This window comes from Cannabis sativa, chromosome 5, assembly GCF_029168945.1.
Source record: "Cannabis sativa cultivar Pink pepper isolate KNU-18-1 chromosome 5, ASM2916894v1, whole genome shotgun sequence".
In the NCBI taxonomy this organism is placed as follows: Eukaryota; Viridiplantae; Streptophyta; class Magnoliopsida; order Rosales; family Cannabaceae; genus Cannabis; species Cannabis sativa.
Window position 1 is genome coordinate 3,613,132 of NC_083605.1, and position 68,913 is coordinate 3,682,044.

General features: G+C 31.1%; 5 protein-coding genes and 2 long non-coding RNA genes across 7 annotated transcripts; 3 read left to right on the forward strand and 4 right to left on the reverse strand.

Moving 5' to 3' along the window:
* Positions 1-8,297: 8,297 nt before the first annotated feature.
* On the forward strand, positions 8,298-9,441 carry LOC133037773 (uncharacterized). Its single transcript, XR_009687770.1, has 4 exons — positions 8,298-8,730; positions 8,912-8,991; positions 9,177-9,221; positions 9,313-9,441. It is a non-coding gene; the product is annotated as an uncharacterized LOC133037773 (long non-coding RNA).
* A 1,790-nt stretch (positions 9,442-11,231) lies between these two features.
* On the forward strand, positions 11,232-12,037 carry LOC133037774 (uncharacterized). Its single transcript, XR_009687771.1, has 2 exons — positions 11,232-11,317; positions 11,413-12,037. It is a non-coding gene; the product is annotated as an uncharacterized LOC133037774 (long non-coding RNA).
* A 376-nt stretch (positions 12,038-12,413) lies between these two features.
* LOC133038088 (uncharacterized) lies at positions 12,414-13,521 on the reverse strand. Its single transcript, XM_061116134.1, has 3 exons — positions 13,351-13,521; positions 12,757-13,206; positions 12,414-12,602 (listed from the first exon to the last, which is right to left on the reverse strand). Exons 1-3 carry the CDS (start codon positions 13,498-13,500, stop codon positions 12,414-12,416), a joined length of 789 nt encoding a protein of 262 aa, XP_060972117.1. The 5' UTR covers positions 13,501-13,521.
* A 152-nt stretch (positions 13,522-13,673) lies between these two features.
* Positions 13,674-16,751, reverse strand: LOC133038089 (uncharacterized). Its single transcript, XM_061116135.1, has 9 exons — positions 16,488-16,751; positions 16,163-16,243; positions 15,728-15,796; positions 15,477-15,664; positions 15,190-15,305; positions 14,931-15,040; positions 14,488-14,808; positions 14,010-14,390; positions 13,674-13,904 (listed from the first exon to the last, which is right to left on the reverse strand). Exons 1-9 carry the CDS (start codon positions 16,749-16,751, stop codon positions 13,674-13,676), a joined length of 1,761 nt encoding a protein of 586 aa, XP_060972118.1.
* Positions 16,752-21,993: 5,242 nt separating this feature from the next.
* LOC133038090 (uncharacterized) lies at positions 21,994-23,316 on the reverse strand. Its single transcript, XM_061116136.1, has 5 exons — positions 23,204-23,316; positions 22,924-23,117; positions 22,548-22,824; positions 22,286-22,440; positions 21,994-22,175 (listed from the first exon to the last, which is right to left on the reverse strand). The coding sequence occupies exons 1-5, from the start codon at positions 23,314-23,316 to the stop codon at positions 21,994-21,996; spliced, it is 921 nt and encodes a 306-aa protein (XP_060972119.1).
* Positions 23,317-25,153: 1,837 nt separating this feature from the next.
* Positions 25,154-28,332, forward strand: LOC115716707 (maltose excess protein 1, chloroplastic). Its single transcript, XM_061116137.1, has 12 exons — positions 25,154-25,167; positions 25,330-25,392; positions 25,497-25,558; positions 25,628-25,779; positions 26,409-26,498; positions 26,592-26,693; positions 26,787-26,905; positions 27,192-27,254; positions 27,359-27,420; positions 27,516-27,619; positions 27,729-27,825; positions 27,936-28,332. Exons 1-10 carry the CDS (start codon positions 25,154-25,156, stop codon positions 27,596-27,598), a joined length of 810 nt encoding a protein of 269 aa, XP_060972120.1. The 3' UTR covers positions 27,599-27,619; positions 27,729-27,825; positions 27,936-28,332.
* A 38,103-nt stretch (positions 28,333-66,435) lies between these two features.
* On the reverse strand, positions 66,436-67,609 carry LOC133038091 (uncharacterized). The gene is made up of 5 exons (XM_061116138.1): positions 67,490-67,609; positions 67,319-67,411; positions 67,125-67,235; positions 66,983-67,020; positions 66,436-66,457 (listed from the first exon to the last, which is right to left on the reverse strand). Exons 1-5 carry the CDS (start codon positions 67,607-67,609, stop codon positions 66,436-66,438), a joined length of 384 nt encoding a protein of 127 aa, XP_060972121.1.
* Between the last annotated feature and the right edge of the window lie 1,304 nt (positions 67,610-68,913).

Consider the following 68,913-nt stretch of genomic DNA (forward strand, 5'->3'; position numbering starts at 1 on the left):
TGAGGATAATTATCTTATATATTTGTGTTGTTAGTGAGTTGAGATTGTTGCTTAGATTATTGTACCAATTTTCTAGAGAGAGTTAAAGTTATATTAACTACGAAAGTAAAATATTATGGTATTTTTACAGAGTAAGTAATCGTTTAATTAAAGCCCAATATGAAGGTCCATTAGGGTTTTATAATATGTTTAGTGAGTTTAATTAATTAATGTTAAAAATTCGTAGGTTTGGATAAATTCGCAGGATTAAAAACTGTTTTACTAAAATGATCATATCTGGAGTTCTAGAGCTCCGATTGAGGTGATTCCAGTGGCGTTGGAAAGATAATTTAAAGATCTATAAATTTTGTAGAAATAACTATATCAGAATTCGTAATTTTTCTAGGTCAAAACTAAGCCCTAAAGTTACGAGATTGAGAGCTTACAATTTAAATTTAAAAGTTAGATATTTGTTTATTTAATAATTTATCATATTATTATTGTTATTATGTTAATATTATTATTATTCATAAAACTAAACCTAATAAGAGTCAGTATAGGTTTCATTAACCCTAAAATTATATCGTTCTATTCTTCCCACCCATCTGAGCAAGACTAACCCTAAAAATTTTCAAGTCATCTTTCCATTACATCCTTAGCCAAATCTATACCACTCTTCACTCTCATCTTTGATCACCATCATCTTATCATCTTATGTCTATCGATCCAAGTAGCTTGATGTATTTGAGGTAAGAAACTCTACATTTACTTATTTATTGATCACAATAGGAGAATTTTCGTAGGTCTCCTTTTCTTATTTTTCAGAATGAAACATGTCTCAGTAAAACTGTCATATCTCTTTAAATACTCATCTGATTCTCGCAATCTTGGTGTCTATAGAAAGCTTATTAAATTTCCTATAATTCTTATGAAGAAAGGTTTTACTGAATCGAAATTTATCTATGTCAAAAATTAGTATTTTTACGCTGTTTGTTGTAAATCGTTTTTCATATTTTCTATATAAGTTGTTTCAGTAAAATCCGAATATCTCTCTGAATAATGATCCGATTCTAGCGATCTTGGTACTGTTGAAGAGATAATTCAATTTTCTAAATGTTTTATGAAGAAACTATTCACTAATTATTGATTATTCTAAGTCAAAATTATTGTTTTATTGCTGTAGTTCGAAATCCATTTGTTTCAGGATTTCTAGAAAACTGTTTCGGTATAATATCTATATCTCTTACGTTATAACTCCGATTTTAAAGATTTTAGTGTCATTAGAAAGGGAATTTGATTTTCTAAAACTTTTATGAAGATAGTATTCTCTGATTTGGAATATTTCAGTATCAAAACTTTGTATTTCCGATGTCTCCTGTAATTCGTTACTCCATATTCCTTCTCAGAAATAGTTTCAGTAAAACTATCATAACTCCCTCAGTTTTAATCCATTTTTAATGATCTATATATCGTTGGAAAGATAATTGAATTTCCTATAATTTTTATGAAGGAAACTTTTACTGAATTCGTGTAGTTATTGGTCAAAAATAGTATTCTTTCTGCTGTACTGTAAGAGTGTGAATTTTAATGTTAGGGCCTTGACCCATGTGTTATTATAGGTAGTAGTGACGAGATAACAAGTTTAAGCAGCGGGATTTGAGGTAAGGAAATTAGATAGTTTTGTATGTGTTTATCTGCATAAATTTAAATTCTTTATGTATTGAAATATGACTTATGATTTGTTTTTATGAATATGTATATGGTACTGAGAATGTGTGGTATGGACACAATATGACTTTGTGAATTGATACATAGATTATGGTTGTATGACTTGTATATGTTGTATGTTGTATTTGTATGTTTCAGGTTGTGTGTTGTATGATGTATTTGTATGTTGCATGTTATATGTTGTATGTTGTATGCTAACGTCTCAGGTAAAGTGGGGGACCATGGTGGGGTATGATACGGGATAAGGCCGTTGAATGTAGAGATACCCTACCCTGCATTTTACTGAGTCGTGTATGAGATTGTTATGGTGGGTATGATACAGTGATGTTACTGTTGAATATAGAGATACCCTATCCTATAACAATGGTAGGGCTGCATAGGCCCATGTTATTATATGGGCAGATTAGGCCCAGGATATTGTAGGGTCAGGCTAGGCCCGGGTTATGTAAGTAATGGCTATGATATGCCAATGTTGTGATAATGACATTATTATTTATAGTATTGATATGATTATGTTATGAGTATGATGCTGGAGTTATGATCTCTGTATATGTGTACGGTGTGAACAAATAGTATAGACTTGTATGATAAAGGTTTCCATATGTACAGTTATTTGGTTATAGTTATAAAAGAGCATGTATGATATTGCTAAAACTTAATAATTACATTAATGGTATGTGTGATATTATATGGTATTGTTTGATAAGCATTTCCTTACTGAGCTTTTAGCTCACCCCCCCTTACTTTCCCCCTACAGGTATTAGACAGGGAAGTATGTATAGTGAGCAGGGTCAGTTCCAGTACGTATACTGTGAGCGGCTACGGGCGGACAAACGATCTAGAACGCCGGTGGTGCCTTAGTTTTATTTTAAGCAGTTGATAAATCTAACACAGTGGAAATGCATTATTTAAAATTATTTACTTACTGTATCTTGTTTTACAAATGAAGGATCCTTCTCTGTTGCATTTTGATTTTTTTTAAAATCCACTGTTGTATTTAAATTATTTTTTTTATCTTTTCAAATTATGCATGAAAATAGTATTTTTGTAAAATAAGGCAAAATATCGGGGCGTTACAGTACTTCTCAATATTTGTCAAGTTTAAAATAATTATAAAAAAAGATCTTTAATTAACTTTTTCATATAAAAAATATAGTAATTATTTTCTATGTGGGTGATTGGTGAACTTAATCTTGCCCATTGTAATTTTTTTAAAGTGAATGCCGAATATATTTTTGCATTTTTCAATCTTTGTTAATTTTAAAATAATTATAAAAAAAATCATTCAATTATTTTTTCGTATAAAAATTATTTTCTTATAATTCTTTATTTTAATTTTATTTAATAATTACAACTATATTAATATATTAATAAATGATATTTATTAGTATAATAAGACACCTTAAATATATCTTTTTTATATATACTTCTTTGATATAAGACTATTATGAATGTTAAACTTTTAAGTTATATATATTTCATCAAATATGTAAATGATAGATATTATTTATTTACACATATTTTTACATTTTTCAATCTTTGCAAAATATTTAAAATTAAAAAAAAAAAATCAGTTTTTAACAAATACATCAATATGTATATAAAAGAAAACACTAAAGAAATTGAGGTGGCATCCTACAATATTTTAATCCATTTTTACTATAAAAAGAATTTTAGTAAATTTAGTTTATTTTATATATTTATAGATATTGAGAAATATGACTTCTTAGTAATTTATTATTATTATTATTATTATTATTATTTGTGAAAATCTCACATGAATTAAGAACTACATAATTAATATACTTCTAAACTATAAACAAAGTATTCTTACACTAACTTTTATTCAAAAAAAATATGGACAGAAAATATATAAATTATTTTAACAAAAGAAAGCACAATAAGAGTTTATGTGTCATTTTATAATTTTTTCTTCCTATTTTTCTTATTTTCTAACATATTTTCCTATTTTTTTTTTTTAAAACCAAACCACACAAACAAACTAAAAGTCCCACATTGTTTCAAAACTATTTAATTTTATCTATGTAGGTTATAAATAATTATAAAAAAATCATTTAATTTTGTTTTTCATATAAAAATTAATCTCTTATAATTATTTATTTTAATTTTATTTAAATAGTTAAAACTATAATGATTTATTTATATATGATATTTATTAGAATAATAAGACACCTTAAATATATATTTTTTATATATACTTATGTGACATGAGACTTTGTGAATGTTAAACTTTTAAGTTATATATATTTCATCAAATATGTGAATAACAGATATTATTTATTTACACATATTTTTTCATTTTTTAATCTTTGTAAAATATTTTAAATTGAAAAAAAATCATTTTTTAATAAATAAATCATCTATATCTATATATAAATATAAAAGAAAACACTAAAGAAAATGAGGTGACATCCTTCTTTATTTTGATCCATTTTTACTATTAAAAGAATTTTAGTTAATTTAGTTTATTTTATATATTTGTAGATGTTGAAAAATATGACTTCTTAGTAAAATTTATTATTATTATTATTTGTAAAAATCCTATATGGATTAAGAACTACATAATTAATATATTTCTAAACTATAAATAAAGTATTCTTACACTAACTTTTGTTCGAAAATATATGGTCAGAAAAATGCGAGGCATCATCCTATTATTTATTATTTTTTTTAAACGCAACATCCTATTATTTTAAAATTCCTTTTTCTTTATTATTTTTTTTTTACATATTTTTTTATAAATTTCTTTTCTAAGTGACGTTTGATATACTAACTAAAAAAATTATGTACAACTATAAAGTATAAATAATGATATAATAGATCTAATTATAATTAAATTAATGAATATATAATCACCTTTTTTTTTATAGTAATTAATAATAATATCTTATAATAATTAAATGAATCAATAAGAAAATTAAGGTGATAGAATAAGAATTTAAAAATTATTTTATTTAAATTTAAAAATAATTAGAAAATAACAAATGATCATAATTTTTAATATTTTTACTCATTTAGTAAAAATATTAACAACTATTTATTAGAATATAAATTTATGAAATAAAAAATACGAAAAAATAATCATAAAATAAATTTTATTTTTTTTTTAATAATTATAACGCTAATATTTGTCACAAAATCTTCACTTTTTTTATATATTTTAAAATAGCAAATTATATTTTTACTTTCAACACTATTATTTGTTTATAATATACACGTGAAAATGTTATATTTTAAATTATATCATTTAATATGATATATATACAAAAAAAATTATAAAAGTTGGACAACACCGCGCGAAGCGCGGCTTAGTTCCCTAGTATATATATAAAATAAATTGAACCTTAAACCGCACATACAATTAGTTTGTTGAGAGAATCAGGAAAAGAACGAATTATAAATGGATTTTTTTTTTACCAAATCGTCCCCCGATTTCAGGTTATGATCCAATTGGGTCTTCTTTTTATTCGTAAATCATCCCCCAATTTTTAAGATTAATTTTTCATTTTCTAACATTTTGGGATTTTTGTCTCCTTATTGAATCTTTTCAAATCTGCATTGTTTCTATCAAAATTAATGAGCTCACATCGTTGTTGTGTTATACGGAGACTAAACTATGTCATTTGTTATGTTTAACCTTCACATCAAAAAATATGTTGTTATATTCTATATTTGGATTATGTTAAAAATTTGATCTTATAAAAAATACGTTTAATTAGCTTAATGTGTTTTACTATGCAGTATATTCATATACAATCCTTTTTTCTTTTCTATCTTCGAAAGGATAGTTAATAAATATAATATATAGCTTTTTTTTTTTGAAATAATATATAGCTTTTTTTTTCACTCTCTCTAATATGAAATAACAAAAAGAAACTGAATTATCCATGCGCGTTGGGTCCACATGAGTAAAAAAAAATCATAAAATTATCCATTACAAAAATATACACTGATATTTTTTAAAACTTTTTTTGATGATCTTAAAAAATAATTATAAAAATAATATCAAAACAAAAAAAATTACTTACCCTAATTTCGTTTTATCTTAAGAAAAAAGAAAATTAATTTTCTAATTTTTTTTTTTTCACTGGAAAAAATATTTCCGTGTACTGGTGTCCAATTAATGGATTATACTGCAGAGGTGTAGTTTTAAAGAAATAAAATAACTTTACTTGTCTTTCATAAGTAATTTTTTTTAATTAAATTAATTATGCACACCATGTCTAATCATCTTAAATGAAAATAAATAACTATTTGTAGGAACATCGCCGCTTTGTTGACACTACCATATTCGATTTATACACAAAAAAAATGGACAATCCAGTTATATGCAGACTCGGTTAGAATGAAAAGTGTAAAATAAAAAATTATACTATTGTCTCTGTCGAAGCAAATGTTATCTTCAATTATCAATAATTTAGAGATTAATTTTTAATTTTCTTTTTATCTTACACACATTGTGTTTCCTTAAGTATTTGAACATCAATTTTTAGTTTATTTTTGGATTAACTTAAGAACATATTTAAATTATCAAGCTTTTTTAAACACTAATATACTGCATTCGGTATTTACTTTTTATTTATATTAAAAATAAAATAGTTTATGAGAAATCCATAAGTCACTTTTCATTTATATATAATAAAATAAATCTCATTAAATCCAAAAAAAAAATACGATTGGGTTTTTGCTGTTGTACATCTACGATTAGGTTTTCTTTAATTATTTATTGTATTCCTTTTCCTATTACAATTTGGACATTCCCATGGGCTCACATATAATATTCCAATCCGCGCTTCTCTTTTTTCTTCTTCACAACTTAATAACAAACTATATAAGTAATAATAATAATAAAAAAGAAGCGTGACTTTTATCAAAGTTCACAAAACCAAGCATCAATGGCGAAAAAAAACCAACAAAGTTTACAGCTAATAAATGATTCTAAGTGCTCGACATATGCATTAGTTTCCAGGAGCAAAGTTTTTTAAAGTTACGTAATAATTTACATATATGTTGCAAACACAATTTACAAAAAATAAAGAAGAATATGGAAGAAACAGGAGACCATTATTCACATCTAGAAAGGCAGTGGAGATAATAATAGAAACTTTTCATTTTTTTAATCATTTTTTTTTCTTTTTGAGTAAAGATAAATATGAAATTTTAATCGCATAAAGTTTTATTTTAATAAAATATAGTATTTTAAAATAATTTAATAGTATTTTGTTATAGAATACTATCACTTTTTGTTAAACATGGTTTTCACTTTTTGTCGACACTACCATATTCAATTTATCAACGAAAAAATAGACAATCCAGATATATGCGGACCCGGCTAGAATGAAAAGTGCAAAATACAAAAATTACACTATTGTCTCTATCGAAGCAAATGAAGATTGAAATCCACCAATGACTATCATTAGTTTTCTTATCTACAATTTTTAGACAAATGCTATCTTCAATTATTAGTAATTTAGAGATTGATTTTTAATTTTCTTTTTATCTTACACCCATTTAAGTAATGTTTCTTTAAGTATTGGAACATCAATTTTTAATTTATTTTTGGATTAACTTAAGAACATATTTAAATCATCAAGCTTTCTTAAACACTAATATATTGCATTCAGTATTCACTTTTAATTGACAATATTATAAAATATAATATTTAGATACACATAATACTAATCTCACTTAATAATTAATAATATTTTTTCTTTAATTTTTAATTGTATTACTTTCAAATAACATAGAAAAAAACTAGCATAAATTTAGTATACGTGCCTCGCACGTAATTTTTTGCTAGTATATCTAAAAGTGCTTATCTAACGGCAATTCTTAGTTTAACAGAATATACTTAAAAATAAAATAATATTTTGTTAAATTTAACGATTAAGTTTGATCTCCCGTTAACAAATAAACCTAAAAAATTAAAAAATCTTTTAAATGTTAATAATCTCTTTTTAAATTAAAAAAAATCATCTTAGCCACATATCTCTCTAACAAACCTATCTTAGGAGAATATTAATAATTTTTTTAAAAAAAAAAAAAGAAAAATATAGATATTTACCTTATATGTTTGTGATTATTTTTAGTTTATTTTAATTTTACCACCAAGAGGAGAAGGTTGAAAAATATTAGAATATGAAAATATTATTGGTGCTTATTAGTAATTTACAAAGAATGTGAAAGTCTATAAATATATAGTTGTGTAGCTATTATTAGATATGAAATGAGATAATTGAACTTTTTTCAATTAGAAGATTAATGTAACATTTTACTATTAATAACATACATTATTATAATACAATTATGTTTTACTTACTAAATATACTGACACATATTTTATTTTTTTAAAACAAATCGATCAAATAATTATACTATTTTAATTATTAATTAAAATAAAAAATTAAAATATTAAATAAAACTAATAGTACGTGGTTTGGCACGTAACGATAACCTAGTATATATATATTTATATAGATAGATATAAAATCGTTTTTTAATATATTTGATGAGGATTAGGAAAGTGGACATTAATTTTGAAATGAATTTATTATTATTAAAATGGGAAAAAAACAGGAATATTCTAAAAATGGTAAAATATTACAACAATACTGTGGGCCGGCCCAATCAACATTTGTACAGCCCAAAATGAAAATATTACAAAAATACCACTTGCCCTTACCTTCAGCCGCACGTCACAAACGGAGAGGATGAATGAAGCTCCATCGATGCAGTCGGCCACGCAACCAGAATGAAACCAGATCGAACGTAAAACAACTGTAAATCCCGTCGAATTTCAATAGGAATCGAACAAATCCAACGATCTAAACAGAAATTTTTTTAAAAAAAAGAGCAGGACAACCGTGGAGAAACTGAATTTCAACATTTGATTTCGGTTTTTATAGTGCAATATCACTCAAACGATCGTCGAAAATTCAGATTGAAGCAATGTAAATCTGTATTGAACAGATCTGGAGCTCCCCCTCAAATCCAAAAAAAAAGGTATGAACTGAATTTTTTTTTCAACAATGATACACAGCATTTTTAGTTGCATTCTGGTTGATTCAATGGTGTGCAACAGGCAATACATATGGTAAAAACCAATAAACAAGAACTGATTATGATTAAGGAAACAAGGGATACTAATAACTTCGTTTCATTTTTTTTTTGCGTTGGCTTACAGTTGCATTATCGTTTGAAAATGGTTTCGAAATCATGAAGAAGTGTTATATGACAAGTACCAAGAGCTAGCATATGCACAAGGTAAGATATATGTTAATGGTAGCAAATTAGTTTTATAATAGTTGTAAATCGATCTGATTCGAATAAACATGATGAAAAATGACAATGCGTTATAACTATGTAATTTTGGGGATAAAATCGTTGTTTTTCAGTTGGTTTACAGTTGCATAATCATTTAATAATAGTTTCATTACGTTTTTTTGCAGGAATTTATTGTGGAAAAGATAGAGTACAGAACAGTTTGAGAAATGGTTAGTTTCCCAAAATTTAAATGAAGTTTCTTAATAGTTTTATTCTCGTTTCTTTGTAGTTTATTAACTACCAAAAAAATGGCAAAATCAGGAATCTGGACAGGAAACACAATGCTTGAACAAAGGAACAGAGATAGTAGTAAGTTTGTACTCTATTTCATAACATAATAAAACCAGTTTTAAAATTCGTTGCCTCGGACTAATAACAATTGCAAAAACACGGGGAAAGGAAAGACATTCCATTCCTAGTCTTCTACAATGGAAAATTCGATGATCGAATGAATTATGAAAATTATGAAGCCAGTGGACACTACATTTCTGCCAATTGTAACTATGAAGATTTGCAACAGAAACTGAAAGATGTCCTGGAATGCAACCAAGAAAACACTGTTTTGCAACTGAAATATCAAGTGAAGGAAGGATACCAACCATTGAGGATAAAGGATGATCAAAGCCTGCATTTCTACATACAACTCAAACTGAAAGACCCCGACTTCACAACATACCCAATGTGTGTGAATGTCATCAACAACCCAACAACAACCATCGATGCAACATTCTTTGGAAATGACAATTCATTAATTACACATAGAAGCGCCTTCCAACCAATCGAATACAATGCAGCAACAACAGAAGACTCAACAAATCAACAACATATAATTGAAGCAAGAGTACCGGAATTTGGGGAAGAAAGTTTTGACTTCATGGACTATGCAAAACTTGTGGCAGAGGAAATGGTTGAGCAACTGGAAAACAACAGAAAAAAGGAACCAGAAATCACAGATTATGACGAACTACTAATCACGGATCCGCATCATCCAGAAATAGAAGAAGCACAAATATACAAAGACAAAGAAACACTGCAGAGCGTGCTTGGTTTCTATGCAATTAGGAACAACTTCCAATTCAGAGTTAAAAAATCATGTGCAAAAACATACAAGATTTGTTGTTTGGATCCAAAATGCAAGTGGGCACTAACGGCATCCGAAACGGCCAACAAAGTCATTCATCATTCGAAAGTACGACGAAAGGTGATACACACTTGTGATCTAAACATCAGATTTGCCGACAAGAGACAAGCTACAACGAAATTGATTGGAAACTACATCAAGCCACGGTTCACCAACATAAAAACAACTCAAACGCCACAAGACATCAGAGGAGAAATGAAACACAAGTATGGGGTCAGAATGAACTACATGAAAGCATGGAGAAGCAAAGAGCACGCGCAAGAAGAATTACGAGGAAAAGCCAACGAATCATACGGAGTTCTTTGCCGGTTTTTTGCACATGTTGCAAAAAACTAATCCCGGAACAATAGTGGACATGGAAACGAGAGGATGACAACGGCTTCAAGTACTTGTTTGTCGCCTTGGATGCATCAATAAAAGGATGGAAGAAATGCAAACCTATAATAGTTGTTGACGGAACTTTCCTTAAATCAACATATGGAGGTACACGCTCTCTGCTTGTACACGGGATGCAAATGGGCACATTTTTCCACTAGCTTTTTTTTGTGGATTCGGAAAACAACAACTCATGGCAATGGTTTTTCACAAAAGTGAGAGAAACATATGGGATTAGAGAGGAACAGTGCTTGATCTCAGATAGACATGAGAGCATAAGTAAGGCAGCTTGTCAAGTCTTTCCGAAATCACACATTGCTATTGTGTATACCACACTGTTAAGCAACCTAAAAGCAACCTTCAAGAAGAATGCAAGCAAGTTTGGATAAACCATTCTTCGCTGCAGCCGAGCATACACGGAGAGGAAATTTGAATACCATATGAGCGAGTTGGACAGCTTGGACATCCGTGTAAGACCATATTTACAACAAGTTGGATACCACAAATGGTCAAGATACCACTGCAAAAACAACAGGTATTCAACTATGACTTCAAACATTCTTGAATCTCTAAATGCGACAAACTTGGCGACTAGAGAGCTACCAATCACAACAACGATGGAGTCATTGAGAGCATTGATTCAACAATGGACATACACAAACAGAAAAAGCACAGAAAACAACAACATTTTTAACACCTACAGCAGAAAAGAAATTAGTCGACAACTTTGTGGAATCATTGACAGAAAATGTAATGACATGTTAATTATTTTAGTTGCATTTCAGTTTCTTTATAGTTTGTTTTTCGTTGTCATACATATTAACAGTTTCACACTTAATCCGCAGGTAAAACCAATAAACGAGACCATGTTCGAAGTCATTGAACTAACCAGATCATGGGTCATCAACCTCAAGGAGAAAACGTGCAGTTGCAACAGATTCCAACTTGATGAGTTACCGTGTGCTCATGCGCTTGCTGTTATAAAAGAGATGAACTTGAATGTTTACAACTACTGTTCGGGTTATTACACCACGCGAACATGGCTTGAAACATACAGCGGCTCAACATATCCGGTACACAATCACACAACTTGGGATGTGCCACAAAACATAAAAGATATCATTGTTCTGCCACCAAACCAAAAAATAAGATCTGGAAGACCAAGGAAACGAAGGTTTTTATCTGAATGGGATACAAAAAAACATAACAGGTGCGGCAAATGTGGACAACACGGACACAATCGAAAGACATGCAACAATCAAGCAATAAAATAGATACATATGAAATATTTGAATTGTTTAATTTTGTGTGCAAATTCAAACAGGTTGATCTGTGATGCTCTAAATACATGGGATTTCATTTTTATGAAATTTGAAACAGTTTTTTAATAGTTTCAAAATCGTTTTGTTACAGTTGCGACCCTTTGTAAAATATTAAGTACCGGAATGACTTATTGTTTACAGTTTTAAAGGCAGTCAGTCAATAATTGATAAAACATAACTTGAATAAGGGAAAATAGTTAACGGAATACGAAGAATAAATATACATTCATAGCACTATTTAGGAAAAATGAAAACATAGTTTGTATTTAGTTGGTTAATAGTTTCTCAATAGTTGTGCGACCCTATATATGAACTTGAACAATTAAAAAACCACAAAACTTTGGGAAATACAAACCTATACAATAAAGATATTATAAGTAGTGAATGTCAAATATCCTAAAAGTTTTAAACCAGCTACATAGTATAAAATCAAATATAATACCTACATTGAAACAACAACACTAAAACTTGTCAAGTAAATAGATTCAACAAATAACATAATAAAGCCACCAAAATAAAAGTTCCTATTTCTTCAATTTAGATGCCTTAGAAGACTTGGATTGCTTCTCATCCTCGCTATCAATACTTTCGTCAATTTTCCTTTGTCCGTACGAGTAGAAAAGTGCAGCAAGTCGGGTTCGATAAACTTCGATGTCAAAGTACGGGGACATCCTTTCCGTGTATAAAGAATTCGGCAAAGGCGACAACATATGCTCCACAATCACCGTTAAAAAACATAGAGAAAAAATAAACAGTTAGAAACTAAAAAACAACATAAAAGAAACTTAAAAGAAACACTCACTTCTTCTCGTCGAGACGCAAGACCACTAAGCTCCACGATTACGAATGGAGTCAGTAGGGTCGAACCGAGGCGAGAACTTGTGCTCTATTCTTCCGTAACCCAAGTAAATCGAAAAACAAAGGCAACAACACGGAATAAGCCTTCATCGCATTCCTAGCTGCGGCATTCATCTTCGCGGTTCTCAAAGAATTGTACAGAAATAACGTCCTTTCGTGCACGTCAAGACGCCCAAAAACCCAATGACTTTCCCTTCTTAAATTGATGATGAAAAGCACGTGATCGGCTTCATACCAAGGCTTGGAACAGGGAATGCGCATACCTCGGATATAATGCGCAATTGGGTGGGCGACGTGAATGTGTGACATCTTAGTCTTCATTGACTTGGCCTTGTTAAATTTGTGGTACAATGCTTGGATGGAATCATCAAAAAGACAATCAGTGGTTGCGAAATTCAACGTCACAGCGGAAGAATACTTACCTTTTTTCCGAAGGTAATAGAATATGGTGTTCATATGCTGAGAAAAAAAAACAACACAGAAACACAAATGAAAAGGTTTAACAACTGTAAAAAAACTGAAATGTAGTATCAAAACTAAAAAACATTTATAAAGAAACTAAAAACAAACTACCATAAGTACAATATAAATTGGAAACTTTACCGAGTCGTTCATAAACATGTCGCATGTGGCCAAATGGTAAAACCAAGTTTTATCCTCAACATAATCAACACCTAGCCTAAAACCCGGGGTAAATTTCTTTGCGCCGTCTTCATAACAATTATAATGCCTACAACAGCAAAAAAACAGCATTAAAACAGGAATAAAACTGGAAAAAAAATAATACAAAAACGATTTAATAAAAAACAGTCACACAGGATGTTTAAGCAATCCTTCACCAATCCAAGAGTCAAATTTTGCCTCAATCTCGGTAGATACGGGATCAGCAAAAGCATCATTAAGAGCATAAAGGCCCTTCACATAAGTCACCATTTTGAAATCCCTATCATCCCCAGCGGACGAGAACACGAGGACATAAGCTCCATTGGAGTGCTCCCGACATCGACGGACCCGAAATCAACAAATGGAGATTTCAAGGCCGGAGCACGCTTCCTCTTATCCAACAGAGGTGTATCAGAGACAGTATCCTCAGTTTCTTCATCAGTATGAATGGCATCTGACTTTTCACCAACAACATCTGGATTGGGTGCGGGGACCTAAAAAATAAAGAATGCATTAAAACAGTTGCAAAACATAGTAGAAACTAAAGAGCAACCAAAAAGAAACCTAGTTTTTTTGAAAACAATTAAAAGTAAACTTACATTGATTTTAGCAACAGCCTCCAAGCCAGCCAACACAACTTGATCATCATCTATTACAAGCTGGCTCAACCCATCAAAGAAATCGTCCCCCTTCAATCGAGACTCATCGCCCTTCGGCTTCTCAACATCCTTAACATTTTTATCACTCCCTCCAACATCCTCAGAAGGATTCACATCAGCAGAAGGGACAGCAGTAACAGCCTTGTCAGCATCATCAGCATCCCCACCAACTTTAACCAACTCACCACCATCGTCGGAGTCGGAATCAATATTTTCTGGATCAGGCAATTGCTTGTCATCATCCTCGGCATCATCATCATCATCATCATCATCAGGATCATCATCAGAATCTTGAGTTACTAATTCATCCGATGACTTTCCCTGTATCAGCCAACATAAATAAAACTTAAATAAAACAGTAAAGAAACTATACAAAAAAAAAATAAAAAAACCTAAACAATAAAGTAAGAATAAATACCTCGTCAGAAGGACGACGATGAATGGCATTAACCTTCTCTTGGATATCCTTAATTACAGTCATTACAGATTTGAAATTAAAATCAACAAAACACCTCAACGAAATGAAGTCCTCGGCCAATGATGATTGATTCGAACTGAGCATCTCCAGCTTAGATTTCATCCAATCAATATCTGCTGAATCAGACTTCTTTGAAGATGAGCCACCATCGAAGGATTGCTTCACTACACCACGTTCATCAATAGATTCATCGAGAAATAGACCGTCAAGTTGAAGCTGCTGCCTCTCTTCATCAGTAGGACGCATGTTTTTTATCTTCAACTGAACAGCATAATTAAACATAGTATGAAAAAAAATTAAAACAATTGGAAAAACCAAAAAACAACTACAAATATTAAACTGAAAAGAAACAGGAAAAAAACAGTAAAGAAACTATAAAGTACCTTCTCCAAAGGTAAATCAAAAATCTTGCCCTTCAAGTCTCGAAGGGTTGGATTTTTGGTGACGATGGTGTTGCTCCGATTCGAATCACGGGAATAGAAGATGAAACTCTCTTACAGAAAGAGTTCACCATTGCAGGACAGCATTCATAAAACCAAACAGTAAAAACCCAAGGACATCCCAATGCCCTATACCAGCCATCATATTGGCCTCCCTTCTCTGCCTTTCTATTTTTCATAATGATACCATGCTCAATCCTACCTTTGAATGAGTCAATTGTCAATTCAAATGATTCCCTACCCCAACAATACTCATCCCACCGACCGCTATCAACTATATCTAGAACAAACCTAGACACTTCTTTGTCAGGAGTATTGCTAAGAAGAAAACACTGAATGAAATACAAAACAGCCATTTTCAAACCAATAGACTCATCCAAACCCCACCGACTACCCAAAAAAGCATCCTCGATGGCTTTGTTGTCAATAGTTTTTACACCACGGAAACAAGTTTCTACCAATTGATTTGTTTCCTGTGAAAACAACAACTTGTTGCAATCACCGAAACAATCTAAACCAGAAATAAGGTAAAATTCTTCGGCACTAAACCGTATGCAACGGCCAGCAACCTTAGCCCAAAACTCCTTAGGATTAGGCTGTAAAACTTCCCTTAGTAGTAAACTATGAACGACTTGTGGGTGAAAAACAAACTCAGGCATATCCAGAAAATGCCCAAACTGAGTTTGACGAAACAAAGAAAGCAAATTAACAGATAAAGTGTTTTTAATATTATTTATCACAGAATACACACTGGTGCACACACACTTAGATCTGTAAAAATCAGAAGGACTAAATTTACAGTCCCAAACCTGCAACATAACAAAAAAGGGCCAATATAAATTAAAAATCCTGAGTTAAACAGTATGAAAACTGTAATACAACTACAAACAAACTAAAAACAAACTATCAATGGCAAACAACTACACAGAAAATAACAGCAAAGACCTTAAATCGTTTGGAAACATAAAAAAAACAGTAAACAACTAACCCTAAAAGAAATCGAAAAATGCAAAGTATAAAAAGAACAACAAAACTATATTAAAACAACAAACAAACTAAAAAACATATACAACTATAGGAAAATATAGAGCAAAGATTTGAAAATAATTTTGAAATCTAAAACATAACAGCAAACAACAAAAACTTATGAAAATCGAAAACACATCAAAACATACCAGTAACAAACTATTTAAAAACTGAAAAGAAACTAACGAAGAATGATTGAAAACACCAAAAACGAAAACAAAACACATAACCTGTAAGCACAAAAAAACACTAAAAATAAAGAAAACAAAACAAAATTAAATAACAACACCCAGACCAGAATCAAATGGAAAAATAAAAAGCAACAATAAATAACTAAAAAATTTAAAAACATGAAACAAAATGCACAAATGAAACCCTAAAATCACACAAAGCAAAATGATCATGAAACGCCAAAAATGCAGGTAAAGCGAAATGGAAGAAAAGGGGGAAACGAAAATAAAACTAAAAACCAACCTCAGTCCGATCTGCAGAATGTGTAACAGGTTTCTGAAATTTTTTCCCAGAAATTTCTGGAAGCGAGGACTCCTCCAAGTTCAGCTTCGATTTCTTCGAAGAAGTGGGTTTCACACGCTTCGGCATGGGAGCTTCAAAATCAGAATCAAAATCATCAATGATTGGGCGTTTACCCTTGGATTTGTTGGCCAAAGATTTCTTGCCCATTTTTGATTTCTTTTTGAGAACTGGAGAAGGGGATGAAGATGACCGAGTGATTGCCATGGTATAAATAAGATTGAAAAAAAATGAAACAGAGAGGGAAAAACAGTTGCTAAATCGTGGGCTAAGAGGAAGTTGAAAATTCGTGGATGAACCAAAAATAAGAGGGAAAAACGTGATAAATTGTGAGTGGTTAATGGAGGTTACTTGATTTCAAAATGAACTTAGAGAACAGAAATGAAGAATAGAAAATGAAATCAAAACAAAATGAAAAAAGAGAGGGAAGAGAGTATGATTTGATTGATGATGCATGGGGATAGAACACGTGTATGCATGGTATGATGAGTAAGTGGTAAATGTGTAATAAAAATAAGTTTGTAAGTATAAATGTAGTAATAGGCGTGTGAGGGTAATAATGTAATAAAGAGAGTAAAAAGGATTTTTCATGTAAAAATTTCTATTAAAATAGAAGGAAATATGTTTAACAAATAATTTAAGATATTTTGGTTTTGGATATCTTTTTTTGAATAATTTAGATATTTTCGTATTTATTTTGGTAGTTATTTGGTTACCCATTTTTGATAGAAGATAATATATATTGACTTTTAGAATAATAATAATAATCTCTAATTGGAAACCATAATACATACGAGCCCATTGTAGATCACTCACTGAGAATCCTATTACAAATTTACTTAATACTAAATTTAGGGTAAATAATGTTAACAACCTATATTACTAATATATACACTATACTGACTAAATTATATATTACAATTAAAATATATATACTATGACAATAAAATTATATACCGTATATAGTATAATAGAAACTAACTAAATATTATTTAAAATAAATATATATCATACAATTAAAATATATATAAAAATAATAATTACATATATGTACTATGATAATAAAATTATATACATACATTAAAATATTTGTATTATGCTAATAAAATTATATGCTACTATTATATATAGCAAAATAAAAAATAAATATCATCTAAGAATAATAATATACTATAAAACAAAACAGAAATATATTGTACAACAAAATCCATATACCAACAACTCACAACAGCTCATCAAAAATTAAAAAAAATTGACATAAGTTTCAAATAAAAAATATTTTAACCAAACTAATATAGATATACTATAATCATTAAGTAATTTGCTTCTAATTCTAAAAAAATATGAAAAAAAAAATTATTGATTTTTTTATATGGAATAAGACAATATAAATAATAAATAATAAATAATTTAGAAGAGTCATTTGCTACAAGTTTTGAAATGAGAACATTTATTAACATAGTCTTATGATTTGGGACTATTTACTATAATTTCCCGAAAAAAAAGAAAAATAGGCTTTTTTTCAAAAAAAGAACAAAAAAAAAAAAGGAAAGTAGGCCTTGGAAAAGAGGGAGCCTTGTGCAATGGTCCACGCTGTCTAATACTTGGGTCGACCCCTGCGTAGTAGTCGTGCCAATAATATCAATATTAATTAAATAATAAAAAAAATATAAATCATAAATTCAAGGTAGGTTGAATCCATATGGGTGGTTGGGCCTCCATTTTTGAAATTATTGTTGAATCTTCATCATCTAATAATAATGTAAATTTTTTATAGCTGTTATCTTCGAGATTGTAGATGCCACAATCACAAGGAAATCCCTGAGGACCGTATGAGATTAAATCAGTGTCATGACTGAAATAGATGCAATTTGATTTACATCCAAGAAAGTTTGATGCACGCACATATATTGAAGAGTTATCTCCTAGAAAGAGAGCAACATCTCCTAGACTTTTAACTATAACCCTTTTTACTCCTCCATCAACAAAATCCAATTTAAAAATATTTACTGTTGTAGTACGTCGTATCGTAAAACTATCGTTCCATTCACAACGTCTTAACACTTGTAAAATATCTCCCTCAAATGACTTCACAATATAAGACTTGATACCAAACCAATTGTCAGAATGATTCCAAGTTACTTTTGTACCACAGTATGGCTCACGACTATCATAAGATGAAAGAGTGTCATGATTATGATTAAGAAAATAAAACTTATTGCTATTGAACAATATATCACTAAATATTTCTTCATTTGGATCAATTTTTCTCCAAATATTATCTCTCCCGGGACTTATAGTGGCTATTTTCCAACAATATAAATAAATGACCACAACCATATAATCATTTGGATTTATTAATGGATCTGCAGTGATTGTCGCTTTGTAAATATGTTGATCACAATATTCTCTCATATCTTCCAATCCTTCAAGATCCCCATCTTCAACTTCTGGAGGAAACAAACACGGAAGATTGATGATTGCACTATCATGATCTGTAGAGTAAGGCTTGTATAGTGTAACCGTGAAATCACGATTCACAGTTAGTAGCCATCCTTGTGATGATCCTCCAAAACGCTTATCATAAGGTATATGTAATTTGGATATTTCTTTGAACTTATTAGTCATTGGATCATACATATCCCAAGTATATTGTTTTCTATTAGGAACCAAAAGCATGGGAACTTGGTGCGAAGTCTTCATCAAGCATTTAGTTTTATTGTGTTTTACTATAGAATTCCATGAAACACACACACCATAGAATTGTAGAATATCTTTGAAAGACTCCAATTTTTCCAAAATTAAATCAAGAAGATGGCATGGTAATCTAGCCCAATCTAAAAAATAGAATAAAATATATATTATACATCAAAATTAACTATACTTTTTTTTTTCTTGTATGAAAAATATTTTAAAATTTAGTATTTATAATTATAGAGAAAATAATAGAAAGTAGAATATTAAAGGTATTATTATTTTGAGCATATATATGTATATAAATAGAATAACGAGGATATACCTGGGTGTGCTGTGATTGTCTTCTGTTTCTTTTTAGTAAGAGACATTGTCATCTTCTTAAAAATTGAGTTTTCTATCAAAAATTAGCATTCAAATATTTAAAATTTAAGAAAGAAAATATAAATTACTTCATTAAATTAAAATGGTAAATAGATAATTTGAAAACATTCAAATTTGAAACTCCATATTTTATACTCATAATTTTAATCAAAACCAAACTCACAAATTAAATTTCAGTGTTAGCTATATTCGAATGTATATAATATATATTAGTTTTAATGATACTAAATTAATTCATTGTAATTCCATGAACCGGACCACTAAAACCTTAAAGATCTTAGTCAAAAAAAAAAAACCTTAAAGATCAACACACACACGTACCTCAATTTCTTGAAAATAATTAATAATTAAACCTTTGTCAGGTAAAACCGCTAGATGGCCCTTAATTGATTAGGGTACATAATTTCAGTCTAATATATATTTATATGTATCTAGGGTTTAAAAATAAAACTTTGAAAATTTGTAGTATTTATATATATATTTATATAAATAAAGTCGGAGAGAATTAATGAGAAATATATATATTATTTTTGTACATATTTAATGTACAATTTTATTAAACTAGTAAATATATATATAATCGTTTAGGGAATAAAATCGGTAGCATTTATTTTTAAATAAAAGTAATTTATTATTTAAATTGAAGCAAATATCTTTAAATAAATAGTTATTCATTATTTGGGATATTTTCCGTTTTCAAATTATACGAATAATACTAAAAAATTAAGTTATATTATAATTAATCTTTATTTAGAATAATAATACTAAAAAATCAAGAATTATTGTCCTTAAATATAAGAAAACCTATAAAAATATTTTAATTTGGGTTAACTTTTACGAAAACAACAGTTGAACACAAAACAAGAACAACTAAAAATAACAGTGGGAGAATTAAAAAACAGTAGAACAACAATGAAAATTTAATGCAATATACAATATATTTTTAAAAAAGATATAGTATTTTTGAAAAAAAAATATAGTATAAAAATTTGAATGTAGTGTAAATAATCCTTAAATAATCATATTTGAGAATCTTAATTTAGTCTAAAAACATGTATTTGATTTGTAGTTAATAGATATTGAAGATTATAATTTCATTTTGAATACTTCAAATTCACAAACAAAGGATCACTAATACGATATGTAATATTATTATAAAAAATATATATTATTAATCAATTAATTTAGATAAATTATAATGATAATAATAATCAAAATATTACCTTGTGATGTTGATGGTGATGAAATAGCATTAGCATTAACCATTGAAGACTCAGAAGCTCTATACATTATTAATCTTCACAAATTCGACTAAATAGTTTAGGGTTGAAATTAATATATATAATATATATATATATTTATATATATATCTCCCTATAATTAGGAGCTTCTAATAAAATCGTTTTTTAATATATAATATGAGGATTAGGAAAGTGGATTTCTAAGGCAATTATTTTTAAAATTTATTTAATATTAAAATAGAAGGAAATATCTTTAACAAATAATTTATCATATTTTCTTTTTTTGTATATATTTTGTATTTCTATGCATTTATAATAAATAAAGATATTTTGAGTATTTTTTATTTTTTGTGAAAGCCATATTTAGAGTGTTTGATACACGAAATTTTCTCTAAATTAACCAACTATCAGTAATTAAAATTACACCTAATATTCAGTTTAAAAAAAAGAGAAAATTTTCTTTTTTCTTTTTCTTTTTTATTACAAAATACACCACAATTTGAGAGTTTATGAGTATGTGTATCATGAAGATTAAAGAGTAGCTTCAGTTAATATTTCTACAAATGCATTATATATATATATATATACAACATGTATATAAATATTTAATTTATTAAAGATGAAAAAGTAAAAACTATCACTTTGGTTATGAATAAGTTTATTGCTTTATTTTAATTTTTAACAATTAAGTTTTCGTTTTAATAGAAAAAGTTTCAAATCTAAATGTATATGATTAAAAGTTCAATTTATAATTATATGTGTAGTGTATATAATAGAAAATTTTAAAATAATGGATGTGGATGATTTTAGTTAAATTTGCTTAATTTTGTGATATAAGCATATTTTTGTAGATAGAGTAAATAAAACGATAAATGGAAAGGTTACAAGCCCGATTAAAGTTCAAAAGCCCAAGTAAGGCCCAATAAGCCCAAACAATAAATAATAACTCACATTTTTCAAAACACAATTTTAATCCCAAATACATCATAATATTAACAATAATAATTAATAATTAACTAAATATTGAAATGATATCATATATATATTTAATACCTAATAATAATAAATAAATAAACAGAAAATTTAAAACCAATTAAGTTACTAATTGAGTGGGTGGCCTTCTCCGATACTCAATTTATCATCTTTGTAGATTTGGAAGATGTCAAAACTTTAGTGTGTGAAATAAGAAAGAATTCAAGTTGGAGAATTAGAGTATCCTTGACAATGTAATAATTCAAAAAATTGTGAAGATCTTCTAGTGATATTAATTTAGTACAATTCCAACTTTTGTCACGACTGAAATATTCATTATCTGCACAATTTGTAATCAAAAGACATGATCATGAGTTTAGATAAATAAATAAAATACAATAATATATCATCATTAATTTTGTTATTAATTGTTAAAAGAAATATACTTACCTGCATATTCTTTGTGTTTAGAATCAAGGTGATTAATTATTCGAACACAAAACTCAGCATAAGTTGTCGAGTTTTTTGGATGTTCCTTCGTTAAAAATATTGCCAATGATTTTCCATCTCTACTTTGAATACCGTTTGGACTGATAGTTAAATGCCTGGATCAAACAAAATAAACAAATTAAAAGAATTAATTAGAATATGAATTTTTTAAAAAAGAAAAGAATATTAATTTAAATCTACCAATACATGTATACATACATACCACTCTATTCCTCCAGAGCAAAAGACTTGAGATTTGTAAATATATTTATCCGAAAATTCTTTAATTTCCCAACGAAAAATAGAATTGTTTATGAAGTGACGATCAACTACAGAAAGTATTGCGGAGGTTGGAGCAGTATGATTTATGATAAAAATTTCAGCTCCAAATACACACGTGTCGTTAACCACATATCCATTATTCACATCTTCGGATGTTTCAAGTAACATTATTCGTTCAAATCCCCATTCTTTTTTCATCTCATGAAAACGCCTTACAGCTACAAATATCAAATTAACAACAACAACAAAAGTATATTATATAATTGATAAAAAATAATTATGTGAATTAATAATAACATATCATCAATATTAATTACCTTGAAAGGTCAGATAATTATCTTTTGTTTGATTATAGACAAACAAAGTGAAGTTAGCATTAACTTCCCAACCACTGCTTGGAATAATACCCACATCATCAGAAGTAGTACTCTCGGCATCATCATCAGAGCATATTATTGTCAAGTATAGAGATAGGTATTTTTCAGATGTATTTGAATAAAATGACAATACCCTATATACATGAAATAAAATATTATTAATTATAATAATAATAATAATAGTTGATTTGATTCATATATACAATATACATAAAAATACCATTTGTATCCCCCAACTTCAAATACAGAACTTTCGTGTTTCTCCATTGATTTTGAGAGCAAACTGAACGACTGAACTTTCATCAAGTAATGAGCTGGTGGAGTAGTTCTCATACATTTATTTAAATTTTCTACAAAGCAACAATTGTAACAAAAGAAAAAAAAAAACAAATTTACATTCGATCATTAAACAACAAATTTGATTATGTATAGTGTCTATTAAAATAAAACAATTGAATAAATATGAATTAAATTTAGATTTAAGAGTGTATTTGATTCTCATAAATAAATTGATAATGATACCTCCATCTCCATCTCCATCTCCATCTCCATTTCCAGGATTGTTGTTGTAGCTTTGATTTTGATTTTCAATTAATGCTAAAAATTACAATATCAGTAAAATTTATTTTGAATAGTTGAGAATTCACAAAGATGATAAATAATAATAATACATACCTACTGAATTCGTATTACCCATTGGGGGAGAACTATCAATTTCCTATTTACATTGTTTTTGATTGATAATAAAATTATTAAAGTAAAACTAAAATGGGGTTGAGACCTAATATATATAAGGACATTTATTTTCCATATTTAGTTATGCTAAAAAAAATATATTTGAAACGAAATTTAAATAAATAATTAATTATAAATGCACAAATATCTAAATTCAGAATTATTTAAAAAAGATATTTTATTGATAAAATATTTGTTAAAGATATTTTCTTCCATTTTAATAATAAATTAATTTTAAAAATAAATGCCTTAGAGATCCACTTTCCTAATCCTCATATTATATATTAAATTAAAAACGATTTTATATATATATAGAAACTCTTAATTATGCTTTATAAATATTTATAGAAACTCTTAATTATAGGGATATTTTTTTACGGTAATTTATTCCTAATCTTCATATTATATATTAAATTAAAAACGATTTTATATATATATATAGAAACTGTTAATTATGGTTTATATATATAGAAATTCTTAATTATAGGGATATTTTTTTAGGGTAATTTATTATTTAAATTGAGGCAAATATGTTTAAACAAATGATATTTTCCGTTTAAAAATTATATATTTTTAGAATAATAGGATATATTATAATTGATTATTATTTAGAATAATAATAAGTAAAAAAAAAAAGATAGTAATAATGATTTTGTGTCAGAGTGAGTCAGAAACAATCTTAAGTCTATCTATCTAATTAAAATAATAATAATAAAATAAAATAAAATTGAGTTGTTCTTCTTCTTCTTCTTCTCTCTTCGTCACCCCTAACCCTAAACGCACCTGAGCAGCCTCTCTTCTCTCTGTTCCTTTCAGTTGAGGTTATAATCTTTCATAAATATTTACAACTCTGTTCTTTTATAATGATTTGTTTTTGTGTTTTCTGATCTGAAAATTTTAATCTCTTCGCCCATCTTCTTATTTTACAGAATTTTGTTGTTTGTTATTGTACGGTTTTCCTTCTGTGCTTTAAGTAGAGTTCAAAATAAGAGTATTTGATGAAGAGAAGATAAGAGACTTGACTAATTGAGTAGTAAAGTTTATATTCTTCTTCTTCTTTTTTTTTTTTTTGTTTGGTTTTGTTTTCCAGATCTAGATCTAGATCTACACTCAATACCCCATCCCCGGAGGGGCCTCTTATAATCTCTCTCTCTGTTCCCTTCATAGATATATGCAACTCTTTTCTTTTATTATGAGTTCAATTTTAGTTTTTTTTTTTTTTTTTTTTTTGTGTTTAGATTTCTGTGAATGATTCTGTTCATCAACTGGATGTGTAAGCTGTTAGTATTAATATCCTTACCTATATATATATATTATACAAGTGTCCTCACTGAAATCATCTGATCTGACCCCTTTCTCTTCTTCTTAGATATATTCAGACTTGACTAGTAAAGTTTGTCTTTTTTTTGTTGTTGTTGTTGTTTTCCAAATAAGAATGAGATTGATAAGGTTAAGGTTGTTGTTGTTGTTGTTGATGTTGATGCTTATGATGTTTATGTTATGTTATGTTACCAGGTTTCAAGAGCTTCTTCGGTGTTATCCTTTTCCTATTGACCTCATCTAATCAATAGACATGCTAATTTATAAGGTTAAGTTTTGATATGATTACAGGTTTCTCGGTTCTTCTTGGGCTTCATTCTTCTACGGATATGGAAATCTAGCCTGCTTGTACTGGTAAGTTGCTGTGTGACGTTTTTTCGGTTCATTTACAACAGTGTTTTCCTAATCCTATGAATTTTCGATAAGCTTAATTGATGAGACCTTGTGCTTTTCTTCAGGTTCAATAGTATCAGCAAGGAATTCTTCTTGGCAGCAACCGCTGGTTTCGTATTGTGGATAGGTTTGTCTCTCTTAACCGATGCAAAACCCGAAAGAACATGTAAGATTATATTTGTTAAAGTGATATTCTGATTGGCTTTTCCTTACTTCGTTGCTACCACAGTGCTCGTTGTAACGGGTTTGGCTGTTAATTTCTTTAATTACTTCTATTTGCTTAATGATTCGGTGTGGAGATTTTGGGAGGATGTTATTACAGTTGGTGGTTTATCAGCTTTGCCACAGGTTAGGGATTTGAAAGTTGGATTCTAATTGTTTGGATTTTTGGAGTATTTGAGTTTGATTATGCAAATCTGAGAAAGAAAAGAGATGAGATTAAAATCCAATCTTTTACTAAGATTTCGAATGGCTGTGTTGAATTCGAGTTGATTGTGTTTCGATTCTATTTAGGAGTTCGAATTGTTTTGATTTTTGAGTATTTGAGTTAGTTTGATTCAGACTTGAATTCAATGAGATTAAAAATTTAGTCTTTTACTAAGATTTCGAGTAGCTCTGTTGAATTCAATGAGACTAAAAAGGCAGTCTTTAAATAGGATTTCGAATAGCTGTGTTGAATTCAAGTTGATTATGTTTCGATTCTATTTAGGAGTTTGAATTTAAATTCGAATTATTTGAATTTTTGAGTATTTGAGTTTGATTCAGACCTGAATTCAATGAGACTAAAAACCCAGAGACTTTCACTAAGGTTTTGAATAGCTTTGTTGAATTTAAGTTGATTAAAATTCCAGTCTTTAACTAAGATTTCGAATAGCTGTGTTGAATTCAATGAGATTAAAAATCCAGTCTTTTGGTAAGATTTTGAATAGCTGTGTTGAATTCAAGTTGATTATGTTTCGATTTTGAAAAAAATGCAGGTTATGTGGTCGACATTTGTTCCTTATTTACCAAACACTATATTGCCCGGTGCTCTATCGTTTGTTGTAGCTGTTGCAGCTGTTGTTATGGTAAAGCTTTAAACTTTGTTCTTAGATATGTTATGGGTTTTGTTTGTTTAGTTGAATTAGAGTACAAAGATAATGCTTTATGATATTTCTCAGGCACGACTAGGTAAACTATCTGAGAAAGGTACTAAATTTGTTGGAGCCATATCTGGATGGACGGCTACACTCCTCTTCATGTGGATGCCGGTATCACAAATGGTAATAATTTATGTTTTTGTCTGTGTTTCTGTTTCTGCTCAACTGAACCAACTTCACTTTCGAATGTAACCTTGATGATTTTAACTTTTTCAGTGGACAAATTTCCTCAATCCTGACAATATTAAAGGCTTATCACCTGTTTCTATGTTGCTTGCAATGATTGGCAATGGACTCATGATTCCTCGTGCGCTATTAACTCGCGATTTCATGTGGTAATGCATTTTTTCAATCTCATTGTCCATTGCTTTGTGGTAGTAAGCAGCATTTGTTGTGTCAGGCTCAGATGTCAATGTGTCATTAATTATCTCATTTAGTCTATTTAGAATGTGTTTTCTCATTCTCATTCTCATCATTTCTATTGTTTTGTTTTCATTCCTCTGAACTAAACAGACCCAATCGAAAGAAAAATTTATGTAAACCATTTTATCTCCACACTTATAATCATAACATGACAAAACTAAATATAGAAGAAAAGCTCAAGTTTCGATATGATTATAGGTTTCTCGGTTCTTCTTGGGCTTCATTCTTTTACGGATATGGAAATCTAGCCTGCTTGTACTGGTAAGTTGCTCTGTGATGTTTTTTCGGTTCATTTACAACAGTGTTTTCCTAATCCTATGAGTTTTCGATAAGCTTAAGTGATGAGACCTTGTGCTTTTCTTCAGGTTCAATAGTATCAGCAAGGAATTCTTCTTGGCAGCAACCGCTGGTTTCGAACTGTGGATAGGTTTGTCTCTTGTAACCGATGCAAAACCCGAAAGAACATGTAAGATGATTTATGTTAAAGTGATATTCTGATTTTGCTTTTTATTTTATTAACAGGAATGGCTCTATGGAGAGACACTGTAGTTCATGGATATAGCTCACCTTTCACTTCATTGAAAGAGTTGATTTCTGGTTCTTAGAGAGAGTTATTCATCAATTGGGTAGCTTTAAATTATGTCATTTCAATAAATATTATATTATGAGTAGTTAGAATAATTATTACTTTGTAACCCCTTCATTTTGTAAGAAATTAATAGTAATACCTTGCAGGTTCAGGAACACAATCATCCACACATTCTTTTGCTGCAAATAGGAAACACATTTTGCAAACTTCCTGTTGGGTGGACGGCGAAGCCATGCGAAAATGGTTAGCCTTAATTTTTGTTATTACAATGTTTGACGTTTTTCATTTTCAAACAAAGATGGAAGCAGCTTTCATTCTCTTACTTATCATCTTTTTGTTTTTGGCTTTGGAAGATTAGTAACTCGGTTCAAAGTGAAGTCTTGTCTTTTCAAGATGAATTTGTTGCCAGGTATGTTTACTTTATTGAAAAACAAAGTCTTGTTTTGTTGCTACCATTTTATTAGGAAGGAGAGAAAAATTAAGTATAGGAAAAAGTTTATATCTTACTCCTATACTTTAATTTGTTCTTTAAGGCCTAGAAGGAATGACTACTACATTATTAGAGATAGAAGATCAGATTTTGAAAACTCTCTCTGAAGATGATACAAGGCATCTTACCAATTTTGTTACCTAAAGAAAAAAGTAGTAAATGCTTCTATTCTAATAAATTCATTCATTCACTTAAAAAAAGAGGGAAAAGAAAAATCTGAAACTTTGATTTTCAAATATGTCAATCTATCATTGTCAAAACTACCTGTTTCATTACAAGTCTAACTATATATATATATATATAATATGTCGATAATTCAAGATGATACAAGGCATCTTGCCAATTTTGTTACCTACGAGAAAAAAGTAGTAAATGCTTCTATTAATCCGAAACTTTGATTTTCAAATATGTCAATCTATCATTGTCAAAACTACCTGTTTCATTACAAGTCTAACTATATATATATAATATGTCGATAATTCTCATGGCCTCCTCATTTCTGATTTCTCTTCATTGCAATCGTTCATAACTTGCTTGGGCTCTTACTGCGTTCAAAACCCAAAAAGTAGCATTCTTCAACATGTGAAAAACCCAAACGGTTGCATTTTTCAGCCCCCCTGCCATCTTAACAAGCCAGTTCCAAAGATGGTAAACAATTATACCTGAAAGTATTCCTAATGCGGGGCCAATTCCTTTCGGCAATGAGTAGCTTCCATCGATTAAAAATTCAATCGCTGTTGCCACTACCACCAAAGACACAACCGATACGTGAATGCAACAAATTGATAGAAATTTTAGGAATTCCTTAGCTCCGTCATGAGTGTTGAATTTTAGAAGAAATAATATGAGCAACGATGCGGTTGATGATGAAAAACAAACAATAGATGCAATGTTATATAATTTGAAAGAAGGCATTTCATTAAAGCGAGCGTTATTGTTAGAGTACCCTCCCGGGATACTTACTAGTGCACTTATGGACAGTGCCATTAGTGCTAACGCTAATGCCCCATAAGTTGCAACATAATTCCCGACCGGTGAGTTGAAGCTATCAACTTCAACAACTTCTTCTCTGTTTCCCATTTCTATATCTACAAAATGATGCACAAAATGATTTTAAGAAAAAAAAAAAGTGTAGCTCCATTGTTTACTTTTAAATTTAACAATAAATATGGAAGAAATTCTTGAGCAATAAATGAAGTTATCAAATCCTCTTTACAATTTTATTATCAATATGGAAGAAATTCTATAGAATAGGGAATGCAATAAAATTAAATGAAGAAACTAAATACTTAAGTACCTGTTCCAGTTCCAGCCATTTTTTTTAGCAGCAATGAGTTTTCAGCAGCAATGAGTTTTCAGCAGCAATGAACACCAGAACAAGGAAGAAGATGAAAAAGGAAGAAGATGGCTAGGGTTTTTCAGTAGGGTTACATTTTTCTATTTTTTACTTTTTCACCGTTTATGTGTAGGCCCATGAGGTCCAGTCCAAAATTAGTTTATTTTAGTTTTTTTTTTATTTTTTTATTTTTTTATTTATGATTGTGGACAAATACCATTTAGAATAAATAAAGCCAAATATATTGTAACATTAATAATAATAATAATAATAATAATTAAGAGTTAAAAATACTGAAATGTTATTATATATATCTAACAACTATTAATAATAAATAAATAAACAAAGTGAAAATTTAAAACAAATTAAGTTAAGGTGGTTATTTGTAACGCCCTTACTTACGTAAAATAAGATACTAATGTTGCCTTTATAAAAAATAAATAACAATTTTCAAAACATGGGTACTCAGTTGAAAATAAAGTATTACCACTCAGGGAAAAGTAATAGAAAATTTAAATGACAACATCCTCGATAAGTTTAATAAATTAAAAAAAAAACTTTCAGGAAGATGGCCAAGACCACACGCAGTTACATGATCACACGAGATACACCCCATGCTGCCCAGACTCAACTTGTCACCGAAAGCTTATAGGCTTACTTATCTGCACATAGGGGATAAATAAGGGGTGAGCTGTAAAGCCCAGTAAGGAAAATCAAAATACTATGTACCAGCATTCACACATCATAGCACAAACATATACATCAAACATACAATAACCTAATCATAAGTATAAATAGAGGCAGCCACACAAATACTGAAATACCACACACTCACACTCCATCTTCCATACAAATCTGGAGTGTCTTACGTTCTTAACCAGAACGCAGTACCAATAACCAGTGCACACTTACGTACACTGCCTCACTTACCACATCACCATACATGTGTGGTTTCCAACCACTTCCAAGTACCTGGAACATGATTAAACAACCATATACAATTCATCGATAAAACACTATTTCACCGAAACTATCACATTCCATAGTTTCAATACAGTTTATTCAAGCAGCCATACTAGATACTCAAACCATATAAAAAGCAAGTATAAAGTATACGATACCTTCTAGGCCCTATAACATTTAACGCCCTATAACATTTAACGAAATCCTTAGTCCACCGATAAACTGAATATATTTATTACTCTTACTGTACAGCAACTTTAGCCTAGAATTTGACTTATAAAACGTTTGAATTAGAAGTCCTACTGTTCACAAAGTTTTTAGTTAATTGAAAGACCTTTCTAACGGTATAAAGATCATCAAAATCGGAGCTATAACCTAGGAGTTATGCATGTTTTCTCAAAACAGTTTCTTTAAAATCCTGGATCATGCCGATTTCTGAATACAGCCCAAAAATAAAAGTTTTAAAAATAGTTACACCCCGATCTAGACAATACTTTATTCATAAAAAATGTAGCTATTTTCCTAAGCTTTAAAACGAGATAAAGATCTTTTAAAATAGATCAAAAGTGAGAGAGATATTGAATTTTTACTGAAGACACTTTTTCTGAAACAAAACTTAAAACGAAATACCATAACCGAGTAAAGATCCTAACTTTTAACTGGTAAGAACTCCGAACTAGGGAAAGGTTTCTTCAAAGAAAATATGGATTATTGAATTATCTTTCTAACAGTACAAGAATCGCTGTAAAATAATAGATATCGAGAGAGATATCACACTTTTACTAAGGCAATATCGGACAGAAATTTTAAAAAAAGCTTGTAAATCGACGGTCGGTGTAAAACATGAATTTTTTTGACATCGAAATACTCGAAATTAGGAAAGAGTTTCTTCATAAAAAATATAAATAATTAAATTATCTTTAAAACGATGCACAGATCACTTTGAAAACGGACCTATGGGGAGAGAGATATGATAGTTTTATGAAAGCCTATTTCTCTGAAAACGAAAATAAAAACAACTACGAATTTTACCTGAAGATGTCGAAGACACAGAACGATGATCGGTTGATTGCTGACCTCGAAGCTCTTAAGATTAAAACAATTGATTTGGTTCAATAGAGAGGATAAAAAAAATTGAGAGATGGTGAGAATAAAGGAATACGATACTATCCGTTGCTAGGGTTAGAGTATATACGTATATAACATATCGTATAATAGGTTTAAATTTAAAAATAAAAATCTAACTAATCAGATAAAATTATGCTGATTTAAATTTAAATTTTAAATTTTAAACTAACTAATCTAATGCTTCACTATTTATTTATTTCACTATTTAATATATATATCATTTTTTTTTCTCAGTCACACACGCACAACAACAACAATAAAAATAATAATAATAATAATAATAAATAATAATAATAATAATAATATAATTGTATCACACTTAATATACTAAATACCAATATATATATATATATAAACTGGTTATTACACTATTATGTACTCAATTTATAATTTTTGTAGGTTTGGAAGATGTTGAAACTTTAGTACGTGAGATAAGAGAGAAATCAACTTCTAGAATTCATTAATCTCAAACAACCCCAACCATTACTTTTGCCACGATAACATTTATTAACTGCACAATTTGTAATCAAAAAATATGATCATGAGTTTAGATAATATATATATATATATATACTAATTTAATTATTAATGGTTAAGAAAAACAAATGTATTTTGAGTAATGACCTTTATATTCTTTGTTTTTAGAATTAAGTTGATTAATTACTCAGAGACAAAACTCAACATAAGTTGTTGATTCTTTTGGATGTTCCATCATTAAAAACATTGCCAACGATTTTCCATCTCTGCTTAGTTGCCCGTTTGGACCGATACTTAAATGCCTATGTAGAAGAAAAACAATTAATTAAATTAAAAGAATTAACAAGAATATTAATTTGAATATCTACCAATATCAATAATTATATATATGTATATATTTTTATGAGTTTAAGTATATATACGTACCACTCTATTGCTCCAGAAAAAAATACTTGAGAATTGTGTTCATATTTGTTCGTTATCTTAAAAAATTCTTTAATTTCCCAACGAAAGATAGGATTATCTATGAATCGACGTTGAACTAAAAGTGTTGCGGAAATTGGAGCAGTTTGATTTATGGTAAAAACTTCAGCTCCAAATACACACGAGTCATTAACCACGTATCCATTATGCACATCTTTGAATGTTTCAAGTGATATTATTTGTTCAAATCCCCATTCTTTCTTCATCTCGTGAAAACGTCTCACAACTACAAATATCAAATTATCAAAAAAAATTGTATATTATACAATTGATAAAAATTAATCATGGGGATTTATTATTACATATCATCAACATTAATTACCTTGAAAGACCAAATAATTATCTTTTGTTTGTGTAACGCCCCAATATTTTGCCTTATTTTACAAAATACTAATTTTGATGCATTATTTAAAAAGATTTAAAGCTGTTTGGAAATACACAGTGGGTTTTACAATAAATATGAAAAAAGGTGAATGATCATTCATATTAAAAACAAAAATAAGTAGTTGAGTGCAAAAAAAAAAAAAATTTGTAACACCCCACTGAGCTGAGATTACTTTACTATAAAAAAAAAAAAACAAAACCAAGGCTCCACCGGCGTTCTAGACCGTTTGCTCGTCCATAGCCCCTCGCAGTATACATACCAGAACTGACCCAACTCATCAAACTTACATTCAATGTTCCCTGTCTATTGCCTGTAGGGGGAAAGTAAGGGGGTGAGCTAAAAGCCCAGTAAGGAAATGCTTATCATACAATACCATATAATATCACACATATCATTAATTTATTTATTAAGTTTTAGCAATATCATACACCTTATTTTATAACTATAGCCAAATAACTGTACACATGAAAACCTTTATCATATAGGTCCATACTAATTGTTCACACCATACATATATACAGAGATCATAACTCCAGTATCATATTCATAACATAATCATATCAATACTATAAATAATAATGTAATTACCATAACATTGACATATCATAGCCATTACTTACATAACCCGGCCTAGCCTGGCCCTACAATATCCTGGGCCTAATCTGCCCATATAATAACTTTGGGCCTATGCAGCCCTACCATTGTTATAGGATAGGGTATCTCTATATTCAACAGTAACATCACTGTATCATACCCACCATAACAATCTCATACACGACTCAGTAAAATGTAGGGTAGGGTATCTCTACATTCAACGGCCTTATCCCGTATCATACCCCACCATGGTCCCCCACTTTACCACGAGACGTTAGCATACAACATACACTATACACCATACAACATACAATACATACTAGTCATACAACCATAATCTATGTATCAATTCACAAACTCATATTGTGTCCATACCACACATTCTTAGTACCATATACATATTCATAATAACAAATCATAAATCATATTTCAATACATAAAGAATTTAAGTTTATGCGTATAAACACATACAAAACTATCTAATTTCCTTACCTCAAATCCCGCTGCTTAAGACTTGTTATCTCGTCACTACTACCTATAATAAGACATGGGTCAAGGCCCTAATATTAAAATTCGTACTCTTACAGTACAGTAGAAAGAACACTATTTTTGACCAATAACTACACGAATTCGGTGAAAGTTCCCTTCATAAAAATTATAGGAAATTCAATTATCTTTCTAACGGTATATAGATCATTAAAAATGGATTAAAATTGAGAGAGTTACGATAGTTTTACTGAAACTAAATGCGAGAAGGAATATGGAGTAACGAATCACGGTAGACATCGGAAATCTAAAGTTTTGATACTGAAATATTCTAATTCGAGAGAATACTCTCTTCATAAAAGTTTTAGAAAATCGAATTCCCTTTCAAATGACACTAAAATCTTTAAAATCGGAGTTATAACGTAAGAGATATAGATATTATACCGAAACAGTTTTCTAGAAATCCTGAAACAAATGGATTTCGAACTACAGCAATAAAATAATAATTTTGACTTAGAATAATCAATAATTAGTGAATGGTTTCTTCATAAAAAATTTAGAAAATTGAATTATCTTTTCAACGGTACCAAGATCGCTAGAATCAGATCATTATTCAGAGAGATATTTGAATTTTACTGAGACAACTTATATAGAAAATATAAAAAAAACGATTTACAACAAACAGCGTAGAAATACTAATTTTTGACATAGATAAATTTCGATTCAGTAAAACCTTTCTTCATAAGAATTATGGGAAATTGAATAAGCTTTCTATAGGCACCAAGATTGTGAGAATCGGATGAGTATTTAAAGAGATATGGCAGTTTTATCGAAACATGTTTCATTCTGAAAAATAAGAAAAGGAGACCTACGAATATTCTCCTATTGTGATCAATAAATAAGTAAATGTAGAGTTTCTTACCTCAAATACATCGAGCTGCTTGGATCGATAGACATAAGATGATGGTGATCAAAGATGAGAGTGAAAAGTGGTATAGATTTGGCTAAGGTTGTAATGGAAAGATGATTTGAAAGTTTTAGGGTTAGTCTTGCTCAGATAGGTGGGAAGAATAGAACGATATAATTTTAGGGTTAATGAAACCTATATTAGGTTTAGTTTTATGAATAATAATAATATTAACATAATAGCAATAACAATAATAAATTATTAAATAAACAAATATCTTACTTTTAAATTTAAATTGTAACCTCTAAATCTCGTAACTTTAGGGCTTAGTTTTCACCTAAAAAATTACGAATTATGATATGGTTATTTCTACAAAATTTATAGATCTTTCAATTATCTTTCCAACGCCACTGGAATCACCTCAATCGGAGTTATAAAACTCCAGATATGATCATTTTCGTAAAACAGTTTCTAAACCTACGAATTTCTCTAAACTTACGATTTTTCTAACATTAATCAAATAATAATATTATTTAATACCACTTATACAATTAATTAAATCTAATAAATATATTATAAAAACCTAATGGACTTTCATATCGGGCTTTAATTAAACGATTACCTACTTATGAAAATATCATAATATTTTACTTTCGTAGTTAATACAACTTTAACTTTCTTTAAAAAAATGGTACAACTACTCTAAGCAATAATATCAACTCACTAACAACACAAATAAATGAATTAATTATCCTCGCACAATTAATATCCAAACGAAAAATTAAATACTATTTTAAAGCCGGATATTACATTCTACCCTCCTTAAAAGAAATTTCGTCCTCGAAATTTAACTTACCAACACTCGGGGTGTTGAGTCTTCATGTCTTTCACCACTTACCGCATTACCTCCTTATCTACTATATGGAGCCAACAAATATGCATTTAACCTATATCTTTTCGATCAATCCATAACACATATAATACAAATAACTTATTAATTAAGCATTATTATTTCTCTATACATTACTTAAATATCAAAACGTACTCTATCATAATAAATTACATATACATGCTTTAAATACATAAGTTTTGCAATAGCATGCTCGTAATATTATAAAAAAAAATCTTCTCTTATGACCATCCTTACATGACATTAAGAGTGAAACTATTTATTCTTCTATGAGCATCCTTACATGCCATTAAGAGTAAAACTATTTATTCTCTAAATGAACATCCTTACATGTCACTTGAGAACACATTATACAATACAAAATAATAAACACAAGGAGTAGGGTAGAAGACCTTATGCAAACTTCTCTTTAATCATTCCCACTCTTTAGTTAAATGTTATTACGTATAAAAATCTTACTTCTCTACTTGATTTTCTACTGTAAGGCTACAGTGTCATTCTTTCAATTTCATAGATGTTACTCACTCATCGATAGACACTTGTTCCATGACACTTGGAAATAAACATGTAAGCTCTTAAAAAAAGTCTTCTATATATAAATATTTTAATGATCCATTTCGACCACTTTTTTGTCTAACATTCACTTCTTGATATCCTTTATCCATGTATTCATTGCACTTGTCACGCCTTCCCATTTTCCTAGGTAACTGCTGTTGGTTTCTTTTGTAGTCACTTTCTTGTATCACTCTATTGTATTTTCTTCGCTAATCTCTCCTATGGTGCTTGGTCCTCCATTACTCCTTTCAATCAAGTTGACTTGATTATGAGATTATCTAGTTTACCCCATTAACTTTTGTCTGCTAGGCGAACATGAGATAACAAATTCAGTCTTTCACTAAGATTTCAAATAGCTATGTCGAACTCAAGTTGATTATGTTTCGCCTCTTCCTCAGAGAAAGACGATCAAACAATTCCCAATCATGGTCCTCGCGGATCAGATCATCCATATAATATACAAAAAGAAACTCCAGATATTTGGTATCCTTCTCGTTGAATGAGATCTCAATTCCAGTGACAGTTTCATTAGATATCGCCCATAAGCATCTAAATTACATTTTATCATGTATTAACTAAATATTAACTAAGAGATGAACCTAATCCAGAATATGAACCATAAAAGAAAATACCAAGTAAACCGATCACCAGAACACCAGTTACAGTACCTATTATCCAAAGAGGAATCCTTCCAGTAGTATCGGCCATTTGTCCTACTTTCCTCCACATTTCATCAGGTGGTGTTACATTGCTATACTGATGAAGTCTAAATCTGCAATGCTGATAGATTTGTGTAATTGTGTTCAATGATTGTTTCTTCTATTATACTAACCTTCTGGGTATCACATCACTTTCATATTTATACTACCATATATTTTTCTAACCATATTTATATCTTACATATTGTAGACCTCTATAGTTCACAAAATAAATCCCAACTTCTTAATTGCACTGTTAAGACCTCCAAAATCTAAAACCAGCTTACATTCGAGTACAGACCATCTACTTTTAGTTAAGTAAGATCATATATGCTAAAATATCGTAAGTGCATTAGTAACCCTTTAAAACGAGTTCAACCTTAACATAGGTTAGGTAGCCCAATTATTTATTTATCATTTACTATTTAACCATCGGTTAATCATGTAATCTCATAATATATCAATCAACCAAGTTGTCGGGGTAAGGATACTATATACATAATTGGCAAATCATGCCGAACAGACCTTACTCTGTTCATCGTTACTATACCTCCTACACCCCACTTGTGTCTAATTTGCTACTAGAGACTCACTTTTTATAATTATTTAGCCAGGGCTCTTTGACTCGTACTTCCTAAACTACCTTTAAAAATAAGTCCATACTTCACTTAAGCATCTTCATTCCATATCTGAATGCAATCATGTTATCAATATATACATCCTTTTCTCTTTCCTTATAAGTTCCTCACTTCCAATTAGATAAACTTTAGTTATTTTCCAAACAATGGCTATTGTCTTATTCCATCTTAGTATGTTCCTCTAGGATATTGCTCCATTACTAGCCTTCTGGGTCGAGAAAGTTTCAAATATTTGTCTGAATTCTTAGCTCTTGACAACTTTAACTTTTGGCAGATCTGATGTCATTCTTTCCTCTAACACTATATCGCATAGAAATGCCACCTCTCTTGACCAAAATTAACACTTTTGTAAGTTTTTTTTTCTTCTTATTTGCTTCTATTCACTTAAACATACTCATACTATTGTCCACAAAGCAAATCATGAGTGGATTGTAGTATCATTTGCATACTCTGTGCCTTTTATGTTGCTTGATCATTTTATAATCCCAATATTTCACAAAAACTCGTATGGTCCTTGTTGTTCCAGGAAATTCTTCTAGATGTATCACTCATGATCTCCAATTTTTTTTTCATCATTTACGAAGCTATATCTATGATCTCCAAGTTGTCCAATTTGAATTGTTCTGTATAGTTGTCCTCTGTGTTGCCTCTCATTCATGTTGTACCCAAATTGTTAGCCGTGTCTAAATCTTCTTTTTCTTCCTCCTTTGAAATTGTCTTTATTGAAACCATGCGCATTTTACTTTATTGTCTCCTCACAAAGTAGCTGACCTTGAGTTTGAAGCTTACAATTTCCTTCAGTAATCTAATATTTGTTGATGCTCTACTTATCTCTTGGTGTTCAAGATACCTTCATAAGTCATTACTTTTAAAAAAAAATTATATCAGGTTTCTTTCTAACTTCTTATTCTAGATTCTGTTCAGTACGCTACACTCCTTTCTACGTGATGGCATAGTCCTCTTTGGACTAATTTGTATAATGGACTTTTCTCTAAAGTCTTCATATACAATATTCATACTTCTTACCATCTAACTTAGGGGTGTGTATCCATAGAATATCCATCAAGACAGTACTTGCTCCTTATAGGTCTATTCTTTCATCTTTCTTAATAAGTGAGTTTCATAAAATACCCTATCTAGTCTAGTATAGCATTCACTATCTTAAATCATTCCCTACTCCCTATAGGTTGGGCTTCCTTTCATAACTAGGTGTAGAGACTTCATCTTTAACCATTTGTAGACAGGTGCAATTCTATGCATCGATACTTAGTTGGCTATTGGTACATTTCATTATGTGCTTCAAGTTCCACTACTAGTGTTGGTGATCTATTGCGTTGAGCCTGTGAAAACTCTTCAACAAATCGTCTTAGTCATGCTCACATTCCTTCCAATGCCTCTATTAGATCGTTAGCCTTAACTACTATTGGGTTTGATCTGGAACATCAACCATTTGTGGGTCAGCGGAACACACATCCTTAGCCCCCACCTCTATTGGTCGTTCCTTTCAAATTGATTCTAACTGATCTTCTACTTGCATGTGTGAGCTCTTACAAGAAATGTTGATTTAATAGAAACAAAAGAGTTCAATTATAGGGAGAGAAGATTCCATGAACATATCTAAACTTAATGTTGTCAAGCTTAACTAGTAATATTCTATTTATCAAACAAAGTCTTATGAATTCCTAATATAATTTATTCTAAATTTTCAAGAAAGGAACACTGTCCTTCCTAGTTTCAATTCAAGGCAATAAAGAAATATAAAACCTATTCATCTTCTTCGTAAAATGTGTAATCAATCATAAGAGGTAATATACTCTTAATTTCTCTAAGCACCTACTACAGATGAGACTCTAATTCTAGGAAACATATTTTAACAAAAATCTATGTATCACATATAAAACTATTAATAGCAATACTAAGCATATTAAAACTAACACTTACGTTATAGTGAGAGGGATCTTTTCAGTCTTCTGTATGTATACTGTGAGTATCCTTCGGGCTAAGGAACGATCGGCTCTGATACCAACTGTAACGCCCCAATATTTTGCCTTATTTTACAAAATACTAATTTTGATGCATTATTTAAAAAGATTTAAAGCTGTTTGGAAATACACAGTGGGTTTTACAATAAATATGAAAAAAGGTGAATGATCATTCATATTAAAAACAAAAATAAGTAGTTGAGTGCAAAAAAAAAAAAAAATTTGTAACACCCCACTGAGCTGAGATTACTTTACTATAAAAAAAAAAAAACAAAACCAAGGCTCCACCGGCGTTCTAGACCGTTTGCTCGTCCATAGCCCCTCGCAGTATACATACCAGAACTGACCCAACTCATCAAACTTACATTCAATGTTCCCTGTCTATTGCCTGTAGGGGGAAAGTAAGGGGGTGAGCTAAAAGCCCAGTAAGGAAATGCTTATCATACAATACCATATAATATCACACATATCATTAATTTATTTATTAAGTTTTAGCAATATCATACACCTTATTTTATAACTATAGCCAAATAACTGTACACATGAAAACCTTTATCATATAGGTCCATACTAATTGTTCACACCATACATATATACAGAGATCATAACTCCAGTATCATATTCATAACATAATCATATCAATACTATAAATAATAATGTAATTACCATAACATTGACATATCATAGCCATTACTTACATAACTTGGCCTAGCACAGCCTACAATATCCTGGGCCTAATCTCGCCCATATAATAACACAGGGCCTATGCGGCCTACCATTGTTATAGGATAGGGTATCTCTATATTCAACAGTAACATCACTGTATCATACCCACCATAACAATCTCATACACGACTCAGTAAAATGTAGGGTAGGGTATCTCTACATTCAACGGCCTTATCCCGTATCATACCCCACCATGGTCCCCCACTTTACCTGAGACGTTAGCATACAACATACACTATACACCATACAACATACAATACATACTAGTCATACAACCATAATCTATGTATCAATTCACAAACTCATATTGTGTCCATACCACACATTCTTAGTACCATATACATATTCATAATAACAAATCATAAATCATATTTCAATACATAAAGAATTTAAGTTTATGCAGATAAACACATACAAAACTATCTAATTTCCTTACCTCAAATCCCGCTGCTTAAACTTGTTATCTCGTCACTACTACCTATAATAACACATGGGTCAAGGCCCTAACATTAAAATTCGCACTCTTACAGTACAGCAGAAAGAATACTATTTTTGACCAATAACTACACGAATTCAGTGGAAGTTTCCTTCATAAAAATTATAGGAAATTCAATTATCTTTCCAATGATATAAAGATCACTAAAAATGGATTAAAATTGAGAGAGTTACGATAGTTTTACTGAAACTAAATGCGAGAAGGAATATGGAGTAACGAATCACGGTAGACATCGGAAATCTAAAGTTTTGATACTGAAATATTCTAATTCGAGAGAATACTCTCTTCATAAAAGTTTTAGAAAATCGAATTCCCTTTCAAATGACACTAAAATCTTTAAAATCGGAGTTATAACGTAAGAGATATAGATATTATACCGAAACAGTTTTCTAGAAATCCTGAAACAAATGGATTTCGAACTACAGCAATAAAATAATAATTTTGACTTAGAATAATCAATAATTAGTGAATGGTTTCTTCATAAAAAATTTAGAAAATTGAATTATCTTTTCAACGGTACCAAGATCGCTAGAATCAGATCATTATTCAGAGAGATATTTGAATTTTACTGAGACAACTTATATAGAAAATATAAAAAAAACGATTTACAACAAACAGCGTAGAAATACTAATTTTTGACATAGATAAATTTCGATTCAGTAAAACCTTTCTTCATAAGAATTATGGGAAATTGAATAAGCTTTCTATAGGCACCAAGATTGTGAGAATCGGATGAGTATTTAAAGAGATATGGCAGTTTTACTGAAACATGTTTCATTCTGAAAAATAAGAAAAGGAGACCTACGAATATTCTCCTATTGTGATCAATAAATAAGTAAATGTAGAGTTTCTTACCTCAAATACATCGAGCTGCTTGGATCGATAGACATAAGATGATGGTGATCAAAGATGAGAGTGAAAAGTGGTATAGATTTGGCTAAGGTTGTAATGGAAAGATGATTTGAAAGTTTTAGGGTTAGTCTTGCTCAGATAGGTGGGAAGAATAGAACGATATAATTTTAGGGTTAATGAAACCTATACTATTCTGAATCTTATTAGGTTTAGTTTTATGAATAATAATAATATTAACATAATAGCAATAACAATATAATAAATTATTAAATAAACAAATATCTTACTTTTAAATTTAAATTGTAACCTCTAAATCTCGTAACTTTAGGGCTTAGTTTTCACCTAAAAAAATTACGAATTATGAGATGGTTATTTCTACAAAATTTATAGATCTTTGAATTATCTTTCCAACGCCACTGGAATCACCTCGATCGGAGTTATAAAACTCCAGATATGGTCATTTTCGTAAAACAGTTTCTAAACCTGCGAATTTCTCTAAACTTACGATTTTTCTAACATTAATCAAATAATAATATTATTTAATACCACTTATACAATTAATTAAATCTAATAAATATATTATAAAAACCTAATGGACTTTCATATCGGGCTTTAATTAAACGATTACCTACTTATGAAAATATCATAATATTTTACTTTTGTAGTTAATACAACTTTAACTTTCTTTAAAAAAAAATGGTACAACTACTCTAAGCAATAATATCAACTCACTAACAACACAAATAAATGAATTAATTATCCTCGCACAATTAATATCCAAACGAAAAATTAAATACTATTTTAAACTGGATATTACAGTTTGATTATAGACAAACAAAGTGAAGTTAACATTAACCTCCCAATTAATACTCGGAGCAATATCATCACTCTCATCATCATCATCATTGCACCATATTATCGTCAAGTACAAAGACAAGTAATTTTTATCATTATTTGGATAAAATGACAATTGCCTATACATATATAATAGAATATTAATAATTAACAATAGTAGAAATTGATTTAGTTCATATTAATATTAAAGTATATGATACACATACTACCGTTTGTATCCACTGGCTTCAAATACAGAATCCTTGTGTTTATTTATTGATTTTGAGAACAAACTGAACGAATCAACTTTCATCGTGTAGTGAGCTGGTGGAACTTTTCTTATACATTTATTTAAACTTTCTACAAAACAATAAATGTATCAAAAAATAAAAATAAAATGAGATTTATATTTGATAAATAGATAGCACAATATAAATTAAATTCAAATTTAAGAATTTTAATCTCGTCTAAAAACACAAACATGTGTTTGATTTTGAGTTAATAGATATTGAAGATTATAATTTCATTTTGAATACTTGAAATTCACAAATAAAGCATTACTAATAAGATTAGTAATATTATTATTAAAATTATATATTATTAATCAATTAATTTAAATGAATTATAATAATAATAATAAACCCAAGAATATATTACTAATCTTCACAAACTCAAGAAAATATATTTAGTGCTAAAACTAAGACTAAATGGTTTAGGGTTTGAATATATATATAGATATAAAAAAAAAATATCCCTAGAGTTTCTATATAAAATCGTTTTTACCGTAAATAAATACAAAATTGTTTTTAATATATAATATGAGGATTAGGAAAGTTGATCTCTAAGGCATTTATTTCTAAATTAATTTATTATTAAAATAGAAGAAAATATCTTTAAAAAATAATTTATCATATTTTCCTTTTGTATATATATTTTGTATTTCTATGCCTTTATAATAAATAAAGATATTTTGAGTGTTTGATACACGAAATTTTCTCTAAATTAACCAACTATCAGTAATCAAAATTACACCTAATATTGTTTTCAAAAAATTACACCTAATATTCAGTTTTTTCTTTAAAAAAAGAAAGAGAAAATTTTCTTCTTCTTCTTTTTTTATTTATTTTTTATTTTTTTACAAAAATGCACCACAATTTGAGAGTTTATGAGTATGTGTGTCGAGTAGCTTCAGTTAATCTTTCTACAAATGCATTATATATATATATATTTATATATAACATGTATATAAATATTTAATCTATTAAAGATGAAAAAGTAAAAATTATCACTTTGGTTATGAATACGTTTATTGCTTTATTTTAATTTTTAACAATTAAGTTTTCGTTTTAATAGAAAAAGTTTCAAATCCAAATGTATATGATTAAAAGTTCAATTTATAATTGTATGTGTAGTGTATATAATAGAAAAATTAAAAAGTAAGGAAATTACACTCTATACTTTTTTATATTATTTTCTTTTATTTTTACCCTCTTTTTTAAAGTTTATTATTTTTAACTCTTTTTTTAAACATTGTACCAATTTTGCCCCTGTCAGATACTCTCCATGTGACTCTCTTATGTCAGGGTATTTTAGGTACAATACATATAAAAAGAGGTATGTTTCAAATAAATATAAAATTAAAGACAAATTTGGTTAATTAATTAATAAAAGAGGCATTTTTCAACTTACCCCTTAAAAATAATGGATGTCTTCTTAGTTAAATTTGCTTAATTTTGTGATATAAGCATATTTTTGTAGATAGAGTAAATAAAAGGATAAAAGGAAAGGTTACAAGCCCAAATGCAAGCCCAATTAAAATTATTTTTCAGAAATAGCCTAATTAACGTTTTCTTTTTATATATATAATTACGAGAGGTGTTCATCTAATTCAATTTGTTCTATTTTGCTCATAGTACATTTGATCCGCACTAAGTACAGATTTCATTTTTTGGATCCAATCCAATCCGCACAATAGCTTAAATCCAATCCAATCTGCAAAGGTGCAGATTGGATCGATTATTTTAGATTAGTTACGTACTTTTTAATATTTAATTATTTAATATTTATGAAAAAAAATATTTTTTTTCACATAACTAGCAACAAAATAAAATAAATTATTATTATTTTATGTCTTCAATAACAAATTAAAGTAAATAAAATAACAAATAACAAATTTAAAAAAAAAAAACAGAAAAAAAATTGTATGTATAAAAAAATGTTTAATTTTGTTTTACATTGTATATAGAAAAAAATTATATATAAAAATGGAATATACATGTGATCTATTAAGTTTTGAAATATAATATCTATTCTATATAAAGTGTGTCTTTATAACAGAATTCTTAGTTTATGAGAAATTCATGGGTGACTTTTTATTTATATTAAAAATGAAATAGTTTATTAATAAAAATAAAATGGTTTATGAGAAATTCATGAGTTACTTTTTATTTATATATAATAACATAAATAAAATAAATCTCATTAAATCTAAAAAATACGATTGAGTTTTTGCTGTTGTACATCTACGATTGACTTTTCTAAATATACTTATGTTATTTAGTTGGATTTTATTCTAAATAAGAATTTACTACTATTTATATATATATATTTTATATATATATATATTGCTAAAGAATTTTTTTATTTCTTTTTTTGGCTCGATCAGGTTATAATTGTTTGCCTCCACATCTGAATCCATAAAATGTGGCTCGATCATATATATATATAATATTATTGGGTGATTTTTTTAAAAAATATTTTTTATATATAAAATGTGGCCATGTAACAGAATTCTTGGTTTAATGTTATTATTTATTTTTCTGTCAAAATGTTAACAGAATATTCTGATTAGAAAACGTTAATTATAATTGATTAATTTTAGCTAAATAATCCTACCAAAATTTAATCTAACAAATCTCTCTCTAGAGCAAAAACCCTAGCCTCCAACACAACCTTTACCAGTTTATAACATTAGTTATAATTTCTTAAGTTATATTTTATAATTTTCATTTTCATTTTAAAATTTAAAAAATACTAATGAAGACAACATGCTACATGCTATTATACAAAAATATTGCATTTATATATCCTACGATGTTTCAAAAATACTTTGAAAAGTTCATCTTGAATTAATTATTAATATGTAATAAAAGATATTAGTTATTATATTATTACTTCAAACAAAGGAAAGTTCTAGCCGTGCTTCTACTTTCTAATCATAAATCTCAATTTTGGCTTCTTTAACCAGCTGCCACACACAAGTTACTTACTCTGAATTTATAACTATTTACAATTTTTTAACACTAAAAAAGTTACCGAGTTTGTTTTCTATAGCTCTACTTATTAAGGTAGAAAAATATTTTTAGATTGACTCCTCTATTAGTTTATTAAATGAATTATTTTCAAGTTGACACATTAATTAACTTAAAAATGACACAATAATGACCTACTACAAAGTATACACTTATATTCATTCTATTTATTGAGAATCAAAACTTCAATCTTCTTCACTAGATTAGCCAGACACACACAATATTTGGACATAAACACATGACACAATATTATAACTCAAACTCAGAAACACTTAGTCGAAACTTGAATGAATAATGCCACTCTTTTAAGTTTTAAGATTGTATATGACTAGGAAATTTTAGTTATTGTATTATCATTCCTGCTACATAGTTGATCATTTTTAGATTTTTGATGTGAAATTTCGTATTGTGAGCTTTTTAGAGTTTCTAATAGACTTCAATGAGTAATAGATTTATATAATTATACTTGGAATAAATTTTGATAATGTTGTTTGGTGGATTCCTATTTTGTTATTAGGTAACATAATATTATTATTCGTTAGGTCTGTCACAATTATTAAGTGAGAATGAATCAATTTACAAACCTTTCACTATATTGAAAGGTGAGATTGATTTTAATATGAGCTTAATTATATTTTTTTTTATTTTGTATATCTATTGTTTTATTTGAAAACAGGTGAATAAATGACTACACTATATACAACAATTAAGGACATCACTCCAACTACAGAAAGTTGGAAGAATAAAATGAGAGTGTTAGAAAAATTTGAAAAGTGGACAAATAAGAGTTCATCACTCAAATATCAAAAGCTTAATGTTAACAGACAAAAAAGTATACAATCAGTTAATTTACTGTTGAAATTGTCAATACTCTACTAATAAATTTTATATTTTCTGAATTTTGCCTGTACACGCGTTGCAACAAATTATTATTTCATAAATATATTTTTTTTCCTTAAAATTGAACATAGGGTAATGATGTTGAACCTAATAACTAATAATATATTTTTTTAATTTTTAATTGTATCATTTTTTAATAACGTAGAAAAAACTAGCATTAAATTTAGTACACGTGTCTCGCACGTAACTTTTTGCTAGTATATATATATTTACTAGAAAAAAAACTACGTGCGAGGCACGTATACTTAGTATACTTAGTAATTTTATGTTAGGTGTTACCTACTTCATTTAAAACTGATACAATAAATAATTGAAGAAAAATTATTATTAGTTATTGTTTGAGATTATTTTTAGAGGTACATTTATATTGATTAGTCAACCTCTGATTAGATGAAATGAACGATGCAAAGATGTATACTAAATAATGCCCAAAAAACAATGTTAAAGTGCTTCCTTTATCACATTCACACGAGTAGTTTCACTTTCTTTGTTGACTTTGTTAATAATATATCTATACATATTTAGAACAATAACTATTTAAATTTTCCAAGACAAAATGAGTTCTCAAAAGCCCATTTTCTTCTTCTTCATCATCATCATCATTAGTTGTAGCTTCTCTTCAATTTTTGCTCAACAGCCATATGTGAGAGAAGACACAACTGAATGTGAAAAAAAGGATAACTCAACCTCTTCTCTTGGCTACTCTGCAATGATCTAAACAGAACATGTCAACCTTTCATTACTTTCAGAGTTGTGCCTCCTTACACAACCTTGGCAGCAATCTCAAACCTTTTGGCTACAGACCCTTCTCAGATTTCTGCAATAAACTCCAATAAGACAACCTTTGATACAAACAAATTGGTCATAATATAACTTTGTCTTCTTCGATTACTGTTGGTAGAAGCCCTGCCGGTTTGAATGGTCCGAAAGTAGGGGCCATACTGAAGATAGGGGTAGCATTTCCAAGTCCAAGGAGTGCCATTGTACGCACCAACTGTTCTCTTGTGACTGCATCGATGCCCTTTACGATCTATTTGAATATCAAAGGTAATGGTCAAACTTCAGAGAAAATTCACAATCTATTATTTGCGTATTAAAGTAAAGCTCAAACTTAATTCAGTGCTGGATGAAAACTAAGTGAAAAAAAGACCATGAAACCAAAGCTCAAATCTGTGCATGCAGAAAAAGTGAAATGGAGTTCTACAGATTCATAAAAAAATCGTCACTATGAGAAGTACCTCGTCCAGAAGAAATTCTCAGAAGAAGTTTCCTTTATCAGATAGAAGGAATCCCAAAGCTGCCCTTGTTTGGGCCAGGCTCTGTTGAGATAGATTTGGTAGCATTAATGGGAATGCATTTTCTGCTGTACGTTGCATCAGGCTGAGTTCGGCCATATCACCATTCAGATCCTCTCCACCTCCACTTTTAGCAGCCGTTATGAAATTCTCAAAGGCTTGCATAACATCAATGAATCTTTCTGCATCAAAAACTCTAGATTTCCCGTATATTGTATAGCGTAAAGCATTCCTTAGACGTGGAGATTCATCAGTTAGGAGCCTCTGATAGTGAAAGGAAGGAGTTAGAAAACAAAACATAATAAATTTCAGTTATTCAATCAAATAGTATTTGCACAAAAACATGCCCTGATCTAAGTACGTCATCAGACAAATTACCCATCAAAATAGCATTTGCATTTTGCACAAAAACATGCCCATCATTGTCTAATTTCAATGTGGCAAAGTAAAAAGATTGCCTAAGCATATTTGTAAGATCAATTACCTGTGCAATGTATGGATAGGCCTCATCTACAATCGCAAATTCAGGATTTCCAACTAACGCTATGCCCCAGCACCCCCAATTGCCCTGATTATGAGGGCAAAATAAGGGGGTATCCGAAACGGATAGTCAAATGTTATCTGAGCCAAGTCTGCTGCCAGCTCCTGGAAATTGATATTTTTAGCACCTCCACCTTCAAGTGCCTGATCAAAAACCTTGGCCAGGACAGGCAAAATGGGTTCCAAATTAACACCTTCTGGAATGAAACCAAGTTTAACAAAGTCTCTGACTGTGGCTCCATGTAAGATTTCAAGAAGGAAAGAGAGACAGAGATGAACAAAATGGCTAGAAGCTATTTTCTTTATTGACTGAAGGGATATTTATACAGAGAGATTTTGCAGAGAAAACAAAACAAAGAAAACAACTTAACAAACTAACTGACAATACAGTTAGAGAAACTAACTACTGCTTGTACACACTTAACTAACTACACTAACATCCCCCCTCAAACTAAATGGTGTGGACACCATTTTCAGTTTGGCTTTGAGGTACAAGAACCGATCTGTAGTTAGAGACTTAGTTAATAGATCAGCAGATTGATCTATTGCAGGCACATATCGAACATAGAGCTGCTTCTCCAGAATTTGATCACGAACAAAGTGAAGGTCTATTTCAATGTGTTTAGACCGTGCATGAAACACCGGATTGGCAGCCAATGCAGTGGCACTTTGGTTATCAACCCAGATGACAGGAGGTTGAGATAGTTGAACTTGAAGTTCAGCAAGTAAAGAGCGAATCCATTTCAACTCTGCAGCAGCATTGGCTAACGCTCTAAACTCGCTTTCTGTGCTGGAACGAGCCACCACTTGCTGTTTCTTGGCAGACCAGCTGATCAAATTCTCCCCTAGAAAAACCAAGTAGCCTCCTGTTGAACGACGATCATCAATGCACGATGCCCAGTCGGCATCAGAGTAGGCATAGAGATTGAAACCAGATGAAGGCCGAAGATGAATACCCTCTTTGATTGTGCCTTTGAGATACCGTAGGAGTTTCTTGCAAGCTTCCCAGTGAACTGAAGTGGGAGCTTGAAGAAATTGGCTCAGCTTGTTCACTATAAAGGCCACATCAGGACGAGTTAGGGAGAGATACTGTAAGGCACCCATTGTACTTCGGTATAATGTGATATCATGAAACGGTTCACCTTCATGAAGAGAGAGACGAGTTGATGCACTGGCTGGATTTGGACAAGCCCTTGCTCCTTCCATGTTAAGTCTTACAAGTAAATCAGTAATATACTTGGTTTGAGACAAGTACATTCCTGTATTGTCACGATAAATTTCCACTCCCAAGAAATAATGAACCTGTCCAAGATCTTTCAAGGCAAAGCTTTTGTTTAAGTCACCAACCAATTTGTTTATAAGAGTAGAGTTAGGCCCCGTGACAAGAATGTCATCAACATAAACTAGAAAAATAACAAGGTTAGCACCAGAACCATATACAAACAAGGTTAGCACCTGAACCATATACAAAACAACAATACATCAAGCACTCAACAAGAGTGATCAAAGACACATCTCATCTGCAATTGAGATAACACAATCTTTTTGCAGATGAGAAAGACTCATCGAAGAAAGAAAATAATTGTATATCAAATTTGAAAATAATTATTAAGAAAACTAAAGACATCAAAACATAGCTGCATTTTAAAGCAGAAAGGCCATGGGTTATGAATGTCCTGTAGCTAAGGGTGCAATGTATTTTATTAATTTTCAGACATCTATAATCATAATGGATCTTTTCTTTAATGTATTTTTTTGCCAAAATTTTATTTTCGATCATTATTCCTTAGATTTAAATGAATGACATTTCATTTGACCAAGTGGATGCCTAATGTCTTGTCTTTCATATCCTCTACATGTTTTAAGTTGTCAGTCGTGCTTAGATAAATGAGGAATATCCACATTTATAGATGTTCCGAGGAAAAAAATCACTTATTACCATTTAAGAATGCAGAACTGGGTTCAAAATAAGTAATTCTAGCAAAATTATTCATGATATGAATACAGAAACATGTTTCTCACTGAATACTAATAATGATGTAAATATGCGACAATTTTATTTTTAAAAGATAATGATGTAAATTGTTACCAAAATCAAGAATAGCTAGCTTCCCATCTCGAGTCCGAATCAAATTTCCAGGATGAGGATCAGCATGAAAAAAACCAGTGTCAAGCAGCTGCAATTAAATGACACACAAGTTTACTTTTAATATGTAATGCAATGGTTAATTATTTTTCCAGAATTAGAATCTAATAGAATGCCATTGCTACTGAGAATTTATTATGAGTTTAGAATATAAATAAGAATAATTTAAACAGGTGTTAGCACCATTGCATGTCAGCGAAGCTACCCTAGTTTGAACGCACATAATACATGGGCTAATGAAATTTCTTTTAAACAAGTAATGTTTCCCAGCGTTTCCCAACCTTGAACAGATAAGAATAAAGTTTCATGTTCGAGCTGTTGCATTCAATTCTTCAAACATAGAGCAACAATTTATATATAGAATCACTAAAACACTTAATTCTTTGGCTCCCCGCAAAACATTTGTCAAATTAGCAAGGCAGCAAGATGTAAGCATCTACCGTGAGATAATGCTTTGAATTGGGAAAATATTAGCAAACAGAAGTGTAAAGTCCTTTTTTGGCAAGTTAGGTGTCAAAATAATTTTTCCTTTTTATGGTAAGATTGCTTTGCTTTCATTTTCGAAATCTTACCTCTTTTATTCGGTTATTAGTTGCCATTTTCCTTGTTTGGAAAGTTGCACTTTCAGCTGAACTTTCCTTTGTTGAAAACTTCTCAAAAGAGAAGGAATTCTCTTTTGGAAAGTTGTCTTTTTTAGGGAAACCTTGATTATTGCCTTTTCCTTATTAATTTCGATTGTATCTTGATACAATCAGAATATCTAATCTGTTTTTGGCAGGAATCAAGCTTTGAAAGAAGATCGGACCCGATTTGAGTAAGTTTCCCGTTTCTGGGCAGATCTGCTTCGTTAGCATCCGAATCTGTTGTAGCAGATCGTGTTTGTTTTTGGAAAGTTTTTGTACAGCTGCTAATTCAAAATTGTGGTTGCCTCTTTGGTTTCTATGATCTATAAATAGAGCCTAGAGAGCAACCATTCGAATTTACCTCTTCCATTATTCATTTTCTACATTTATCTTTTGTGAGAAGAGAGTGTTTCTTTGTTTTGTGAGAGCCTAGTTGTTCACCTAGGTTCTAGTTGTTCTATTTCTGTTCTTACTCTATCCTAGAGGTTGTGAAGAACTACTTGACTGAACAAGAGATTGGTCTTCGGGAGAAGACTTGATTAAGCCTTACTTCGGGAGGAAGTAAGCACTTGGTCTTCGGGAGAAGACTTGCTAAAGCCTTACTTCGGGAGGAAGTAAGCACTCACACTTCAAAGACGAAGGGAGTTCGGGCTTGAAGGTGTTTCAAGAAGTCAGATTCATAAAGTGGATTACAAAGGATTGCGGCAATACTTTAGAGGGAGTCTAAACTTGTTTAAGTCAATTGTCTTTGTAATTTTGATACTTTATTAATTGATTTCATTCTCTGGGCATGGCCCCGTGGACTAGGAGTGTTCGTGAGAACACTGATACCACGTATAAATCTCTTGTGTCAAGTTATTTATTTTTCTGCAAATATTTTATATTACGCTTTGTTCGGATTTCTTTATGTGAATTACTTTCTTCTTTGCAAACGCTTACAGTTTTTATATTTTCTTATATACAACTGACATTTGCAAAAACACGATTTTTCATTTGGTATCATAGCGGGACACTAAACTCTTAGTGTGGTCCTATAACGTTTTTGTTAGAATGTCATTTTTTGCAGAAGGAAGTTCTATTTCTAGACCACCATTGCTTAATGACTCTAACTATCCTTACTGGAAAGTTAGAATGAGAGCTTTCATCAAATCTCAAGATGAGAAGGCGTGGAGAATGGTTCTATCAGGTTGGTCTCCTCCAGGTTGAGACAGATTCTTCGGAGTAATACTATTATAAAATCGAACCGGAATGGTCTATTGAAGATGATAAACTATCTGCCTACAATAGCAAAGCCTTGCATGCTATCTTTAATGGTGTAGGTGAGGGTTACATTAAACTTATATCATCTTGTGTTTCTGCTAAGGAAGCTTGGGAGATTCTTCAAACTCAGTTTGAAGGAACTTCTGATGTGAAAAGATCTAGATTCATCATGCTTCAAACTAAATTTGATGAGCTTAGAATGTCTGATAATGAAACTTTAACTGAATTCTATGAAAAATTATCTGACATTGCTAATGAATATTTTGCTCTTGGAGAAAAGCTTGATGACTCTGTTCTTGTGAGAAAAATTGTTAGAGTTCTCCCAGAAAGGTTTGATACGAAACTTTTGGCAATGGAGGAAGCTAAAGATTTTAGCACTATGAAAGTGGAAGAATTGATGGGTTCCTTACGTACTTTTGAATTAAATCAACAGATTAAACAAAAGGACAAACCCAAATCCATTGCTGATAAAGGTAAAAGTATTGCTTTGAAAGTTGCTAATAATGAAAATTCTGATAGTGAATGTGATGATGAGATTGCTTTATTAACTAAGAATTTTCAGAAATATATGAAAAAGATGGGGAATAAAAAGAATATTTCGAAAGGTTCAAAAGGTAATGCTTTCATTAAACCATCTGTCTCTAACAAAAAGGGAATTCAGTGCAGGGAATGTGAAGGTTTTGGGCATATACAATCTGAGTGTGCAAACACTTTGAAAAAGAATAAGAAAAGTTTCAATGTCACTTGGAGTGATGATGAAACCGAAAGTGATGAAGATATTACTGAAAATGTTGCCCTAACCTCTGTTATGACTAATGTGTTGTGTGATTCACAGGTGAAAGATAGATTGGTATGTCTGAATAATACCACCAAACAAGAGGAATCGGATTCGGATGAGTGCGAAATCTGTGAAGAATCTCTTGCTGAATCATACAAAGTCATGTATGAAAAATGGATTCAGGTTGCTTCTGAAAATAGAGAGTTGAATAAATTGAATAAAAAATTGTCTCATCAGATTGAAATGTGTGAGTTGAAAATAAAAGAATATGAGACAAGTGTTTGTGATAAAAATGAAAAAATCTCTCTATTGAAGAAGGAACTTGAAAACTTTAAGAAAAATGTTCAAATGCTTAATCCTTGATCTTCTATTTTTGAAAAAGCTCAGAATGCAGGTCAGAGAGATTTTGCAGGCCTTGGTTCTAATGGAATGGAAAGTTCTGGAGTCACGAAGTTTGTAAAATCTAGTGTTCCAACGAATCACCATGAGACTACAAACTCTGCCGTAACAGTTTCACAGCCTGTGGCAGCAAGAACGACTTCGATGCTTTGCAAAATCTCCGGGATTTTCGAAAAGGGTAAGATCTCGGGTAAAAGATTTGTTCCCATTTGTCATTTTTGTGGTAGAAAAGGACATATCGGACCTAAATGTTTCACATTGAACAACTTTGTTTAAAACAAATTATTTTGATAATTTGAAAAAATCTCAAAAGAAACGTAAAGGTTTGAAACAAATATGGGTGAAAAAGAAGTGTCTAGCTGGTTTTTCTGATAAAACTGCTGCATCTCAAATGTGGTATTTTGACAGTGGTTGCTCTAGACATATGACAGGTGACAAGGATTTCTTGACTAACATACGGCCTATGCAATGTGGAGAAGTCACTTTTGGTAATGGCTTATCAGGAAAAGTTGTTGGTATGGGAACTCTAAATTTTGAAGGGTTACTGGGCGAAAAATGTGATGTTAGTTGAAGGACTGAGGGCTAATTTACTTAGCATCAGTCAAATCTGTGATCAAGGGTTTACTGTTTCTTTTGATAGTGATCATTGTTATGTTGTGAATGATGACAATGAATGTATCTTGCAAGGATTTCGATCCAATGATAACTGTTACACTCTAACCCCTGTGTTTACTTGTCACTCAGCTATCAACAACACCACAGATCTGTGGCATGCCAAGCTTGGGCATATTAATTTTAAAAACCTGAAAAAATTGTCAAATGCAGGTATTGTTCGAGGTCTTCCCAAGCTTGGTAAGGAAAGTGAAGGTAAGTGTGAACCGTGTCAACTTGGGAAGCAATTAAAAATCACTCACAAGCCTGTGTCTGATATCAATACCTCAAAGGTATTGGAATTGCTTCACATGGATCTTATGGGTCCAATCCAAGTTGAAAGTTTGAATGGTAAACGATATATCTTTGTGTGTGTTGATGATTTCTCTCGTTTTACTTGGGTAGATTTCTTAAGAGAAAAATCTGACACTTTTGATGCCTTTAAAACTCTTTGTCTGAGATTAAGAGTTGAGAAAGGTTGTAATATTGGGAAAATTGTTCGAATTCGAAGTGATCATGGTAAGGAGTTTGAAAATTCTGTGTATGATGATTTTTGCAAGTCTACAGGTATAACTCATGAATTTTCAGCTCCAAAAACTCCACAACAAAATGGAGTTGTTGAGAGGAAGAATCGAACTTTGCAGGAAATGGCAAGAGTGATGTTAAATAGCAAGAAATTGACAAAGCGCTTATGGGCTGAAGCTATTAACACTGCTTGCTACATAATAAACAGAGTGTTTATTCGTCCAGGTACCTCAAAAACATCTTATGAAATCTGGAAAGGTAAGCGCCCCAATGTAAGTCATTTTCATGTTTTTGGATGTGTGTGTTATGTCTATAGAGATCGTGAGCATATTGGTAAATTTGATGCTAAAAGTGATGTTGGTGTGTTTATTGGATATTCCTTAAACAGTAGAGCTTATCGTGTTTATAACATGAGAACTCAAACTGTTTTGGAATCAGCTAATGTGGTTGTTGATGATTTTAGAGATTTTTCAGAGTTTTCCACAGAAGCCAAGATAGACAGTCTCATGGATACTCCTCCAAAAGTTGTAACAGCAGATCCTGATGCAGCAGAACCCATTGCTGATGCTGCAAATGACGAATCTGCTGCTGCAACTGAAACTGGAGAACCAGAACCGTCTATCTTGACTCATCCAAACATCATCACTGACTCTATTCAGAAAGAACCAAGCACCAGAGTCAAACTGAATCATCCAAAAGATCTCATCCTTGGAAATCCTGAAGAAAGCATGGTAACTCGCAGAAGGTATATTAATTTAATCAGCTTTCTTTGCTTTGTTTCTCAATATGAACCGAAAAATGTGAAGGAAGCCATGACCTTTGAGGAATGGCTCAATGCAATGCAAGAGGAACTCAACCAATTTGTTCGCAACAAGGTATGGATTTTGGTCCGAAGACCAAAAGGTATAAATGTTATTGGAACAAAGTGGTTATTTAAAAATAAAAGTGATGAGTTCGGTACAATTGTGAGAAACAAGGCTCGTTTGGTGGCACAAGGGTACACACAGGTAGAAGGTATTGATTTTGATGAAACTTTTGCTCCTGTTGCAAGATTAGAATCAATTCGTTTACTTTTGTGTATTGCTTGTATTCTGAATATTAAATTGTTTCAAATGGATGTGAAATCTGCCTTCCTAAATGGTATTTTGAATGAGGAAGTTTATGTTGAGCAACCAAAAGGATTCGAAGATCCTCAATTTCCAGACCATGTATACAAACTTGAAAAAGCTTTGTATGGTCTGAAACAAGCTCCTCGAGCTTGGTATGAAAGGTTGACTCAATTTTTACTTTCTCATGGCTATCACAGAGGTAGTGTGGATAAAACTCTTTTCATCAAACATATAAAATCTGATTTTATCATTGCTCAAATTTATGTTGATGATATAGTTTTTGGTTCTACATCTAACCATGAAGTGCAGGTATTTGTTGATCAAATGAAAAGTGAATTTGAAATGAGCATGGTTGGTGAGCTTAATTTCTTTCTGGGTCTTCAAGTGAGACAAATGGAAGGAGGTACATTTGTATCTCAAAGCAAGTATGCTAAGAACCTGGTCAAGAAATTTGGCCTTGAATCGGCTAAGCAGGTAAGTACTCCTATGAGCACCACACTGAAATTAACAAAAGATGAGAATGGAGTAAAGGTAGACACTACACTCTATCGTAGCATGATTGGAAGTCTTTTGTATTTAACTGCTAGTCGTCCTGATATCTGTTACAATGTGGGAGTGTGTGCTAGATATCAAAGTAATCCTATGGAATCTCATGTATCGAGTTTGTAAAAAGGATTATTAGATATGTTAATAGCACTCCTGATTATGGAATTTGGTACTCAAAAGATACCAATTCAAATCTTGCTTGTTTTAGTGATGCAGATTGGGCAGGAAATGCTGATGATCGAAAGAGCACAAGCGGAGGGTGCTTCTTCCTTGGGAATAATCTAGTATCTTGGCATAGCAAGAAACAGAATTCCATCTCCTTATCCACTGCCGAAGCTGAGTACATAGCTGCTGGCAGTTGTTGCACTCAACTATTGTGGTTGAAACAAATGTTGATTGATTATGGGTTTGATTTGGGTGTTTTGACTATTTTTTGTGACAATACTAGTGCCATAAATATTTCCAAAAATCCTGTTCAACACTCTAGAACAAAGCACATTGATATAAGACACCACTTTATTAGGGAACTTGTTGAAAATAAATCATTGCAATTAGAATATGTTGATACTGAAAAACAATTAGCTGATATTTTCACCAAGGCCCTAGATGCAAGTCGCTTTGACTCCCTCAGAAAATCTTTGGGAGTTTGCATTGTTTAATTTTATCTGTTCATAATTCGTGTACAATAGTGTTATGTGATTCTTCTTTAGCTCTTAATCTTCTCTCATTGTATTTTGACAAAACATGTTTATGCTTTTGGAATATAATTAGTTAGGATCTCAGTCTGACCATACTTTGTGATGTTGTGTTAAAAGATTCTTGTTATTCTTTATTTGTGTCTAGGATTAAATAATGTTCTTATACAGAGTTGAGCAATTTTTGTTTCATTCTTGTCAGGCCCCTTGCTGGAATAGAGCTACCCATACTGAGGTGTGAAAGCCATCTGATGAGTAAGCTGGAACATTGTAATTAGCAACTATGATGAGGATGCACTACCATAGAAAAGGGCTACCTTCAGTATGGTGTGAAAGCATCCAGTTGCGGGATCAATTTGAAAAAGGCGAAAATGAAAAATCATGCCAAGGACAATGATCCTATTTCACTGCACACACTTATGTCTGACAAGTGTGTTCACCTCTGTAAGTCTCCTCTATTAAAATTAAATTAATAATCCTGGTTCACAATTCTCAGTAACATGCATATCTTTTTCCTCATCATCAATTAAGTATGATCATTTCATGAGATTCTAATTAGTTATTTTCCTTGAAAGCATAACATGTAATCTACTTTGTCAATTGTCAATGATATTTGATTTCACAGCTTGATTCGAATCACATATACTCTCTGTACACATTATTTTTTACTTTCGGTTTTATTTAAAATAAAAAAAAAGAGGGAGGCGTGTGACTTGCTCCATGGGTCAAGGAAAATCTTGTGCATAAATGGTAAGTATCAACATTCATTCTTTCTTTGATTTATTATGATATTTTTCCAAGTAAAGATTAAGCTTTATATGGTAATGTGTCTTTATTCTTGAAAGATTGCTTTATTTTTGGAAAAATTTGTTGGCATTTCTAGTTTCCTTTTATTTCTTTAAAAAAAAGGGAAAGGGGAAAGGAGTTGAGAAGTGGGCGGTTTCCTCTTTCGGTTCATGGGCTGGCGGTTTTCATTTGAATTTTCAAAAATTGGTTTCCTCTTTCTTGTTTTGATTCCAAGGTTATATAAACCAAATTTTGTCTCTTATTTCACCTCCTACCCGAACCTTCTTCTTGTTTCTTTGTCAGACACTATTCATCTTCTCTTTCAGTTTCAAAATGGTGAGAACCAAGAATCTAGGGCACTCTAAAAAATTAGAAGAAACCGTTCCAACTCCTTCTAGTGCTCCCCCTGCTGCCTCAGTTCCTTCTCCTGCTGTTGCAAAGCCTGGAGATTCATCGCTTCCCCAGCGTAAATCTCAAGCCGGGAAGCCAAAACGTCCACCCAAGCAAGTTGCTCGCAAATCGGTAAGGCCCTATCGCACCTGGACTTCCTCTTCTGAATCCTCGAAGGAATCTCCTCCTCCATTGGCTGTTCCTCCTCCTGCTGCATCAATGGCTGGCACCACTCCAACAGGCCCTTCCACTCGAACTCGAGCCCAGCAAGCCTCGGCTGAGAAAGATCTTCAAGCCTCTCAATCTCGAGAGAAGACTGCTCCTCCAGCCAAGAAGAAACTCAAGACTAATCCTCCCTCGGCTTCCTCGAGTTCCAGTTCAGAAGAAGAGGATCCAATGGAAGTCTCTTCAGACAAATCAGTATCTCTTCATACTGAGAAGGACAGTGAAGACACAGAACTCAGGCCAGAGCCTCCTCGTTCAAAAACTGCTTCTGCAGCAAAGGCCTCTGCTGCTGCCAAAGGCAAGCAGCCCATGGAAGATCCTCCATCTGGTAATATCCCTTCCTCTATCTCTGGCTGTCCAACTTTTTACTATCGAGACAATGAGCGTGACTGGAATCTTTATGCAACTCGTAAGTTTGAAAGTGAGAGGAATTATGATTTGCATGCCCATCGCGTATATGGTATTGTAAAGTTTATTCAATTTCATCAATGGGAACACACTCTTACTGGTTTTATTGGGTTCATTGCTAACATTATTAAAGAGTTCTATGCTAATCTTACTGATGATTTCCTTGATGAGAACTCTAGACTGTATAGAAGAGTGTATGTTAGGGGTCACTGGTTCTCATTTTCTGAAAAGGACATTGCTCAGGCTCTGCAACTGCCTGAGAATGTTTCCAATGCTGTGATGTCCATGGATCGTAACTTGATGCACTCTGAACTCACAGGAGCTCGTTCAGAATTGAAACCAGGGGAGAGTCTTCGAATTACTCACCTCACTTTTGCTCATGCTTCCCTTATGCGGTTTGCACTAAGCAATTGGGTTCCAAATTCGAACAAGACCGTGGTGTCTCAAGAAGTGGCTACACTCCTTTACCGCATCACCTCTGGAACTTCCATTGATCTAGCCTCTCATATTCTCAACCAGATTGTCTCCTTTCGAAGAGGTAAAAAGCCAACCTTCAAACTTGTATTTCCAAATCTCATCTATAAGGTTTTATCCTCTCAGAAGAATGTGGCCCAAGAACATGAAACTCTTGAGCCTCCCATCACTGGCCCTACATTCCAACCTTCTGAATATTTTGATGGTGTTTTCCAAAAACGGCCAAAGGCTGGTCTTCTTCTTTTCTGGCCGGGTGCAAGTTCAGGCTCTGCTGCTGCAGAGCTCCTGGAAGTCAAGTCTGAACTTCAGAATGTGTACACTCGTCTTGAAGCAATGGCTGATGTCCAGCTTGACATGTCCAGGCAACTGACCACCTTGATTAAACTCTCCAAAAATTAAAGTGTTATAGTTTGTTTCTTTTTACTTAAACTTTGGTCTATTTTTGTTCTTTGTTTACTTTGGCCCTCCGATAAACAAAAAGGGGGAGAGATATTTATTTTTTGGCTTGTTGCCCAACTCTGGACCCTCTTTTTCAGGGGGAGTTGTGGTGTGTTAGTACTTGTGAACTTAATGTTTCTTAATATTTAAAGTTAGCATGTTCTTTGTTTTTATTGTGATATTCGATTGTGTTACTTAGGGGGAGTAGTATCATTTGCTCTTGCTAACTTTGCATTACAGGTACTTTATGGAAAAAATTATTTTGTTCATCTAAAGTGCCAAAGGGGGAGATTGTAAAGTCCTTTTTTGGCAAGTTAGGTGTCAAAATAATTTTTCCTTTTTATGGTAAGATTGCTTTGCTTTCATTTTCGAAATCTTACCTCTTTTATTCGGTTATTAGTTGCCATTTTCCTTGTTTGGAAAGTTGCACTTTCAGCTGAACTTTCCTTTGTTGAAAACTTCTCAAAAGAGAAGGAATTCTCTTTTGGAAAGTTGTCTTTTTTAGGGAAACCTTGATTATTGCCTTTTCCTTATTAATTTCGATTGTATCTTGATACAATCAGAATATCTAATCTGTTTTTGGCAGGAATCAAGCTTTGAAAGAAGATCGGACCCGATTTGAGTAAGTTTCCCGTTTCTGGGCAGATCTGCTTCGTCAGCATCCGAATCTGTTGTAGCAGATCGTGTTTGTTTTTGGAAAGTTTTTGTACAGCTGCTAATTCGAAATTGTGGTTGCCTCTTTGGTTTCTATGATCTATAAATAGAGCCTAGAGAGCAACCATTCGAATTTACCTCTTCCATTATTCATTTTCTACATTTATCTTTTGTGAGAAGAGAGTGTTTCTTTGTTTTGTGAGAGCCTAGTTGTTCACCTAGGTTCTAGTTGTTCTATTTCTGTTCTTACTCTATCCTAGAGGTTGTGAAGAACTACTTGACTGAACAAGAGATTGGTCTTCGGGAGAAGACTTGATTAAGCCTTACTTCGGGAGGAAGTAAGCACTTGGTCTTCGGGAGAAGACTTGCTAAAGCCTTACTTCGGGAGGAAGTAAGCACTCACACTTCAAAGACGAAGGGAGTTCGGGCTTGAAGGTGTTTCAAGAAGTCAGATTCATAAAGTGGATTACAAAGGATTGCGGCAATACTTTAGAGGGAGTCTAAACTTGTTTAAGTCAATTGTCTTTGTAATTTTGATACTTTATTAATTGATTTCATTCTCTGGGCATGGCCCCGTGGACTAGGAGTGTTCGTGAGAACACTGATACCACGTATAAATCTCTTGTGTCAAGTTATTTATTTTTCTGCAAATATTTTATATTACACTGTTCGGTTCTTTGCTAAAGCAGAATTACTTTCTGCTGCTGCAAACGCTTACAGTTTTTATATTTTCTTATATACAATTGACATTTGCAAAAACACGGTTTTTCATTTAAACAAGTAATGTTTCCCAGCGTTTCCCAACCTTGAACAGATAAGAATAAAGTTTCATGTTCGAGCTGTTGCATTCAATTCTTCAAACATAGAGCAACAGTTTATATATAGAATCACTAAAACACTTAATTCTTTGGCTCCCCGCAAAACATTTGTCAAATTAGCAAGGCAGCAAGATGTAAGCATCTACCGTGAGATAATGCTTTGAATTGGGAAAATATTAGCAAACAGAAGATCCCAATTTCTATGATAAAGATATTAAGTCAATGTCTCCAGAAGGAGTAAGATTCCTAAGCTATTGCCAGTAACTTACCTGCTTCAGATAGCAGATTACTCCAACATTAACAAGTTCTGCAACATCACTTTCTGTACTTTGTGAAAGCTTTTCTCCTTCAACCCATCCGGTTCTATAAAGTGTAGTTAGTGGGGTTTGAACCTTTACCCTCTAACCTATTCACCAACTACCTTAACCATTACACCAAGGTTACTATTATGTCTATAAATATCATCTTTTAATACAAATATATGTTGTATCGCTACAATGTGGGTCCGCCCCTGAGTAACAGAATAGTTGTTTGGTAATCATAGTATTAAACAATACTTGCAGCTTCATAATAAACAAGAATTCAGATACAAAAAAGGAAAGGTTATCAAAGTCACCTGTGGAAGGTCCTTTTTCATCATTTCAGCAAAACGTGTTCCATTTTCACCCTCATTAACATAATCTAGCTCCTCAAAGAAACGGGCTGCCCATTCATCAACCAGTCCGACAATTTCTCTGATTGGAATTTAACACTTTTTAATTTCTCCAATTAGAATTTCGTTGCTAGAGGTGATGAAAAGGTATATTAATCGATTGGGATTGGGTTCAGATATTAATTAATTATTTTTTTTTTATTTTATTATTTTATTAAATAAAAATAAAAGTCACAATGAATTTCTCATAAACCAAGAATTCAGTTATATAGGCACACTTTATATAGAATAGATATATAAGAGAAGTATAAAACGGTGATGTGGCTGTCTAAAAATACCTTAAAATACTCATTCTTTTTCCTCCATTTTTCTACTTTTCTATTAATTTTTTTAATAATTATTGTATAGCTAATAATATAAATTAAATTAAAATATCATAACTATTTTCTGTACAATTACATCGCTATTTTCTACGTGATTGTTCCACAATTTAATCATTCCTTGCATACTAAATCAAGTATACCAAGCTTGCTGTAGCTGCTGCCATTACTTTCTTCTTAAACTTGCTAGTTTTTGCTTTATGTATCCATTTGAGCAGCTGTGATAAATTTGTAGTCCGAGCCCCCCATGTCAGTCATTCCTTGATTTTCTCCACACAAACTAGTGAGTAAGAGCAGCGGAAAAACAGGTTCTTTATTGTCTCATCATGCTGTAAACATCAGCTGCAAAAAGGATCTGTAACAATTTGAAATTTCTACAATCTATCCTTGGTTTTCAACCTATTTTAAATGGCTAACCATAATAAAAAGCTATGTTTAGGTGTGTTAAACCTATTCCAAACTTCATTGCTCCAAGACACCCTCTTTTGAATGGGGCAAAGCAAGTCATATCCATGGGAGATTCTGTACCTGGTTTGTGAGAACTGTTGTGTGTCCACCAGAGTTCTGATTTGGTTCTTTGCTGCCACTATTGGTTTCCAGTACTAGCTCCCATTGCTAGGAGCATGGTATTCCCACCAGTCTTCTTCTTTAAGATACACATTGTGTAGTATACATTTAACCCACCCAAAGATTATCCTCTTTATTAGAATATACTCATTATTATATAACTAATAATATAAATTAAACAAAAATATCATAACTATAGATTTTTTTTTTAAGAATCACGTTAGTGTTTCTATATAGTCAAAAAAAAAATTACATCACATTATCATAAGAATATTTTAAATATATTTAAACAATAAAATGATATCACTATTCACTAACACGTGATATCTATTTTTTTTTTATATGAGTGTATATACAAATATCTTGTTTTATTATTATTATTCAATGTATCTATATATAAGTATAACTCATCGTGTATATAAGGGTAATAGAAAAAATTGAATTACATATACTTTGGTGCTTCACATTATGGTTATGATTGCATAAGAGAAAAGAATAGAAACAGAAATTAAGCAAATAATAAGAATCAAAAAGAAGTAAATTAAATTATTTCATTTTTCTTTTTTATACATATTTATATTCATGCATTCTTCTCTTTTTTTTTACACATATTTTCTTGCTAGAAAATATGTTCTCAGTTCTCACCCATATTTTCTATTATTATTATTATTATTATTATTATTATTATTGTCTTGTATTTTGTGAAGGTGCCTTAAAGGAAAAGTCCAAATCAATTTACCTTTTTGTTGCAATTTCTTATTTGATATGAGTTGTTTTGTCATCACAGATTAATTTGTGTATATATTTATAATAATTTGTTGCTATTTATCTAATATGTTTGGATTTTCAACTTCTTTTTTTTTTAATTTAAACGTTTATATATTACATTCATATTTTACTTGAGACTCGAACCCAGGACCTCCAATACACACACCCACCTTTGTTGTAAGTTTATTAGATTATGCACATAATTAATTGGGGTAAGTTGAAAAATACTACTTTTATTAATCAATTGATCAAATTTACCTCTAATTTTATATTTAATTGAAACATACCTCTTTTTATATGTATTGTACCCAAAATACCCTGACATAAGAGAGTCGCATGGAAAGTATCTTGAAGTGACAGGGACAAAATTGGTACATTATTTTAAAAAAGAGTCACTACTACAAAAACACCCTTTAGAGGCGGTTTTTAAGCCCTTTAGGCGTCGGTTTTCGCGAAATTCGCTACCGACGCCTATCAGGGCGACGCTAAAGGGTTTATTTGAACCGACGCCATATATACCCCTATGGCGTCGGTTCTTAGCTAGGAACCGACGCCATAGGGGTCCCTATGGCGTCGGTTCCTATCAAAAAACCGACGCCATAGGGCGTAGCAGCAAACGGTAAAGGGTCTCGCGAATTTCAGTTTTTCGATTTTTTTTTTAATTTAATTATATTATTTTAATTTTATATTTATTAATTTATATACATATTTATTTAATTTAAATTACATATTTATTTAAATTTTAAATTACATATTTATTTAATTTAATTATAATAGTAATTAAATTTGGGTAAAAACATAATTTGATTTCATAAAAATAATTAAATATTACACAAACATGTAAAATTAGTTAAAAATATTAATAAGTTAATAAATTTAATTACAAGTTAATCTATAAAAATTACATAATGAAGAAAAATTCTTCGACCTTTGAACCTCAATCGTCACCGTGAATCACCGCCATCAATTGTTCGATCCACTTTCGCTGTAGTGGTAAAATTTCTGTTTTTGGATCGTATTGCTTCTTACCCCCAAACTGTTAAAAAAATTAAAAATTTATATTAGTTTATGTATATGTATATTATATATTTGTTATTATAAAATTTATATACTATGATCAATAATTAAAACTTACAGCTTTTTGATCTTCTATGTAACGGTTGGGGTTGGCACGTGCGACGATGTCAGTCATATATTTCAAAACATAAAAACCGCATTCTTGGCTTTTAGGTTGTCTTGGACGGTTGCTTGTGCAATTCCTTGCCACGGGCCAAGATACTGATGTGCGTCCCCTATATACATGAATGCCCTGTTTGGAAAAATTATATTAGCATTTCAATTCGTTAGTTAATTTAAATTCGTTACATAAGAAGTCATTAAATAATTACCTTCCGATCATTTTGTTCTATTTCTTCGGGAATTGGGCGGCCTTTTAGAGGGTTTAAATGGATAATTTTCTTTGGCGCAACCACCACTAGCGTCCAATGCATCCTAGAAAATTATATTGGAATATAAGTAAGATAGTATAAAAATAATTTGAAGACATAATATAGAAATGAACAATTAGCACTAAAGAATTTAATAAAGTTTACCCGATATTCCAAGGAATAAAGAACATTTGGTGGTTGCTGTTCATTAATGATAACCAATTAGCCAATCGTCTTGCCGCATCGTCAAAAGGCGGCGACTCGTTCTTCATCGGCGATCCCATGCCTTTGTGAGAAGCTGCGGGTCGTAAAACTTGAAAATTTTTCTCAGACCGTTGATGCTCTCCCATATGTGCCTGCCAAAAAAAAGTGTTAGTGCCTTATAATAATTTAACTATAATTTGATATAAGGTTAATTAGATTAAAGAAGAGTATACATCATTCCAAACAGCATTCCCTGGTTGCCGATGTAGTTACACGTAGCAACCTGCTGCAAATCCTCTCCGAGATAAAATGATGCGGGTACGCGGTGCAATGAATCCTCGGGGGACGTAAATTGTGATTATATCACGTTTATCTTTGAGCCTTAGGAATTCATGAATCATCCATTTCGGCGAATTAGGGATCAACGCCATCTTCTCTTCCGTGAACAACTCATCTTCCCGTGCACCACGGCTTTCTGGAGAAAGCATCGGAGCTTTCCCCTTTGACGCATCACGTCTTGAGGGCGGTTGAGCGAGTGGACCCTAAACAAAACAGAACATAATATATATATATCAAATTTTATCTAATTTCTACCGAAATTTCGGCAGCATAACGGTTGTAATTGAATGATCCCAAAAATTTAGAACATGGCTGTATAACGACAAATAACACATATACAACAGTAGTTTGTTCATCCATCCCACCGCAAAGACATATATTCGCAGAACCTACTTCACTACGGATGAATATTGAAGATATTCAAACTCCACTAATCATTAATAATTAATTTCAGTTGAGAAGTTACCTCGGTTGTTAAAATTAAGTGTTTAGGCCAAGGAAGGAACATCTGGTACACGTCCCTAACATATCTGAACTCTTCAAGTGGGACTGGGATTTCGGCGTCCTCTTGCGGGATTTCCGTAACCATGATCCGAGCATGTGAATCATCGTAATCCCGGCGGTGAACTTTGATCACACCCACATGCTCGTACAAATACCCTCGGGCCACAATATTGTCGATGTTGTCGGGCGAGAGATGTACTTGCTGAGTAAGGGCCGCTTGGTCATCAAAATTGTATAGGATACCTTGGTCGTTGAGGGAAATGAACTCCTCAGCATAAATTTGTGGTTGTACCTCATCCTGAGGAGCGTATGGTTGTGGAACATACGCCTCACCAGCCACCTCTCCTTCTTCCTCTTGTTCGGCGGCGTTCCTCTCCGTCGCTTAAGGGATTGGACTTCGGCTTTTAATTGTTCAATCTCCTTCGCTTGCCGAGCCACAACATCGTACACTTCCCTTTTCTTCCTGCCGAACAGTTGAGATGCCCTGGTCAGGAACCTACAAATCATAAAATGCAAATTAGCAACGATTTCATTTGTGTAACTAAATAAATAACATTTGAAGTAATAGCATACCCAGCAGCCCTGACACGTCCAGGATGCTCTGGTGTCCCGAGCGCTGCGTGAGGATATCGTTTTGGCCCCGGACACCGAATTTGTCCCTGACTAAGCTTCTCCTCTAATTGAGCCTAATGCACGCATATATTCAAGCAATTAGTATATGAATTATATACACTAACTCTAATTGAATTATATATTCAAGCAATTAGTATATGAATTAATATATACTTACTATCTTCTCGGCAATTTCCTTGTCGTAATCAGTGACAAGTTTTCTACTCTTGGTGCGAGATTTAATCCAAACACGGTGGCGGGGAGGATCTGCAACTTCGAGGTCCTTTTTCTACATAACGTTATAACAATGAAATGAGTACCAATTAAATTGTATAGCACATTATAGCACATTAAATTTTTAGTATTACTTACCACAGCTTCCCGTACGTTCACCATCCCACTCCGACCACTTCGATGTCTGGATTGAATTTTTGAGGAACGTTCACGTTGCACCTTACTCAATTCCTACAATGCCAAAAAAATACATTAGATACATGTACTTGTATTTAAGAGTTTATCTTAGTGTTAATATAATTAGCGTACCAGAAATTCAGGAGTTAGTCTACTTTCAACAAATTTGCACCAATCAGCAGCGTCGATCTCCGGGTGCTTTTCAGGGACTTGTGCCAGTCGTCCCAGATCATTCTCTTTCAACGCGGGCATTATGATAATTAATTATATAATAAGAAAAAGTTAGTTAAAGTATATACCTATCAATGCAAGCTCAAATACACTACACACAAAATTATACCGAACCTACAATATAAACAAATATAACGAAATTGCAAAAATAATTATTTCATTACTTATAACTAGTTATTAAAAATAGTAACAAGTTACTTAGTTACTAAATTATACATACATATATATATAATCAATTATATCTCACACTATTATCTCAAAAAAAAATTATTTCCCACACTAATTTAATTTTAAAATTTTTATTTCTAAACTATACACACACTAATATACACACATTATATACACACATATTCAATAAAATATAAAATTACATATATATACTATATGTTGAGCTTTAAATTTTTACCTAATAACCGCAATCCGACGAGCAATTCCGTAAAAAATCCGGGCACTATACACATACAACACAACAATATTACCATTAAAATTAAAAAACCCAAAAAATAATTTACAAAAACTAAAAATAAAACAATGTACATTATAAAAATGAATAGAAACTATATTTATACCTTAAAAGAGGTTGAGATTCAATGTTTTCTCAACAAAAAATGGTGGCCGGAGTTATACCCACTATTTTTGTATAGGTTCGGATGACAGAGAAATAGGGAAAAAAATTAAAACTTTTTGGGTGTATAGGATTAAGTATCGAAAATAGAAGATTTTGCAACAAAAATGGGCTCAAATGGTTGAGAAATGGGGGAGAAATGGGTGGTGGAGGCGGTGGTCGGCGAGGGTTTTTCGTCTCTGCTGGGTGCTGGTTCTTTGGTGCTTTGGCTGGGTTTGGTCGAGTGAGGAAGAACATCAGACAGAGGGGTTTGTTTTATAACCCTATGCCGTCGGTTCCTTTATAGGAACCGACGGCATAAGTACACGTGTCGACAAACACGTGTACACCTATGCCGTCGGTTCCTATAGAGGAACCGACGGCATAGGGCTTAACATAAAAAAAAAAAAAATTATTTCCCAACCGCCTCTAAATGGTATAATGCAATTTTATACCTACGGTTTTTATCAAAAAACCGCCTCTAAATGTCAATTTCGAAAAAAACGGGTATTTTCACACCCTTTAGCTTCCCTTTTTATAAGTGGGAGTGAAAAAACAGCCTCTAAAGGCCAAGATTGTAGTAGTGAGTTAAAAATGAGACTTTAAAAAAGACGGTAAAAATAAAAAAAGACAATATAAAAAAGGTATATAGTGTAATTTCCTCTAATTAATTGGTTATATATAAAAATTCTATACAAAAATTAGCGCTCCAAGGATATAT

Excerpts from the sequence above, each read along its gene's own strand:
- LOC133038090 (XM_061116136.1), bottom strand. The coding sequence starts at position 23,316 with ATGAGAACTACTCCACCAGCTCATTACTTGATGAAAGTTCAGTCGTTC. Across the intron at positions 22,825-22,923 it reads TAATTATCTGACCTTTCAAG|CTGTAAGGCGTTTTCATGAG; the intron begins GTAATTAATATT and ends TGATATTTGTAG. Across the intron at positions 22,176-22,285 it reads TAAACACAAAGAATATGCAG|ATAATGAATATTTCAGTCGT; the intron begins GTAAGTATATTT and ends CAAATTGTGCAG.
- LOC133038089 (XM_061116135.1), bottom strand. The coding sequence starts at position 16,751 with ATGGCAATCACTCGGTCATCTTCATCCCCTTCTCCAGTTCTCAAAAAG. Across the intron at positions 15,797-16,162 it reads TTTTAAATAGTTTGTTACTG|GTTTGGGACTGTAAATTTAG; the intron begins GTATGTTTTGAT and ends GTTATGTTGCAG. Across the intron at positions 15,306-15,476 it reads TGTTTCGGTGATTGCAACAA|CAATACTCCTGACAAAGAAG; the intron begins GTTGTTGTTTTC and ends TTTTCTTCTTAG.
- LOC133038088 (XM_061116134.1), bottom strand. The coding sequence starts at position 13,500 with ATGCTGTTTTTTTGCTGTTGTAGGCATTATAATTGTTATGAAGACGGC. Across the intron at positions 13,207-13,350 it reads ACATGTTTATGAACGACTCG|CATATGAACACCATATTCTA; the intron begins GTAAAGTTTCCA and ends TTTTTTTCTCAG. Across the intron at positions 12,603-12,756 it reads GAGCACAAGTTCTCGCCTCG|CATATGTTGTCGCCTTTGCC; the intron begins GTTCGACCCTAC and ends GTGATTGTGGAG.
- LOC115716707 (XM_061116137.1), top strand. Across the intron at positions 25,780-26,408 it reads GTTTATCAGCTTTGCCACAG|GTTATGTGGTCGACATTTGT; the intron begins GTTAGGGATTTG and ends AAAAAAATGCAG. Across the intron at positions 26,499-26,591 it reads CTGTTGCAGCTGTTGTTATG|GCACGACTAGGTAAACTATC; the intron begins GTAAAGCTTTAA and ends GATATTTCTCAG.
- LOC133038091 (XM_061116138.1), bottom strand. The coding sequence starts at position 67,609 with ATGCCCGCGTTGAAAGAGAATGATCTGGGACGACTGGCACAAGTCCCT. Across the intron at positions 67,412-67,489 it reads GACTAACTCCTGAATTTCTG|GAATTGAGTAAGGTGCAACG; the intron begins GTACGCTAATTA and ends TTGGCATTGTAG. Across the intron at positions 66,458-66,982 it reads CTTAGTCAGGGACAAATTCG|TTCACCGCCGGGATTACGAT; the intron begins GTGTCCGGGGCC and ends GTGTGATCAAAG.